The 63,605-nt window shown below is 28.5% G+C and overlaps 4 protein-coding genes across 14 annotated transcripts; 3 read left to right on the plus strand and 1 right to left on the minus strand.

The window, feature by feature from the left end:
- Positions 1-882: 882 nt before the first annotated feature.
- LOC122536668 (extended synaptotagmin-2) lies at positions 883-9,364 on the plus strand. 5 transcript variants are annotated; one of them, XM_043669181.1, is made up of 17 exons: positions 883-1,071; positions 2,011-2,479; positions 2,574-2,714; positions 2,778-2,854; positions 2,948-3,014; positions 3,093-3,238; positions 3,314-3,434; positions 3,517-3,687; positions 6,042-6,136; positions 6,704-6,752; positions 6,823-6,912; positions 6,977-7,063; positions 7,136-7,294; positions 7,365-7,517; positions 7,599-7,719; positions 7,785-8,073; positions 8,154-9,364. In XM_043669181.1, exons 2-17 carry the CDS (start codon positions 2,147-2,149, stop codon positions 8,479-8,481), a joined length of 2,427 nt encoding a protein of 808 aa, XP_043525116.1. In that variant the 5' UTR covers positions 883-1,071; positions 2,011-2,146; the 3' UTR covers positions 8,482-9,364. The 5 variants fall into 5 exon arrangements, with proteins under 5 accessions (XP_043525116.1, XP_043525120.1, XP_043525119.1 ...); XM_043669185.1 differs by lacking the exon at positions 6,042-6,136 and adding an exon at positions 4,211-4,296 and having other exon boundaries at positions 884-1,071; XM_043669184.1 differs by having other exon boundaries at positions 884-1,044.
- Positions 9,365-9,568: 204 nt separating this feature from the next.
- LOC122536671 (EF-hand domain-containing family member C2-like) lies at positions 9,569-17,546 on the plus strand. Its single transcript, XM_043669196.1, has 14 exons — positions 9,569-9,622; positions 9,785-9,949; positions 10,262-10,412; positions 10,927-11,150; positions 11,226-11,468; positions 12,292-12,518; positions 13,206-13,397; positions 13,486-13,628; positions 14,939-15,135; positions 15,298-15,437; positions 16,239-16,352; positions 16,491-16,670; positions 16,887-16,989; positions 17,319-17,546. The coding sequence occupies exons 1-14, from the start codon at positions 9,569-9,571 to the stop codon at positions 17,481-17,483; spliced, it is 2,298 nt and encodes a 765-aa protein (XP_043525131.1). The 3' UTR covers positions 17,484-17,546.
- Positions 13,249-56,323, minus strand: LOC122536669 (protein Wnt-11b-2-like). 5 transcript variants are annotated; one of them, XM_043669187.1, is made up of 5 exons: positions 55,474-56,323; positions 33,796-34,037; positions 29,327-29,679; positions 27,999-28,270; positions 13,249-13,360 (listed from the first exon to the last, which is right to left on the minus strand). In XM_043669187.1, the coding sequence occupies exons 1-5, from the start codon at positions 55,569-55,571 to the stop codon at positions 13,327-13,329; spliced, it is 999 nt and encodes a 332-aa protein (XP_043525122.1). In that variant the 5' UTR covers positions 55,572-56,323; the 3' UTR covers positions 13,249-13,326. The 5 variants fall into 5 exon arrangements, with proteins under 5 accessions (XP_043525122.1, XP_043525121.1, XP_043525123.1 ...); XM_043669186.1 differs by lacking the exon at positions 13,249-13,360 and adding an exon at positions 19,617-19,825 and having other exon boundaries at positions 55,474-56,320; XM_043669188.1 differs by lacking the exons at positions 13,249-13,360; positions 55,474-56,323 and adding exons at positions 19,617-19,825; positions 43,227-43,325.
- LOC122536670 lies at positions 37,312-38,486 on the plus strand. Of its 3 annotated transcripts, none has more exons than XM_043669195.1 (2): positions 37,312-37,656; positions 38,392-38,486. In XM_043669195.1, exons 1-2 carry the CDS (start codon positions 37,383-37,385, stop codon positions 38,400-38,402), a joined length of 285 nt encoding a protein of 94 aa, XP_043525130.1. In that variant the 5' UTR covers positions 37,312-37,382; the 3' UTR covers positions 38,403-38,486. The 3 variants fall into 3 exon arrangements, with proteins under 3 accessions (XP_043525130.1, XP_043525128.1, XP_043525129.1); XM_043669193.1 differs by having other exon boundaries at positions 37,326-37,754; positions 38,125-38,486; XM_043669194.1 differs by having other exon boundaries at positions 37,328-37,754.
- Positions 56,324-63,605: the final 7,282 nt, after the last annotated feature.

A 63,605-nucleotide genomic window follows, 5' to 3' on the forward strand; every position in this document is an offset into this window, starting at 1 on the left:
AAGTCTCGTTTGCATCTGTGATTTTAGTGATGTGGTTCTTCAATTCGTTGTTTGCTTCAATACAGAGTGCGCTAAAAAACCATTGATTTTTTTTCTATGTCGGTATTTCAGAGTATTAGAAGTTTCATAAGGTACAATATTTATATATATTATACCTCGTCGTGTCCAGTAATTGTAATCACGTGTTATAATAACCTGAGACAAAAAATAGATCTACATATTACGCGTTGGAGGTCCTCGCCTGCAATTACAACGTAAATGTAATATTATTAAGTATAACATTTAATAAAAACAATTTTTTTGTTACCAAAGAATATGTAATATCTATACAATAATATTTATACAAATTATATAATGTATTGCATGTTTCTTAATATCTTAAATAATTAATATTTTTCTATACAGATTTTATCTAAAAATTTGATGTAATTATATACATTTGTAATTAATTAAAAAGAATTTGGTAGAATTTAATAAACTAAAATATGTTTTAACTTACTATTATCACAATTATTACATAGTAATTCTTAATTTATCAATTCGTATAATATTCAGTAAAAATATTATATTGACTTTATTATATTGTAGATTTTTATTATATTGATATATTTCGCTAACATTAAAAATTGCGTAAAATTGATTCTAAAAGTAATAAAAATTGATTCTAAATATATAATTTTTTTGTTTTTCAAACATAGTGTGTTATTTATCTTAATTTTTTAATTTACACATTCTTTATTTAGTAATAACGTACAAATGTTATGTAATGTTAAAATTGTCAAAATATAATATTAAAAATCTTGTGGTGTTGTTCACGTTCTCAAGGAGTGTTAAGTTAGCTACTGGTCGATCATGCTTGTACATATATATATATAGTTACATATATGTTTAGTCGAATCACTTCAAGAGATTCCTCACTTCTCACTGCTCACTGTAATAATTGATTGGTCCTCGAAAACATTTGATTCTCCTCGAAGGAAATCGGGGACTATTATCGCCTTTAATAGTGCTCGTTTGTGAACAATGGCTACTTAATCATACAAAGTACGCTCACACATCTTAACTATAAGTGTAAGCAAATTGTACAATAAAAATATCAGTTTTTTAACGAAACTAACAACGCTTGCACATAATTTTAAATTTGCACACATTTTCATCTTTCTCTCTCTCTCTTTCTCTCTCTATATATATACACATATTTATGCTTAATTTTAAGTTATAAATAACATGTATATTGAATTTGTACTTAAACGCCCATTTTATAAAATAAAATTGTATTATTTATTATTTATATTGTTATATAAAATGTTTATATGTATTATATACTTTCACATTTGAATATATTTTAAACGTTTAATATGTGTTGTAATCATTCTGGCTACCAATGATGACTCATTTGCTGCGAGAATACAGTGTTAAAACTAACACTTTGCTTATACAGCTAAATAAAAATTAGTCGCAATTGATGTTGCACTTAACACTGCGATATGCTACTGTATTACATTTTCAGAAAAATTGTAATGTTTTTTAATTCACATAAGTATATATTATATTTATATTCATATATTTAAATTTATTAATTTTATCAACTTATCTTCTACAGTCTGTATTAGATACGATAATCAATTGAAATTTAATGTAAATTACAATTTATTTCACATTCTGCTAAATGTTAAATCAAAATTAAAGTGATAAAATATAAAGATTAAATTCGGACGCATATATAATTTTGTTCTAATCATAGTTAATGACACGTATTTTGTTATATATACATTTTTATTCTTTTTTTTTTCTTAATAAATATTAATTCATATGATAAATGTTGCAATGTATGAAATATTTTGATACTTAAACATGATAACTAAACAAAATAACTTGAAATTGTCTTTATACTACAAAATTTAAATTTATATTATAAATTATTTAGATAAATTGCAATATTATTCACATAAATATATATATTTGATAAATTTGAATGAGATTTATACAAATGATATTTTATTTTTACAGGAAAAATATAAGCAAAAATAATTAGCTGAAAGCTAAGAAAAAATTGACTTTTTATATACACAGTAGTTAAAGTTATGTAAATATTTATAAAAATATAATAAATTACACATATTAGATTGAAGTTTCATTATTACAAATGGAAGGTAACTGTGAAGACAATAAAATATCTAAGCCAAATACTTGGCCGTATATGAACATAGGATCATTGTTCATATCATTTTTGACTAAATTGGCAACTGCTGGTGTTATTTGGAGCTGGGGATATCTAAACTTAAATATAGCATGGTTAATTGCACCAATTGCTTTGGTAGCATGGAAAGTAGAACGCAGGAAAGACAACGAATTAAAAGCAATTACTGCCCAAGCTAGTGTTATGGCTAAAGAAAAAGAACTAATAATGAGTCGATTGGATGAATTACCTTCTTGGGTTTACTTCCCTGACTTTGACAGAGCTGAATGGTTAAATAAAGTATGAAAAATCTCAATATATCTTTCTTCATGCTTTTGATTATTAACATTATATTTTATATTTAAATTATAGTTAATTCTTTTTATATTCTAAGGTTTTGTATAAAGTTTGGCCAAGTATAAATCAATTTACTCGTGAACTTTGCAAGCAAACTATTGAACCTGCTATAGTAGAGAAATTGGGAGAATATAAAGTAAAAGGATTTCAGTTTGAAAGGCTGGTCTTGGGTCGTATTGTAAGTAAATTTTTATAACATTATATACCAACAGTTGTAGCTAATTTTTATATTTAATTGCAGCCTTTAAAAATTTATGGTATCAAAGCATATGATAAAAATACTTCAAGAAATGAAGTCATTGTAGATGCAGATATTATGTATGTATTAATTATTTGTGTAAATATCATTTCTTTTATTATATTCTCTATAATTTATATGATTTTCTTACTTTTAAATATTTAATTTTGTAGATATGCCGGTGATTGTGATATTACTTTTGCGGTTGGGAATATAAAAGGTGGTATTAAGGATTTTCAAGTAAGTACTTTTAAACATATCTTTTGTCAATATATTGTTTAATAGTTTTATGAATTTATATGTACAATTAATTTTTAGATTCGTGGAATGATGAGAATAGTTATGAAACCATTATTACCTGCAATACCTATAGTTGGTGGTGTGCAAGCATTTTTTTTAAATCCACCAGCTATTAATTTTAATTTAGTTGGAGTTGCAGATGTTCTTGATTTACCTGGCTTTAAGTAAGAAAAGTTTGACAATAAATAAATTTGAGTTTTTTAAAAATCATAACTAATTAAATACTTTTCACTAAATAGTGAAATTTTAAGGAAAACAATAGTAGAACAAATAGCAGCTTTTGTCGTATTGCCAAATAAAATTGTTATACCATTGACTGAAGCAGTTCCAGTTGAATCATTAAAAATACCAGAGCCTGAAGTAAATTTTTCATTTATAATGCTTCATGTATGAGTCTAATTATTAGTACACAATTATTTAGTAAAATATAATTTTTTTTTAGGGTGTTTTAAGAATTCATGTAGTAGAAGCAAAGCACCTTATGAAAAAGGATATAGGAATGTTAGGTAAAGGTAAATCTGATCCATATGCCATTATAAAAATTGGAGCACAAGAATTTAGAACAAAGACTATAGATAATACTGTGAATCCAAAATGGGATTTTTGGTGTGAGGTATGTGTAATTTCTTTTTACAAAGGATTAAATATTGATAATATTTAATGCATGTGCTTTGCTATAATATTTCCTAAGTCCTTTAAAATTTCAAGCACAACACCTTTTATGTGGTAAGAAATACTTACTTGAAAGATAGAAGCATATGTTTTAGTATATGTTTGTTATTAAAGAAAACAAAACATTACACAGAACATCCTAAAATTTATTCATATTATTTTTATTCTTTATTCATATTACTATTCATTGTCATCATATCATAATTTATTATCTTATTATTTGTTTTACATATCATGAGATGTTACTGATCTAACACTTCAGCTTTTTCTTAATAAATCAGTAGGCTATTTATATGTCAGTAAACAATACATTTCTACATTTATAACTTATTGTTTTGTTTAAAACTATATATACAATAATTCATAGATAGATCAGAGGCATCTTAGTCTATGTCAGTCTAATTTAATTTCATATTTTGGTATGTATGTATGTATGTGATGTGCGATGTGTCATGTGCGACTAGTGTACCGTGACGTCAGCCATCGCTCAACAAATTACTGTGCTGTTATGGGACTATGATGACACTAAGGAGGATGAAAGTCTTGGAAGGTATGGAAATAGAATAATATATATTTTTATTTTCTAAATTTTGTACTCAAGGTAAGCTATATTATAAAAGCTAATACAAATTTATTTTAATCATACTTATTATGTCTTTTTGTTTAATTATAACTGAAGATAATTATCATCTAATTTATCATTCACTTCACATTTAATTATCACTTACATATTTCCATTGCATATTTTGGTAACACATTGAAGTATTATTACAATTTTTGCAAATCTGAAGCATGTTGGTATTGCATTATTGTGTTTTAACATTTGTAATTTTTAGTTTATGAGTGGTGTCTGAATGTGTGTTAGTTTACTGTGTCACTAACCATTTAGTGCTTATTATAATAAATAATAAATTTATAATCTTTCAGTAATTGAATAAAATTAAATTTTTATTTTAATAATTATTTTATTATTAATTACTTTTTACTTTATTTTAATTTAACTTAATTATTTATTATTTAAATTAAATTTTTAATTTTAATTATATTCATAGTCATTCTATGTGGCACATGATATTATAATAAACATATAGAAAAAGAGCCTGAACAATAATTTTATTAATTTTTGGATATGCGTAAAGCGTTACACTCTGAGTAACATGCTTTTTATTCGAGGCGTATAACGACCGGGTATAATTCAAAAATTATATAATAAAAATAAATTTGTATTTCTTGTATTGCATTAAGTCGAATATAAATGTTTAAAAATAGGTATAAAAAAATAAAATTATTAGAAAATTTATTTCCGATCTTGATCTTTGTATATGTTACCAAGATCATTCTCCCGAGTAATTTCCAGAACGTTTTAGCTGTAACTCGTTGTTCGTTAAAAAGTATAAGCTAAAATGATGAGCGTATTCAATTTATGATAGTGTTGCCGGCAAAGATTTATCTAACCCAAACAGATATTGATACTTCTTCGAAAAAAATGGGTTTTCTTGGTTTCATTAATTTGGTTTACGATTAAAATTTTCGGCCAACATTGGCAACATTATCTCAGTATGTATAATACTTCGAAAATTATAGGTTTTATTCAATAATTTCAACATTTCATAAATCTCAGAGACCAAGTAAAAATGAAGATTGGAAGTGAGAAATTAAATATTGAGCCATTGCTCAAAATGAGGTCAATATCGTATAAAAGAAATTACTTATATCAGATAAAAAATGCAATTGAAATACAATTTTCTTTTTCTCACAACTTTTTTTTTTAATCCTTTTCCGTTTTTTTTTTTTTATAACATATCTAAAAATCAGCGATATTGAGACTTTTTTCTATAGGTTTACCAATATTATAATTTATTTATAATAATATAATTTATATATTATAGTTATATTGGTACACAGATTGTGGTCTGTTCATGCTCAATGTAAAACATTAGATGTTTCTTTAGAATAAAAATGTATTAATTATACCATGTATATATATTTGGTGTTTTATGTTTATGAAGTATTTTAATCCTGTAATAATTTTATGATCTGTATTAATTAAAATATTTTTTTATTGTAATAATTATCAAAAATCATTCTACATTATTTTTTTGAGTTTTCTTCAATAATCAGTTATAATATCACATATGTATTAATTAATGATGTTATACTAATTAAAATAAATAATTTTAATTTGGCAATAATTTAATTTTGAAAATTTGCTTTTAATTGTACTTAATTTTATGAGAGTGATTAGGTGACTGTATTTGATAAAATAAAGAACTAAACTAGATTATATGATGACAGTTTATAGTGGAAAAGAGCTTGGGAGCCTATTACAACACGGTGGTTGCCCACCTTTTTGACAAAGACAACGCTGGTCAAGATGATCCACTTGGCAGGTATTGTTATTTGTAACAAGTACAATTTTCCAGGCATAGAATGCATTTGAAAATTTTTATACAATTAGTTTAGAAGGACGTTCTGTATTTAAAAAAATGAAGTTGTACTACTATTATGGTGCATGTTACTGAAAAAGATGTTTAAGAAGACATGGTAAAATTATATTATAAGTATAATATAAAATATATGTGCCTTTTAAAATTATAGTAAAATGACAATTTCTGTCACCACATTACTCTTTTCATTTCATTATTAATTCCATGTTAATAATTGGTTTTATAAAGCATTTTCTTATAGAATAAGATATTGCTTATATGACTATGAATGTATATAATATACAAAGATTTGTTGCTTATTTGTGAAATGGAAATGTCAAAAATCAATAATGTACATATGTTGTTATTGCATGACTGCTTTATAATATGCATGAATTAAATATCGTATATCATGGATTTCAATATACAAATCATTGTATAATCGCCATTATAAATAATATAGTAGCTTTTTTATATTTCAAGCAAAACAAAATGTACTAAATGTATTTATTTTTATTTTTTACAATGTAGGGCTACTATTGAAGTTAGTAGAGTGAAAAAGAAGGGAAATATTGATACAGTGAGTATAAGGAATAGTAGAATTAATACAGTAATAAATTTTAAATAATAATAAAAACATTATTTTCTAGTGGATTTCATTAGAACACGTAAAACATGGCATGGTTCATTTACGATTAACATGGCTTCAACTATCAAAAAATGTTTCTGATTTGCAAGCTGTATGTATTTTTAACAGAATTAATTTATCTATTACTTACAATTTAATTTTGTGTATATATGCAGGCATTAGTGGAAACTCAAGAACTTAGAATAACATCAATGAGTACAGCTCTACTTATACTTTATATTGATTCAGCAAAAAATTTACCAGTAAGCATAATTCATTAATTTATACTAATAGATTTTAATTAAGAAAAGTAAATAAAAATTATTTGATTACAGTGTGTTCGAGGAAATAAACAGCCTGATGTATATCTTGAAGCAAGTGTTGGTGGAAATACAAAAAGAACATCTACTATATTACGTTCTTGTGATCCAGTATGGGAACAAGGTTTCACTTTTTTAGTGAGCAACCCAGAAACTGGTGTTTTACATATAAAGGTTATTTGTAATTTATAAAAATTATGTACATTGTGTGAAAATTTTATACTTTATTTATATTAATTTTTAGATCACAGATGAAAAGACTGCTGTCATAATAGGAGAAATGAGTTACAATATCTCTTTACTTTTAAAACAGAACAATCTTGAAATTACACAACAACCTTATGATTTGCAAATGGCCGAAGTTGATAGCAAATTAATATTATCTATATCATTAAACGTACAATCCTTTTAATTTTTATGCTAATACATTTGTAAGCAATAAGTTACATTATATTTATGTATTTAATTTTAATCGTAGATTTTAAAATATGAAAACCCTGAGCCTATTTCAGAAGAAGATGATGACGATCATGATATTAATCAATTGAATAAAAGAATCGAACGTCAAGAATCAAATATTAGCACAGTATCAAATAGTCGTAAGTTTATCAGCAATTAATTAATATAATATATTTATAGAATTATTCAATGTAATATCTTTTAGTCCCGTCTACTCCACTAAAAAGACAACCCTCAAAGGAGTCAGTTAATAGCTTAACACGTAGTACTGGATCTGCTGCAGTAATTGTACCTGAAGAACCAGGTACAGCAGAAGAGGAATTAATTGTTATTACTACTGCTCCATCTTCTGTTACTGCTGGAAATCAACAGTTGATTCATAGAAATCCAAATGTGACATTATCTGCGGGTGAAGCTAAGCTAGGTCGAATACAGTTGTCTATACGTTACAGCATACAAAGACAGAAGCTTATAATCGTTATACACAAAATAGCGTATGTAATCTAACAATATGAAATTTAATTCAACGACGTTCAATTTAACAGATTTTGTTATATTTTATACTACTTTGCAGTAACTTACCTCTGCCACAAAATGATCCGCATAACATACCAGATCCATACGTAAAATTGTATCTTCTACCTGACCGTCATAAGGAAACCAAACGTAAAACAGCAGTAATGAAGGATAATTGCAATCCAGTATTCGATGAACAATTTGAGTATGTTGTTTCTCAAGCTGATTTAAACAGTCGTACATTGGAAGTGTCTGTATGTACACAAAAGGGTTGGTTATCGACTGGAAGCAACGTCATGGGTCAAGTTTATTTAAATTTGAGTGAAATTGATGTTACAAAATCATCCACGAGCTGGTATGATTTACAACCAGAGACTAAAGACTAGAAGTTCAAGAAAAGCAAGTGGGGATTTGGACAGTTGTTTATATGTTTTCGAAAACAATCTGTTGAATTTCCACGATGCGAGTTCTCGAAACGCTGATGTCTACAATCATGTGATTAAATCAAAATTCTACGTAAAAAAAAAAATTTTAAGAAAGAAGAGTTTAAACATATGAAAGTTTTGAGAAAATATCACTGAATACGTTTATTATCTATTTATACTTGCGGACCGTCCATTGTCGTAAAACATATTTAGTTTCATAGTTACTGCGCGTGAGCACGTGTTACGTTATGTTACCTTTATTTTGTAGAATATTTTTGTCAATGGCAAGTGCCATTAATAAAATAATTAATTGTTGTTATCTCTATAATATACACACGATTCTAATTCTACGCATAATATTATACTACGTGTATAATATGGCATTCGTTATGAAAAACGACTTAATATTTTATGCAAAAGTTTATTCATAATTCTTCTGAATATGTTTTAAATTACAATCACTAAATGCTTCATTTTGCTTTTATTATATTTAACTTATTATTGTTTTCTTTACCATTTGTGATTTATTATTGATATACATTTATAATAATTTTATATTTATATAATTCAACAAAGTACCACTTAAATAGCGTTACAATTCGCACATCATACTACTAAGTGATAGATTACTAACAAAGCAGTATCGTTCAAAATTCATCGTTAGCATAAGTTATTGAATCAAATATATAATATATGCGTGTTATATTTATACCAGAGTTTTTGCTATATTGTATATTGCTATATATTATATAAACTTATGTTTTTGCGTATACTGGTGTAAAATATTACCAGTATAATATTGCAAATTGTTGATAATAATAAAATATATACATTGAAGCTGCAACAACTACGAAGTCCTTTGTTTCTCCTGATGAAATTAATTTAGGTATCTCCAAGGAAACGCAACAATAGTAAATAGTGATGAACTCGCATTCTTACATCAGTATCAATTATGTGCGTAAAGTGTTTCGTCGTAAAGTGACCATTATTATTATTAATCATTCAAGTGTATTTAGTGCATTTAATTCGATTCTTTTGTTGTGATAAAATGCAGCGTGATCTTATGCTACCATGCCTACCAGGGTTTACTTTCGATAAAAACGTAAGTCATTTTTTTTTTTGTAGTTTTGATATTGTGATATTTTATGACTTAATTAACCCATATATCCAAGAACTAATATATAAATTGATAATAAATAGAAGATATATGATATATTAAAATGGGATATAGGAAGCGTTTAATGTATATACGTACTTTATTTAGCTTGGTCGAACAAACTTTCCCAGGAATCAATATTTTGCAAAAATTCACGATGGAGTCTATTATTTGTCAGAAAAACATGACGAAAGCGATCCTATTCGTTATCCATCAATTTATGCTCGCGGAGAAGTTCAAGAACTACCTCCTTGGATTGCCTATGATGGCCAAGTATGATTATTCGTATAGAAAATTATTAATACTTATAATTAATGCAGGCACTAAGAAACTAATTAAACAAAACAAAATGATACGTTAAATATGTTAATTATATTATATTATATATGTTATTATATACAAAAATATGTAAATCATATACTGTATTAATAATAAATATAATTTAATATAAATTATGTCATATATTAATTTAAGTTGATTTATATGTGATTCATATATGAATTCATATATGAATTATATTAATAAAGTAAATGTATTTATATAAAAGAAATGTTTTAATAATGATATTTCGAATGCATTTTTTAGAGGTTGATGTTTAAAGCATTTTTCCAAGAAACAGTTCACGAAAGATGGAAAATAGCTTATCAAGTACGTGTTGTAAATATCAGCTTCTTCTTAGAGGATGGAACAATGAAAATTTCTGAACCCTCTGTGGACAATAGTGGTCTTGAGCAAGGTTCAACGGTGGTTTTCTTCAATACTTATTATTACACTTTTGTTATTTTTAATTATTTCAATTACGTGATATTATATTTTCTTAGAAATATTATTTATTATTCCTTTGTTGTATTTATCGTTAGATTTTATTTTAACATATTTTCAGTGGATGAAACACATACACGTATTTAGATTTTCTAATATAATTGGACTGATATTTCATATAGTAGAAACTAATATCATAAAGCAAAATTACTTCATTTTGTTATAATCAGATTGACAAAAGAATTTTCAAGAAAATCGATTTTAGAAAAATAGGCGAATGTTATAAAAGTTTTACATTTAAAATCTTTTTAATTTCAGTTGATTTTAGTACTATTGTACACATATATAATATACATACATTAATACTACCTCCATATTGTATGTGTAACTTTTTATAATTTTTTATTTTATTAAAATTTTATAATTTTTTATTTTATTAAAATTTTATAATTTTTTTATTTTATTACTGAACGTTGGAATATGTGTAGGTGTCCTACTAAAACGTCAAAGAATTCCAATGCCTGATCCAGTGAGGTATAGGTATTATGACATAATCGATTTAAATATCGGTAAAGAGCCGGAAATATTTGGGAGAGTATATAAAATTGTAGACTGCGACAAATTCACAAGACGGTTTTTAAATCGTATGGGAATCGCAGTGCCAGACCCGATAGAAATACCAAAAGATCCCCATTCGGAACTTTACAAAAGAGTAAGTAATTATTTGGAATAAAAATTGAATCAACAATGGACACTTAATTATTCTTTATTGCAATTACTTTAACAGGAAACATTTCCAAAGAAACCAAGACAAAAAGTCGACACTCTTGGCGATTTCTTAAAATATGACAAACAAGTGCTACGATTTTACGCTTATTGGGATGACACAGACAGTCTTTATGGTATCGTGCATGATCTTGAAATTCACTATTATCTGACTGACAACACGATGGAGATTAAAGAAAACATACCACCGAATTCTGGACGAGATTCTGGCCCTATGTTCTTGCGACGTATGAAAGTTCCAAAAGTAAGAATTTTATAGGTATTAATTCTATAATAGTTCGTCCCTTGTGATGATTTTTCATGTAAAATGTCATATTATACAAATATTTCTAATATGTAATATATTTTATATTTATTATATATTTATTATTTATTGTATTTATTATATATTTATTATTTATTGTATTTATTATATATTTCTTATTTGTTATATTTATTATATATATTATAAATATATTTAATATATGTAATATATAATATATTTTCGATGTTTTTTAGTATATAAGATATATTTCTGATATCTTTGAGAATTCCAAATAATATTCGTTTTTCAAGTCCCTGACAAGTAGAATTATATTATCTATTATTATATTATATTACGATTATATATTCAATGCACCACCTTTTCGAACATCTACAATTTTTGAACATGACTGTAATAATCATAACATGAGACAAAATTAGAGAGAATAAAATTTTAATATGAAAATGATTTATATACGTGAGAGTAAGATTTATATAAATCTTGCAATTATAAAAATTAATATGAATATGATATAAATATAAGTTTATATTGTAATATAAATATAATATAATATAAAAATTAATATGAATAGAATATAAATATAATATAAGCAGTCTACTTATAAGCAGTCTAAATGAATCGTACTGTCGTATGTCAAAGTTCACCTAAAGCTTCTCTATTAAAACATTGAATTGATCGAACGAAATTAGTGTCGATGTATCTACTTTTATTCATTGCTCGTTTTGTAATTATAATAAATAAATTTACATAATCTTATGAAATTCATGACTTAAGAAATTAATAGGCAGACATTTGAATATAGATTTTCAGTGAGATTGATCCAATTGGAGCAGGAAATCCTTTTACTGTTTTGAATGTTTTGGGAGAGGATACATCTCATGGTTACTACTCGATAGATCCATTGAATACTGGAAAAATTCGTACGGAATATTACAAAGAAAACGAGCTTAATATTGGTGCACAATTAAATATTTTTGGCAGAATAATTGTCATAACGGATATGGATGCTTTCACAAAGGAATATTACAGGTGAAATGTATAAAATTTGTACATTCAATAATGAAATATTAAACATTGGTAGTACTATAATAACAAATAAATATTAAAATACTTTAAAATTAGTTTATTTCATTAAGTTAACAAATTTATGATTGATTGAAAATTATTCTGGCAATAATTTGATAAAATGAGATATTTGCAATTGTATATTTTTCTTATTTTCTTCCAGCTTTATAAAACATAATCACAACTGTAATTATTTGTCAAATATTATAATACAACATTATAATTGTTATTAAAAATTAATAAAATAATTAAAATTAATAATTAATAACATATTTTATGTTATAATTAAAGTTATAATTAAAATATATAATTATTATCGATAACAATTATTATTAATTCAATATTTCACAATAATTATAACAATGATTATTGATAAAAATGAATAATAATATTATTATTAACTTTCAACAGTAATAATTATACATTACAAGTATAACATTTAACGAAAAATTGATAACAATAATTATAACGAAAAATTAATAATCATAATTATGCAGTATTACAATTATAATATACAATAATATAGATATAATAAAATGTAATTCTTATTATACACTTATTTCAAATCATCTTACCACTTTTGTACAATTGATGTTAAGTTATTTCTTACATGAAAAGAAATAATGTGTGTCCTTTTTTTCCTCATCAAAGGAAGAAATACGGTTTGAACAATTTTATACCAATGGAAAGACCTCGGAGAAACGATGAGACTTGCGAGAAAATAGAAAGATACATTCCACCGTACAATGGTTTTGGATCGTACGAAGATTCTCTAGGAAATTGTTTCAGCATGATCCCACAACCACCTAAAACAGATATGATGAAATTTTTGCAATATGATAAGTACGTGTATTTTAATGGACGCGAATATTAAACAGAATATCTGTCTGTATATATTATTTCCTCACTTTCCTCTTCTTCTTTTTTTTAGGCAAGGTTTTGACAGTCACGTGTTGAGATTCAGAGCAAAAATGATATCGCATATACAGGAAAATCAAGATAGACAGTTCATTATAAGAGTTTTTCTCATGGACGATACAATCTCCATTTTCGAACTGGCCAAAAGAAATTCGGGTAATCACCTTTATCAGATAATAGTACTTCATTATGGTTGCTATTTTTTAAAAATTATTCGAGAAAAAAATGTCTGTGCTACGATTCGATCGAAACTTCGAAAATAAATTTTATTCTTGTTTCAAAGCTACGAATACATTATGCTTATCGTTCATTTTATTGAGAAGATGTCACGTATAATGACTCTCGTTAATATTTAAATTAAATAGTGAAACTGTATAATTCTGTATTTAATAATTGAAACTTAATAATTCTGTAAAAAGAAATCGTGCAATAACAAACTTGGATTTATTTTAAAGTTCGAAATGTCTATTTTCAAAATGCATTGTTCATTTTAATTTAAATTTCTACTATGTAGCTAGATGTACGCTAGATGAAGATACTTTTCTTCTCCAAAATGCTATAAATTGTCGTAGTATGTTTCTCATTCAAAATTCAATAAATTGATTCAAAGTACAAAAAATCGTACAGCAAATCTTGAAAGGTCTGTGAAAGGGATATTACAATCTTCGGATTCATTGCAAATTCGGTCATGAAAAGAATTTTTCAATATTTTTTCATACGACAATTTTCGAGAAGAAAAGTATCTTCATTTGCCTATTCGCTACGTAATGTAAAAATATTTTATAATGAAATGAACAGTAGGTTTTGAAAGTAGAGACTTTAAGTTTTTAAAATGACCGTACGCTTATTATTGTCTTTTTACAAAATTATAACAATTTCAATATTCTATTATATAATTTTATATAATATAATATAAAATTATAACATAATTTAAAAATATAAAATATAATATAATATAAAAATTATAACAATCTCAATATTTTATTATATAATTTTATTTTATATAATATAATATAAAAATTATAACAATCTCAATATTTTATTATATATATTATAATATATTATTATTATATTATAATTTTATTATATATATTATAATATATATATTAGTTATATTATGTCCAAATATTAATGGCAGTCACTATTATATGGCGAATACTATTTATATAATTTAGACTGAATTTAAAAGTTCAAGGATTTCAGTTTTTACAGCTCAATTTCTCAAGCTATCTAGAACCACAACTCCCCCCTCCAAATTCAAGCTATCTAGAACCACAACTCGAATTTTCCAAATTGCAGACACAAAGTTTATTTTAATAACACGATCCACTAGTATCGCACATATACGATCCACAAACATCTAATTATTAACAACCATAATCTAATTATTAGCATTCGTTACCTACATTCAAAGCCTCAAGATCGTTTCCTCATTTATTGTATCCATATTTTCGCGTTATTTACAGGTTTCGTACGATGCCTTTTCCAGAAGAGGATGCCGATGATGTTGCCTAATCAAGAGATATTTGCAAGCAAGAAACCAGACTATTACAAACCGGAGGATTTCTATATCGGTGCACGTCTCAACTTGAACGGTTTTATCTTCGAAATTACCTCCGCCGACGTTTATGCTCTTCGTTACATGGAGTTACATTGCGATAAGGTTCGACGAATTTACACACGTTTCTTCACTCTTCCACGCTATTTTCACGTTTTAAAACGGTCGATTAGCGTTCCCCTGCGAATTCGACGTCGATAAGCCGCTGGCTGTATGAAACGTTTCATTTGTAATTTCGATTTTTGTTTTCTTTTTTTTTTCTTTCAGTTTGTCAAAGCTAACGTGAAGTCAATCGTGGAAAAACTGCGGCGAGCATTGAAACCGGTTTACAAGGAATTCGTGCAACTCTGCACGCCGGCGAAATCAATTGGCGACGATCTTCAAGTTCTGCCGTATGAAAAGCTCAGGTATTTCCATTCAATTATACACGACAAGCTGATAGTTCTTTGCTGATTGAAATTAGAAGAGAAATGTTAGAGGGAAGAGAATGATTATATTCTCTATATATTCAGAATCAGTATCTTTTTGCAGAAGCGTTTGTGAAAATATTTTCTCCGATGGAAATCTTTTCTTTTTTTTTCGCGTACTTAAAATTTTTTTGGTCATTCTAGTCTACGTGGTAACATAGTCAAAGATTGATGAATTTCTTAACTTTTTTGGAGCTCAACTTTCACAATAAAATTTCAATTTTACAAAATTAAGATTAATAATTAACTTCGCTTTGTAACAAATTTTTGGTTAATGATTTCTAAGGAAGCATACATTGTTTTTTTCGTCGAGATGTAACGATCACTTTCACTTTTTTAAGAGGAACGTTTAATATTTCTCTTTGCATTCGAACAAAACAGTAAATTTCGAATAAAAAAAGTATTAGGACATATAAAATTAATAATTACTGAGATTTTTATTTTTTATTAGATCTTAGACATCCACTTACTATTTCAGTTGTATAAAGTATAAATGATACAGTTATTAGATAATATTTAATAGTGAAAAAAATATAATAATAGTCGTGGTTTCCTTTTTAGCAGAAAATATTATATTTTTTTTGTCGAAATTATATGAAGAGGACTCTATTGAAAAATAATGTTATTTCAAAAACTCTGTTCTAATAGATAAACATTGCAGATATATAATTATCGATATATAATACTTTAATTTCATTCATGTTAAAAGAGCTTTGGTACATTAATTTCTTGAAAATTCAGGGAAATCTTGTTCAAGTACATGGAAGATAAAATAACGGATCACGAAATAATCACAGTCGCTCGACATTATTCGTCTCACGAGAAAAAAGAATTTCACACTCGAGAATATGTAAGGTGAGCAATAATTTTTCGGTAAAAAGAATATTGTAAAATTCATTGAAACATTATGAAGATAATATTTATTTACCAATAAATTTAGATGAAAAGGACATCGTGAAATTTATCAAGAAATAATATTTATTCGTTTTCTAGGCAATTAATGCATACGGAACTATTGCGAAGTTTGTGGAACGACCTCGAACGTTTAGAGGAGGATCTACATCATTACGACAGAGGAAGAACAGGATTTTTACCACGCAATACACTGTACACTATGCTTCGTGCTGCTAGAATTCCAGTTGACGTGGAACTTTTAAATTCCATGCTTGATCAGTACGTATACATATTAATGACAATTTATATATTACTAAATCATAATATATGAAACATTTATCAAAGTCAATTATACCAATTATTCTCTTTTCCTATGCTGAAGAGAAAGCAGAAAAATTCTTAATTCATTAAGCATTTTAGTTAAGTAATTTAATTTATTAAGCAACAATTTGAAATACTGATAATTTATAATATTACTTACCAATAATGATATAGTGTTCATAAGAACGAAGAGGAAAAATTGGATTATAACGACATGCTGAGATTTATGAACATGAAAGTAGATCCTCTCCCTTTCGCGCCGCCGATAAACATCAAGGTGATTTTTATTATTATCATTTTATGTGCCTGCATGTTATTTTCTGAACATTTCAGTATTACATTTTCCCAATATTGTTTCTAAAATAACGTGAGTAAATTATTTTCTATAAATCTAATATAATTTAATATTTTTAGTTATTTTATTATAATATTTTAGTTATTTTATGTGTGATGTATTATCATATTACTTTGTACGTAATGTTTCACTCGTTGCAAATTTCTCATATTTCTCTATTTCTTTATTTATACGTCCTCCTTTTTCATCATGAAAAATAATGGAACTTTTTTGCTCTTTTACTGCTATAAATTAACTGTGATCTGTTTTAGACGGCACTTTGGTGGGCATCAGAAAAAGATCCGGACTGCGGGGCTGGTATAATTTGGTGTGATTTCATAAAAGATTTAGGTATCGTCGACGAAGAAATGGATTCAGATCAAAAATTGAAGTTGCCAGAAAAGCAGGCCGTAAAACAAGCTATTGAATATTCTTAGAACTTTTATAGAATTTTAATTATAATCGACGACCCCACATATTTAAAAATTGCACCATCTTTCGCATATAACATATATTTTATTATTTTATTATGACTATATAACATAATATAATACATTCATTATATTATATAATATATACAGTGTATAGTGCGTATAGTTATTCGAACGATACAGTTTACAAAAATTAACAAAAATTATAAAATTTAACAAAACATCAGCAAAATCACAAAATTAAGAAAATTAATAAGAGTTCTTTGCTATTATTAGAGCATAGTCGCAATCATTTGTGATAAACGGAATGCAAATTTTTATGCCAATTCATACTTTTATATGTATTATTAAAAAAATTGAACTCGAGTAGAAATTTGTTGCAATTACTAAATATTGCAATAAGTCGTGTATTTTGATATTTTATATATTTTTGGACATTGTACGCGTTGGATTTTTAAGTGTCTCATAACTAATTAAAAATTCATCATTGATAACAATATATCAGATATATCACGATTGATACATATATATCAGATATATCAGACAAACATTATTTTTGTTATTTTTTATTCTTAGTTTTTAAAATTCTGCTTAAATGATACATTTTGAAAGTTTTATTTTGTATAAATACAGAATTGCTGAATTACTTATAATAAATGTTTCAATATTTTAAATTCAAGTGACCAACTGCAAATAATAATAATCATTTTTTCTTTTATATATATAATTATTCAAGTGAATTAAATTTATTATTACTATTCGTCTGTCGATTTTCAAATTCATTCGAATAATCATAACTGTGGTGATATGATACTTTCATTAATTTTTTATAAAGAGTATATATATATAATATTTTATACTCACCAAATATACGCGAATCCATCACAATTTTCAAGAGTTTCAGAATAACTTTTGAATAAAAGTGTGCTCCTCTGTGTCAAGTAATATTTATTGTAGAATATAATTTTTAATACAAACTACGTCGAATTCAGCGAATTATTTACATTGCCACTAACCACGTCTATGTCTAACATGCCGCTAACGGTGTTGTCCATTTTCCAGAATTTCTACCAATATGAATCAAACGTTTAATATTTAATCACTTTTTCACGAGTGTTCTTATCGTTCATGACAACACTGTGCTATACTCGCAGCGTACCGAAGACATAAATTTTAATAAATAGCAGACGAGATAAATAAGAGTTTCATCGAGTTTCTCCTCAATACAGGTGGATCAGAAAAGGAATGTACTACCATAGTATAGTAGCACTGAAACGCAAAATTTGTAATCCAAATTTGTAATTTTGAATCGACAGATATTTTGAATGGTTGAAGTTGAAAATCAAGATCACTTTTCATGGAAACGAACAGTTTTCAAAATAGGATCCATTTGCGTTTTGTCATTGTTTCCAATTATTATTTATCAATATATACATTCAAAATCCAAAAATGCGAATGCACCAGGAAAAAAAAGAAAACAAATGAACTCGTGAAATTCAAAAAGTTTTGTTTTGCGATTCAGTAATTGATTAGGTTTAGGTTAGGTTTGGTTGTGGAAGTGAAAAACTGTTATTAGAATATTGCCATTTTTAAAAGAGGAAGAGTATGCCAATACTTTTTCGATCCACTGTACCAAATATTTTCTAATTTCCTAGCATTCTCGTCATTGATAATTCGTTTAACTCTGCTGTCCTCTCTTCCATCACGTTCAATTTCTCTCCCTTGCGATGCTTTATTTCTAAAATTCCGCGGAACATACAAAAAGTTTGCGAAACGATATCGGGTCAGATATAGTTCTGGTTCAGAAACTATGTATATTCTGATAATATTCATTGAAGTACAGAGAGGAGAAACGAAGAGCAGGGTCAAGCGATCGAATAATAATTATCTGCCTGAATATTTTCCACATTCTTTCCCATATAATTACAACGATCTCTAAAAATAACTACAAATACAGATTTCGGTCGCGAGATCTTCCAATCATTTTCTTCAAACGATCACGACGATTATTTCGATCCGCGTCACGTAAATAAGTTTTAACAAACGTAATAGTTAAGATTATCGTTTATAGAGTTGACCGTAAAAACACCGGATCGTTTGAGACGAATCGGTTGTCACTCGAGCTTGATCAGGATTGGGTTTTGATTCAAACGATCTCTACGAATCCGCGCATTCATTTGCACTCGTAGGTTTTCATGATTCTTCTGCACGTTTTGCACTTCACGTAACAGCAGCTGATGTACTTGCAGTCGCATCTTTCCAACACCTCTTCCGTTTTCGTCACGTGTCCTCGACCGCAGCACAGGTACTCGCAACCTTCGTATCCGGTACTGCTGCCGTTACACTGTCTGAAACAATGTTTGAGCAAAATTTTACTCAGACGAGGACTAACAAGTATAATAAAATAAAGTTTCATTTATATAGAAATATTGGCAACAATTTATTATTAAAGATTGATTTGACTAACCGGTTGCGCTGGCAACCGAGTGCGGACCGTAACGAGTGGCCCAAACCGTATACGATATGTAATTCGTCGTTGTCTTTTTGAACTCATCGGTGTGATATCATTGGATAGAAATTATTGAGAAGTAATAAATTTATCATTTGTTTTGCCTGGGTTATACTTGAATGTACTTAAAACTGAGAAAATATTACAATTCTGGGACAAAAAGTTCTCGACACGTCACTCCACGAGAGGTTAAGAATCTCTTTAATTATAATATGCCGTAACGGAAGATGTTTAATATATATAAATGTGAAGTAAATGTGTTTTTACACTTTGTTGAACAATTTTTTTTTCATATTGATCTTTGCAATTAAGTTAATTCAAATATCGCATTATTATTATATTGTATGAATTAATTATATTTATTAATATTCAAAATTCAATAGAATAGTGAAAAAATATTATAGATCAAGTTTTCGAGGATAGTTGCAAAGAGGAGACTTCAATTTTCAAATCTATTGCAGATTCGGTGGCGAACAAAATGCTTTCAGTGCTTTTACATATCATTTATTAACATTTTCGAGAAGAAAGGTATCCTCATTGAATATCATTAATAAAATAAGTCCGATTTTATTACAATTCAGTTTTTACAGAATTATAAAAATTATAATTTCGTAAAAGTTTCAATTTTAATTTTATAATATAATTTTCAAAAATATAATTCTGTACAAGTTTCAATATTTAGATATTGGAATATTAATACTAGTTACTGTACATATAACCAAACCTTTCGTGAATTTTAAACGATACTGTTAACGTCTCAATATTATTGATTCATCCCTCGATTGTCGATTGTCGATTGTTCTCACAAAACAAATACAATTACACAACGATCAACATATCTGCAAAAAGAAAGAAGTTCGAAGAGTCGCGTCGCGTGTTGAGTCAGCCCACGTTTTGCACAATTGTAGCGTCAAGAAAAAAACGATTTCGAAAAGCACATAGTGAAATGGTCGAAGGCGTCCCGTAATAAACATTCACCACGCCCACTATGCATAATTATACGGAGGTTTATAATTACCGGTTGTAACCCAGTCAGTGGTGCCCAAAGAAACCTGGCACTATACATATATTAACCGAGGGAAATGAAATATTAACATGTCCAAAACCAGCATCCGATTAGCTTATGAATTGCTCGCCAGCTCATTTCGTTTCATTAGATTTTTTTTTTTTTCAGAATTGTACGTGCGTGGGATTGACAAGAAATTAACGTGATTTCCGTGGCGGAGTTAAATACACTCTGTCGTCCGAAAGTGTTTCGATATTTTCTTATTTTCGACGATATCTACTTTACTTGTAAAACAGGCGTGGCTATTATTTAAATATTAACTATTAAATATATATATATATTTAAATAATATGATATTGAATGTAATATATCATTTTATATCATATCACATATATAAATGTTATTATATATATGTTTAATAAATATGTATTATTAAATATTTTATATCATATATATAAATGTTATTAAATATGTTATATTATTTAAATACATATCATATATTTAAATAACATAATATTGAATATTTAAATAATTAATAAGATATTTAAATAACACATTATGTTATTTGACTTGATCTTAATAATTCTTTGTTTGTTCATTTGGACAAGCAAATGATTTTTCTCTAAATTATTTAGTCAATTGGCTATGAAATAAAAATAATTTCTCATCTCATTATTATTTCTTATTATTATATTTTGTGTCAGTTTCTATAAATAATTTCTTAAATAGTTTCTAGTTCTATTGTGTATAAATTTCACCCTCTGTTAGGATTATTTCTTATTTCATTTCAACGAATTAACTTAAATTTAGAAAACTTTAGGGGACAATTTTATTCAGACGTTTTACTGTTAAAAAAAATGAGCAAAAAATAAATTAATTTCCGTTATAAGTTTCTCAAAATTATATGTTATATCTATTTAATTAATTGTTATTATTGTTAAAATTATACATATATATATATATATATTGTATATTCTAATATACTATATAATATTATAACAATATTAATATAATTATATTATATTACATATTATATATAATGTATTATTCTATTTTTATTCAATATTTCACTTCACTTGAATTTGCAAATATCTAACTAATTATATTAACAAATTGTTATAAAATTTACTTTCTACACCACCCTTAAGAATGTCTCTCTATCGTTCTTCCTTATTGTTGCACATTCATTCATGTCTTCAATAAACGACCAAATATAATCGACCAGAAATAGTGTCAGTCACTGTAACTTTCAATCTTCATTTGGTACTTAAAAGTTAAATCTTGGTCCAACTCCAAATGCCGATTTAAAGCGCGATTTACAAGATGGATTAAAGGAAACAAAGCCAGATCAGATCCAGAAGGAATCACCACGCCGCTGTTTCTACTGTTTTCTTTCTAGAAACCAGTCACCGTTCCGGGAATGCCGTGGGTGATCTTAATTCACGAACATCGGGCCGTGAATAATTCAGTGCGACAAAGACGCTCCTACCGCCGGAAAAACCGTGGCGAATGCAATCACCGACGCAAAAGAAATATGTATGTATCTTTCTTCCTTCGTTTTGCTCCAGCTCGTGCAATAATTGTTCACCAAAGTAAATCTCCAGAATACAAGTAAATGTTTAGACTGTTGTGTTTTTTACTGCTTCGTTAAACATGCATGAGATGTAAAAATTCTTCTTGTAGAAGATTCTTTTTGATACCTAGTGCAAGGTAGTCCATTTGAAGATTGTTATTTTATAGTTCCTTTCTCATAATTACAATCGACAATTAATTAATTAATTATTAACATTCTTCCGTTGTTAATTTTGAACATCAGGCTACATCTGTGATGTCAGAATTTAATTTGACACAAGAAATATACCTGTATAATTCAACTTTGATATTTATTTCTAATGAATGGATAATAAATAATAAATAAGAAGAATAGTTAGAATAAATTCATCAATTCTATTTAATTTATCAGATTTAACAGATTTATCAAATATTTTATCAAATTTCGACTTCTTGAACGCTACTTCAAATACTGATTTCAATTCTTTTAATATTTCAATATTGAAATGTAGTTAGAGACGCTTGACTAAGATGTCTGTGTAAAATTCTAATCTTTACAAGACATGGATATTATTCGAATAAAATATTTAAAAAATAATTATTTAAATAGCATGTCTTATTGATATATAATTATTTAATAACACATCATAATTATTTAAATAACATATCTTATTTGACACGATGCTACCTGAACAAGCAAATGATTTTTTCTCTAAATTATTTAATCATTTATTTTCTTAAATACGTAGTTTCTAATTCTATCCTATAAACTTTATCTTCCCTTAGGATTTTAATGAATTAACTCGAATGAAAGATGTTGATCTTCAATCATCTTTTATTGCTTCCTTACTTATACCAAGTTGTAACTATTTATTTCAATATTATTATTTATACCATTAACTTATATACATTAATCACACATGTTACAATTAAGGTTCAAAAGATTCGCATATATTTTGCAATAATCTCGAACTGTCCAAACACTTACACACGACAGTAAATATAAATTGTAAATAATTGTACAATCTTCTCGAAGTTACAAGAAATCATTTAAAATCAATTCATCGAACTTTCATCGAGCTTTCATTAAACTTTCTACGTCCTGAAACACTGTGTTTTCCAACGAAGATCGCGAAACGAGATCGCCTCGATATTTTCATCTCGCGATATAAGACAAACAAAAGTCGAGCGCAACGTGAAGGAAAATATCCGACGAACGTCTCTATCCGATGCATAATGCAGATATCACGCGAACGATATTTCAGAACGGTTTACGATCGTCGCATTTCTCGTGGCGATCGCAGCATTTATTTCTGTCAGTCGAGCTAGTCAACTAATCGTTATCTCCCAGTTAATAAAATACTTCTATCCTGCGTGTACGTCGGCCTCGATTTCCTGGGCTTGTTCGCTTTTGTGTACAACAGCCACACACAACGAATTCCTACGCTGAATCTTGGTTATCTTCGGCACGGCCAGATACTCGCTTATTTATACGACGGTGCTGGTAATTACCTATGAGAGAAGACCTTCGAGATAGGGCGGGACCTAATTTTTCCGACCGATCGGGAAACCTGTTCTAGAAACCGAATAAATCCTTTCGTTTTACGATATTCGAACGATTTTATGGCGTAGAATTTTTTTCTTCACCTACTCAGACTTGTTCTACAGGGTGTCCATAAAGTCTATTTACAATTTGAAAAAATTTATTACAAAGGCAAATGAAAAGACAGATAAGTGGAGATTATAACAAAATGAGACGTATATATTTAAGTTCTTTTTTGCCTCATTTAATTTCTTGCCATGTTCGCTGTAGCATATCCTCATCAATGGTGGCAGTTGCATCAGTGATCCTCTGCTTTAGATTAGTGATGTCTCATAACCCCATGTGGGTGTCCATAAAGTCTCTTTACAATTTCAAAAATTTATTACAAAGGCGATTGATGAAATATCTTCGTCAGATTTGTTCTATGTACTCGGTGGTTATCGAGGTTTTTATCACATTGCATTTCAGATACCCTGTTGATGAATAAAATACTGTTAAATGAACCCCTTACAAAATGGCTACTCCTCAAGAGAAGGCACAGTGTGTATCACGGTTTATTGAAACCAAATCGGATCTGCAGATTCATTGTCAACGAAACTTCAGAACTAAGTATGGAAGAGATCCACCGTCACGTCCATCAATTCGTGCATGGCACAAGAAATTTATGGAGATAGAGACAGACAGTGTTCGATAAGGGAAGGGACGATCAAGAACATCTGAGGAAAACATCGATCGTCTAAGAAATCGAGTAACTTCTTGATGTGCTTCGTGCAACGAAGTGTTACTATTAAATGAGGAAAAAAAAACTTAAATATATACGTCTCATTTTATAATAATTTTCACTTATCTGTTTTTTCATTTGCCTTTGTAATAAATTTTTGAAATTGTGAAGAGATTTTATGGACACCCTGTATTGTCTGTTATTGCTTCATGTTTCACACGTTTCACCATTTTGAGTAGTAGAGCTTATTTATCGAATCGTTTGTGATTTTTAACGTCTCTCGTAAGTATTTAGTAAAATTAAAGGATGTTAATAGTGATTTAACAGTCAGTTGTATTAATTGTTAAAATCCATTATAATCATTGATTGTGTGAATTTTAATAAATTCGATAAGTAGGTTTAATAAGTTTAATAAGTAAAATTAAAGGGTCTGATTGTAAGTGTAGAATTTAGAATTTTTTTTAGAATTGAATTGTAATCATTGATTGTGTGATTTTTAATAAATTCAATAAGTAAGTTTAATAAGTAAAATTAAACGGTCTAATTGTAATTTATGCTTGTTATTGTTTGTTTAACGTCATTTATCAATGTAAAGCTTCTCTCAAACATTTCTCACTTCCCTCCTCTTAATGGTCACAAGCATTGTTGATAGAGTTAAAAGATAAATGAGAACGATATTGATATGAATGATATAAATATTGATGACTATTATATAATAATTATATAATTGTAATATATAATATATAATTATATAACTATAATATAGTATATAGTATTATAATATAGTATACTTATGCAATGTAGTAACATTGAATTTTTCATCGACAATGTATCCTTTTTTAATAGGAACAACATGACTTATATGGATAATTTTTATTTTTTATAATGAATTTTTCGTTTTCCACTTGTAAAAAGCAATCTTTCATTTTAAAATCATAAATGTCATCCAGTTTTAAGATCGTTCATTTCTAAACAACTTTACATTTGTCTCATGAATCATTCATAAAATTCATGAAATATAGAAATTAGTTCTTTTTTTCTTCACTGATTGTGAGCTATTTTAGATGTGCACTTTGGATGAAACGCAAATGAAAAGAATTTTTACTACTGTGAATAAATCATTTGCGATACACGTCCAAAGTGTAAAAGTATGAACTGACTTTATTAATAGAAAGATCAATCTATTTTCATGTTATTATATTATATGTATAATAATAATATCATGAATGTTATATATATATAATAATGATATAGTATGACAAAATTATATACTTTTATTAGAATTTCTTAATAAGGTATTTTAGAATTCTAATTCCTATAGAATTAGAATAATTAATGAAGTACTTATATGGTGAAAAAAATTTGGAACACTTTATATTGTATGTATGTACATATATGTGAAGGATGCAATATTTTACAAGGATCTATTTTAGAATTAAAAAGTATCATTACACGTGTAACTATACTTGTGTTCTGATTTTGATCCTTGATAAAGTCACCTGACAAATTGAATTACAATAATTAATTCCATTCGACTATCTGAGAGGTACTTGTTCTACATGTACCTTACTAACGAACTGAATAAAGTATCTGACGAATGTAACGAGATAACACTTGACTGCTCTGAAAGGATAAGAAAATCAATGGCAAGGTGGTGGTGATCTTGTATCAAAATACGAAATCATTTCGAATCGGAATCACTTCCTGTGTGACTCACTTACACAATCTCGATAAACTCAAGGGAAGAGAAAAAGCTTTTCGACTTGCAGTTAAAAAGACTTTGTGCTATCTGTGTTATCGAGATTTTGAATAGAACAGAGGAAAATTTGAAAAACTCAATTTTTCGATTTATAAGAAACTGTTTTCTTTTTAAATCTTTATTTGAAGATCATTTCAATTTTTATGAACAAGTTTTGTGAGTTCGAGTTAAAAAAAAAAAAAAACAGGAGAATTGGTTTGATCTTTCACAATAAATTGTCCTTGTGAACAAGAGAAGTGCATTCTAATCAACAGATTACAAATATTTACGCAAATTTTGTAAATACAATTGAAAAAGTAAAACGTAGGTTTGTCTCAATTATTAAATATATATTTTCACTTCTATTTAAGATATATATTCATAGGTAATTAATACTATATATGGATGTCTCAGTCTAAAATTAGATAGAGTCATATTTAAAATATATTTTATATATTTGGACATGTATAAATATTTATGGATAATTAGTGTAAATAAAAAAATAGTGTATTTTATTATCTATTCATTCCTAAAACGCCCATATATATCGGATCTTTATTATGGAAAATATTCGTCTCCCGGAAAATATTCGTCACGTTATTTTTTGTTTATGACATAATCTTCTTTAAAATTTTATTGTGTATCATCAGGGCAATATTTCGCCAAATAAAGTCTTTTCAAAGTCGTTTATTTCCAGCATTTATTTTGAGTGTTTCACAAGTATGAATATTCTGTTTTTCCTATAATTTTATTTAAATTTGTGAAGGAGAGAAAAAGTTAGTTTAAGAAATTTCATTCTGGAGATTTTTCTTTACGAAATGAGGAAGACCTGAGACGTTTGTGAATAAAAAATGGTGTTTTAGTGGAAGTGAATCCATATTTACCAAGAGGACTTGTTATCAGAGTGAAAATTGATCTCGAAATCATTTAAAATTTATCTTCAAACTCGAGTTGAATGAAGCAAAAAATACATCATTCTGTTGTATAAATACATCATTCTATAAAAAAGTGGTTGTAATTTTGAAATAATTTACATTTTGAATCTCTTTACCTACAAAAAAAGTTAGTCATTACTGCCTGTGCTAAACAATTTTTGTCAATTTCTTCATATCTGCAAAAATAACTAAAATATATAAAGTGATCAAGTTACGTAGTTCATCCTGTACATATTCGAACAATTATTTCGGATGAACGTTTATTTGAGATCGTTCGAATAATATTTGTGAACAATAATAATAAAACTCTATACCTATCCTTTAATGTTAGAATATTAATATTCGTTTGTATTGTCTCATCTAACGGTACTATTTCTACAAAAATATTTCCACACCTGGAAGGCGTAAAGTAACAACAATCATCATCCGTCGAAACAATCGCTGGTAAATCGTTATTGCACAAAACCAGTCCTACGATATTATACTAAACAAATAAAGGAGAAGAGAGTATGATTTACCTGCCAACAGTCCCCAAGCTCCCTCTCTTTTTGTCAGGAAGACAGTAGTCCGGGCTTTTCGTGGTGTACAGAAGATTGTCGTGATGATACAAGGGTGGTAACCTGCCGCCTGACCTCGGACGAACTTCCGCCGCAGTTGCGTATCTTCGGAGCAATCGACTTCCTGCGGCTGCTGGCCCCGAAGAGCCAAGACCTCTCCAACAGGTACGTACGCTGCACGATCCGGAAACTCCGTGGCATTTGCATTCCAGGGTCAAGGATTGTTCCACTGCCTTGTAATGGTCAAATATATATATAATGATCTTGTAATGATTAAATTCATGCAAGGTATATACTTTATATATATATATAATAAATATAGTATAAATATAGTATATATATAAAGTATATACCTTGCAATGGTTAAATATATATATACATATACATATACATATATAAAAATTTTGCAATAATGTTAAATTCATATTTTATATATTTACCATATATATATACACATACATACATAATATTTATATATTTACAATATATATATATATATATATATATATATATATATATATATATATATATATATATATATATATATATACATATATATAATATATATATATATATATATATATATATATATACACATACATAAAGCTCTTGTAATAATGTTAAATTCATATTTTATATATTTACAATATATATATACATAAAGATCTTGTAATAATGTTAAATTCATATTATATATATATATATATATATATATACATATATACACTTTGGTTAAATAAATTATATAATTAATGTATTAAAAAATATATATATAAATCTTGTAATAATATTAAATTTAGATATTTATCATATATATATATATATATATGATATATCTACAAAAATCTTGTAATAATTATATATAATATATATATAAAGAAGTATGAATTGGCTCACTATTTTTTTTTTTTTTTTAACGAATAAGATTAAATGAATGAAAAATATACTATTTGCAAGAATTAGTAAAACGTGTATTTGTAATTGAAAGAGTTATATCAAGTAGTATAGTACATTAAGTACTCTAGGACATGGTAGAACTGTAGTGTTAAATTTGTAGAAATATACAATATAAAATTAACAATTTCAAACTTTTTTCAATAAAATACACAGCAGTTCTGTTGGTAATATAAAGGAAGAAACATACGACAACCACCAAATGACATTTTTACTACTTCTTACTGAAATTTGTAGTTTTTAAAGTAAATGGTAGGTTTTCATTTTATACACAAGTTTGTGCACCGCCATTCATCGTTTTATATTTATATTATCTATACGATTATTTCAATTACCCTTCGACCCGCTCGATTGTTGTGCATGTTAACAGCGTGCATGAACTTGGCGGTTGCACCGGTGCCAGGTGGTGTTGCACCTTGGAGGAACCTCTTGGCCATTCTGGACGCGGATCGAACGTCATCACCGCAGCCACCCCATTTGAACGAATTTCTCGCGGAAAGTGTGCCGAAGGAGACCGGTGTCGCGGTGAAGGATGAAGGTGAAATCAAGGCAGACGGTGACAGTGGCTCTCTACGTGGCGGAGTGGCGCAGGAACACGCCGCGAGACTACCCAGAGCGCATCCTCTCGCCAACCTCCAAACTGCAGCTGCCGCTGACATTGCGTACACGAATGCTTGTTCTCTGGTTCCTGTTACGGCAGATTGCGGAATATTTAATGTTTATTAAGTTATTATTGTATATTATTGTATTATTGTATTGTTGTGTTATTGTGTTATTGTATTTATTGTATTTACTATTGATTATTGTATATTATTTAATAACAAATTGTATAATAATTGTATTTACTACTGATTATTGTATATTATTTAACAATAATTTGTTTAACATTTCTTTTTTTGAAACGCACATTAAAGCGTCACACATTGTCTGAATTGATGGAATTCCTTTGTGAATTAAATCACTTTTATTATTATTATTATTATTTATTTATTTTAACATTAAATTAGTAATGTAAGTTACTTATCTAATATAATATAACATAATATTGTTACATTATAATAATATATCTAAATAATACAAAAAATTTAATACAACTAAACTGGCTAGTTACACACAATGATGTGAATGATACATTTTTGTACCATATTGATCTTTTTGAAAAATGAATGCGATTGGGTAAATAGCTGTCAGAACTTAATAGGCTGGATGAAGTTGTAGGTAATTTAGTGATTTTCTTAACATTGTGAAAATGATCTTTCGTGTAATACTTTTTTTTAATAATAAATTAAGAACAGAATATAGCTTTATTGTAAGGAAATAAAGTTGGAGAATAGTAATCGTGATATAAATAAATGAAAGGAATAGTAACGAAAGATACTGGTCAAAACTAGATAATTTCTAATTGAGAATGTACCACAAAGCCAACATTAATTTTTGCATATCAAAATATAGTATACTATAGTATATTAGTATTATATTATTATAGTATACTATATCATTATATTATTACAGTATACTATATTATTATATTATTATAGTATACTATAGTATATTAGTATTTTGCAATGTACTATAGTATACTATATTTTGAATTTTTGCATATCAAAATTACAGTATACTATATTATTATATTATTATAGTATACTATAGTATATTAGTATTTTGCAATATACTATAGTATACTATATTTTGAATTTTTGCATATCAAAATTACAGTATACTATATTATTATATTATTATAGTATACTATAGTATATTAGTATTTTGCAATATACTATAGTATAATATATTTTGAATTTTTGCATATCAAAATGTAGTATACTGTAGTATATTAGTATTACATTATTATATTATTATAGTATTCTATAGTATATTAGTATTTTGCAATGTACTATAGTATACTATATTTTGAATTTTTGCATATCAAAATATAGTATACTATAGTATATTAGTATTATATTATTATAGTATACTGTATAATATACTATATTATTATACTATAATATATTAGTATTTTGCAATACTAATACACTATAGGTAAATCTTCTCTTCGAGCGGGCATTGTTCGCCCTGTCCATTGGCAAATTTGCTTAACAAGCTCGCGTTTGATTCTATTTTCGTTCCATAAGGAGCTTTACCGCCAAGAGCAAAAGTCTTCCGGCAAAAGTGAATTGGGTCGAAGGTCGTAAGCGCGACGACGCGCCACATCGCGAGATTTCCCCAATAAGAAATCTCCGAAGCGGGCAATTAACGAGGCAAGAAGTCGACTCTCTCGAACGCCACCGAATCAAATTGGTAATGGTACCCGTGTCCGTGGTGATGCTTTAGAGGCCGCATTCACGGTCTTCTCAGCTCTCTCTCTCTCTCTCTCTCTCGGGTTGCCGAGTTTGAAATAATTGAAGGAAAGCTGATTAGCATAGCGAAAGGGCGGCTTTTCCTCTCCGCCGATACTACGTGTATCGAGGAACCGTGTGTTTTTCATTACCACTCCGAAACTCACGGGCTTCTCGGTTTTCTCATTAATGAAGGATCTTCCCTTGCCTCCAGCGAGACTTTTATTTACAATATAATTATCGTCAAATGCGAACGGTTAATCCGACATTCGCTGGAGCTACCAGAGAGGAAGGAAGCGCCGGGCTCGATAATGACCACTAATTGAGCCCCGCTTCTTCGAGGTCTTCCTATTTAACGTGAAATATCCTTCCTTATTTTCGAGGATATACGATCCTTATTTTCAGCCTCGCATCGTTTCTTCTTTCTCTCTCTCTCTCTCTTTCTCTTTTGGAGTAGCTTTCTTTTGTGCATGCTCGGTTTCGCTTTGAGGAAATGAATAATTATTGAAAAATGATCCTGTTTTTCTTCCTCTTCTTACGACACTGTTTTTAAAGTTTGGTTGGATCGAGTTTCTCATTGTTTGGTTGTCTTTATTTCAAGGATAATTACTGGGAAGAATTTGGGACGGATTACTGCGAATAATCAATGAGACGAGATGAACGAGGTGATACTACACCTAGCGAGAAGTTTATTTGAAAGTATTTGAAGACATTGAAATTTCTATAAAATGTGATTTACATTTGTTCAAATTATAATATTAGTGAAAATAATATTAGTAATTTCAGTTTGATTTGCAAATACGAGGAATTTCAATGTTTCTGGGTCACTTGCAAATACAATTTAAGTGATACAGTTTAATTAAAAATATTATGTGCGTTAGTTTGAATATATTAAATTTCTTTTTAAATGGTTGTCTGTATTAAAAAAAAAAAAAAAAAAGGTAATTATTGGAAAAGATTTCTTTTTTGTGAATAATTAATGGAATGAGATGAATGAGATGTAGTGACATAGTTGAATATAAGAAATTCATTTTTATATGGTTGTCCGTATTTAAAAAAAAAAAGAATAATTATTTTTTCTTGGGGATAATAATGTGATTGTGCTTAGAATCTGGAGCTTTAAAAATTTAAGAAAAAAAAATCAACCTTCATTCTCAATTCTTTCATAATAAAAAAAAAAAATATACATATCTCAAGTAATAAATTATTTACTTTATTTAAGACTTTTATTCATCCAGAATCAAAGCTTTTACCACCGCTCGATTTTTATCTTTGTGTAAATTCATATCTAGGAAGTGGTTTCCACGAACAATGATAAAAATGATTTCTGAGTGAAAAAGAAGGATTTAGTGTTGGGGACGTGTTCGTGTCAGTTCGCGAATGTCAGTTGTTCACTTTCTCTGATCAGCCAATTCATGCATTAACGAAACAAATACATCACGAGAACTCGATGTAATCGCCCTGAAATCATCTCGAATCGTCGCCATAATTCACGTGTGCAACATGAACAAAAGCAACATCTCTAACAGAATTGCTGAATTATGCTAAATATCACTGTAGATCAAATTACATGTATTTATGCTCACGTACAGTCGAATAATTTTCAACGTTCAATTAATTTCGACATGACATGTTTTCAGGACATTTAAATTTTATTCTTGTTATATGGTGTTTCTGTACTTTTGTATTTTGCTGGATCGAAATTCATCAAACAATAAATAAATAAATAAATAAATATGCAACGAGTCATGAGAACATTCGACCACGCGACTATCATGTTCAAATGTAACATGAATGTTCACATTTCTTTCGGCTTTCAAGTTTATAGTAAGTTTCTTTCAAATTTTTAAAATTCAATGTGATTCCAAGTTAAAAATCTGAAATTCGTTCTTTCTGCTATTTGTTTTTTGCCACAACCTGTGAAATGAATGTATATTTTAATAATACCATCAGCTTCTCTTTCTCCAGCAGGACTTCATTTGAAATAAAAATGAAAAATAACAATTTGATACAACAAATCATTTTCATTATCTTCATTTGAAAAAAATAATTTAGAAAAACGTCGGATGAATCTTTTATTAAAATAAAATAAACAATTTCAGCAGAAGAATGAACAGATACAAAATATAAAACGAGGTAAACAATTTTATTTTGATAACCAAACGATTAAATAATTTATAGAAAAATAATTTGCCTGTTCGAGTAAACTAACGTAGGATTGGATAACATCGATGTATCATTTAAACAATCATTTTTCAAATATTTTATTCAACAATCTTCCCTTCGATCTTCCCTTCGTCACGTGCTTCATATTTCAACAAAAGAGAAATCTCATCGACATCTACGATTCAATATCATTTCTCACGTCGACTTCCGTGAACGAAATAGAATCTTAGATGAGCACCGAGGCCAGTTTCGTGATTGATCTCCGCGCTGTTAAATAAAAGGTGTCGGGCCAATATAGAACGTACCGGTAAGTAATTCAGGCGTGTAATCTGGCGCACGCTCGATGCTGCTGCAATTCCACCTACGATGTCGAAATGCTTGCTGGCACACGGTCGACGTATCCCTCGCCGCTTGCACCAGGCTGGGCATCACGTCCGGCGCCGCTCTGCACGCCCTCGCTTGCTTTCTCTCCAGAAGACCGGAGCTTTTTGCGCTGGTGCAAGCTTCCCTCGTCCATGAGTAACTATCACCGGTACGGCCGAGGGCCCTGAAATATAATATTATGTAAATAAATAAAATATTGCATAAATTTTATTATATAAATAAAATGAAAAGATATATAAATAAAAATATTATAAATGAAATGTAAGACATATAAATAAAAATATTATAAATAAAATGCAAGATATTTAAATAAAAATATTATTAATAAAATATTATATAAATAAATTGTAAGATATATAAATAGAAATATTATAAATAAAATATTATGTAAATATTATATAAATAAATTTTAAGATATATAAATAGAAATATTACAAATAAAATATTATATAAATATTATATAAATAAAATGCAAGATATATAAATAAAAATATTATAAATAAAATATTATATAAATATTATATAAATAAAATGCAAGATATATAAATAAAAATATTATAAATAAAATATATATAAATATTAATTAAATATTAAATAAATTGTGATATATAAATAAAAATATTATAAATAAAATATATATAAATATTATATAAATATTACATAAATAAAACGAAAGAAGTCATAGAGTAATCAAAATGTTTCTATTATACATTATAATAATATATATAATTATATTATATTACAATTAATTATTATACAATTATATTATATTATAATATATTACAAGCATTCATTGCTCTAAATTCATTAACAATTACGTTCAAAGAACTTAGTTTTGAGAAAATAAAGAATCCAAGAAATAATGTATTAGAGTATTCACATTCAATGCCAGTCACGTTTATTCTAAATATTTTTCCTCAACTTTTTGATATTTCATACATTTTTGTGTATCGTGCTCGTTCTATGAATATTTCCATAAATGCATAAAAATCTACTTATAACTATAATTCAATACCACATTTTCAATTGTATCTATAATATACTATATTTTATAATATCTGAAATTAATTTAGTTTGAATTAATGTATGTATATTATCAATTCAGCTGCTATTTCTATTTAGAAATAGATTAAGCTGTGATAATAATGTCAAACTGATGGTGACCTTATAACTCTTTAAAGCGGAAGATTATAAACATTTAATGATATCACAAATTGTAAAATAGATTTTATCGATCCATATATTGGAGCATATAGGACATAGAATGTAGGACATACGTGGTAAGACACGAGAGAGTTGATATTCCCTGTTATGCACAAAACTCACTGGAAATTATCATTTTTTCCATTTCTCTAAATTCAAACAATCAATCTAAACTAACATTATCTTTTTTTAGAAATCAAACACAGAGCGTTTACGGACAATAGAGATATTTATGGACAATAGAACAAAAACCAAAACAGGGAAAAATTATTATTTAAAAGTTACCAATGCTAAGAATATACAGGATGGAGCAATAGCTCTAAATGTTTCTGAATATTTCGCTTTGAAGATCTCTATTATTGATATGAAAAGCTGTGAACAAATTTTCGGTAAATGTTTACAAAAAGATATCTGAATAGTAGTTACTCGGCGCAGAAAATTATAAATAAAAATAGATTGGATGAATGAGTGTCAATGAATCACTCCCTCGCCGATTTGGATGATTTTTTTTAATATTTTGAACCTTCTGAACGACTGTTTCCTGTAATCTCTCTTAATTTTAATGACTCATTTAATAGTATAGACACTAAAGTGTACACTACAATTACAATTTACAAACTTATAAGTACAATAGACAAGTTTAGAATGGAGCAAAAATTTGATAGTGCTTACTTTAAATTATCGACAATTTTTCATCGTTGTTGGTACAATTACGCTCTTCACTGTAGAATAAAAAGTGACATCATTGATTACCGTTCTTCTTTCAACAATACGTCTCACCCTGTACATCTTTCATTATACAGGATGGTCACTGAAAGACTGAATGATACGAAACAAAAATAACTTTTACAAACACACGTTTCTTTCAATTTTTTATTATTTTATTTGGAAATATAATTAATGGATTTTTTTTTAGTATTATGTGTGAAACCTACAAAGAAAGAAAATAAAAAAAGATTGAAAATGAACAAGTTATGACTTTTTCAAGCCTTTCAGTTTTTCAGTGGCCACTCTACACGAGGATATATCAAATAATTCGGAGAAAAACAATAAGTATAAATATAAGAAAAAAGAATTTTGTTTCTAATTTTTTTTTTTTTAAATATACTCCTTTTACTTCTAAACTTCTTATCGTAGCAATGTTTTCACCTTTCTGATCCGTTTCTGTAAAATTCGGTATGAGATATAAATCACTATATTGTAGCATGTTTCGGTTCATGAGGTGTCTCCCATTAATGTTCCTTCAACTATGGAAACAAAAAGAAGTTAAAAGGGGCCAAATATGTAGGAGGGCAGGGGAAGGGAGGGGGGAGAGACAGAAGCTCTTAAACTTAACTTAAAAAGAACTTAACAGCAGCTCGAATTTCAAAATTTCTTATTTCCCCTTTCTTTTTTTACAAGAACTGCTTGTAAAAAAAAAGATCTCTTTTAAGTTACTTAATAAAGCAATAAAACAACTTTTCTCGCTCGATTTTAGACTTTATCTCACACACGAGTTATTTATATATCGAAAGTGGCGTAAGACTTTTACAGTAATGTCAATTCGTTAATTATTTATACTTATCTAAGATAACGAATAAATCTTCTCGAAAGTTATCTAAGATAACGAGTAAAAATCTTCTTGAAAGTTAGTATCATTTTTCCAGACACGTTAAAACGCAAACCTCTGATATCTTCCTTTAACATTTTGCGCTAGTAACTGGTTCGCGGACCATAACGAGTGACCAAACTGTATACAATAATTCGTCTTCTTTTTGAATTCATCGTTATATCACTGGATAGAAATTATTAAGAAGTAATAAATTTACCATTTAGTCTGCCTGGGTTATATCTCAATATACTTAAAACTGAGAAAATATTGCAATTTTGGATCAAATATTCTCGACGTGCGTGGCACGTCATTACAGCGCAAGAGGTTAGAAAACAAAGTGACATATGTCACTTTCAAAACATCATATAGTTTCCAAATTCTCTTTCATCAACAAATTTCTTTATCACAATGTTTATTTATTAAGCATTGAGCTATAACAACTTTCTACGAATTGTTTAATATACCCTCGTACAAACAATACCAACAGAACCGGTCCCCCGTTACTTTTTCAAAAGACCTCGCGCTCACGGACGATAGCGTTATATATACGGTGAGTCGTTCGCGCACGGTTCGAGCAGAGGTAGCCGTAAATCAGGGGTGAATTTCGAAAATTATAGGGCGTGAAGCTGAAAGGTGGCTTTAAGCGGCGCGGGTGGATACGTGCGCCGCGGTGCAAACCGTACGGAGGATAATTACGGACACCTGAAAGTCGAAATGGCCGGAGCACGGATACGTCTAGACGTAACAGCCCTGGGAATGGCCGGCTCGCCAACCCCGTGTCAGCAGCCTACCCTCGAAATTACCCTATCAAAAGGCCGTACCTCTAATTCATTATTCCGTCGCCGATTGCGCCGCGGCTGTCGTTTCCAAGATGTCTGCCCGTTCGTCGTTATGTGCTCGTCTCCGTTCATGGCGCTCCAACACCGGGACAATCGTAAATGCTCGCACTCGCGTTCACCGTTTCCTACGGCGGTGCCAGAGGATTTATGTACGTTTCTCGTTGCTTTCTATCGTTCAACCTCTTTCGTTTACTTGCTCGTCCGTGCCACGTCCGTTTCATCGATCTACTCGATACTGCTATTCGAGGTTAGATTCGACCAGTTTATGGATTTATGCTGGTGCTCAAAGCTGTATACAAGGTGTTCCGTTGAGCGTAGAAAGTACAGTGGTACAACTGTTGCATCGTTTTATTAGGGATACCCATTTTTGATAGTGTACAAAATTTTATTTCATTTAAGAGTATATGTAGAATATATATAGAGTATATACATATAGTATTTTTATATTTAAGAGTATATATAGAGTATATGTATAATTTTATAAATAAAATTTTATTTTATTTAAGAGTATATTATAGCTTTAATCTATAATATAATTTAACAAGAAATGCACTAAATGTCAACATATTTAACTAGAATATAGGTTATGTTATAATAAGTTAAATTATTGTCACTAGACCAATGTTTATTAAATCTGAAGAAAACAGTATTACTTATATACCCCTAATATATCTTGGAAGGAAATAATGAAATAATTAATGTCTGTCCTTTGTGTGTCAATTTGACACATTTTTCTCGTAAAGAATGTGTGAAATGTATAGAATCATGATATAAAATTGAATATCTGTATCTGAGGGTAGGTTATACGTAATTGAATAAAGATTTAGTTTATTTACTGTTAATGAGAGAATTTGCAAATTTAATTATTTATCTTTTTATCGTAGGTTTGATTTGACACTAGGGGAGTTAAGTTGGAGAAATAAGGGATGAGTGTAAGATATATTATAAAAATTATTATTATGTTTATATTATTATTATTGTAAACCTATATTATGAAAAAAATTACACAAAATAATATAATATAAAGAAATATATAAAATATTCGAAAAGTAGTATATTTTCTGAAAAAAGAAGAAGAAGAGTTAATATATACAATAATTTCTAAGTTCTATGAATGAATAACTCAAGTAAAAAATTATTTACAAACGATTTATATATCTCATTTGGATTCAAGATAAAGTTACTTTTCCTAAATTATTTCTCAAATAAAAATAATAAACCAATAAAAATGATTAATGAATTATTTCAAATTGTTATTTTTTATTTTTATTTCAAATAAAATTTACCCACTCCTGATACCTACTATTCCATACGTCCATATATTCTATAATGGTTTTATAAATCTAACAATAAATGCATATTTTCTACGAGTTAACCACTACATTTATCTTATTTTTGTTCGTACGTTTTCAATTACTGCTTTAATACGACGTTCCCAGGTTAATTTTGAATGCAGTGAAATTACTCTGGAAAAAAAAGTGGCGTGTTATATTTGTGCGACGTTATTTATCGCCTTATGAGAGTGTGACACGCACCGCGAACGAAAGGGGACGTTTTTGTCAATGGAGAAGGAAGGATGCGAATTTATTTCACGCGTCAAGCGCTTCAGAACCGATTCCGAGGGACACATTCCTCACGCATGGCTCATTAAATTCACGCACCCTGAAGTAAGGACGCGCATAAAAGACCGACCGACCGCATTTGTGCGCTGCTCGGTGAAATTGTTTGCTCAATTTCTCAGCCGTCTTCTCAGAAAAAGCCAACTAATTTCAGTAGCCATTGAACTTTCTCCAATTCCTGTTTAAGACTGCCGATATATTCAAAATGAATTGGAAATATTTAAAAAGAGTTTTTTTTTATTGATTTAGGCAATATTAATTGAATTTCCCAAAATTTTCTTCGATATTTAGTATTTATTACATTGTTATATTATGAATATTGTAACTATTAATATATTGTATATTGTAAATTGTAATTGATTTGTAATTTGTTTTTTTGTTTTATCAAATTAATATTATCAAACTAATGAAATTTAATAGTTATTACTAGTAATACATTTTTCTAATAGGAAAGTAAGATTTTAATTAAACTGACAAATTTATTTATTTAAAATGAAAGATACTGAGATTAATAAAAAGACTTAAGCAAATTTTGAAATTAATTCTTCTGTCCTACGTTTCTAAGATTGTAAAATTGTAAAATTTTAAAGTTGCAAAATTGTAAAATTATCAAATTCTTAAATCGTCAAATTAATTCTAAAATTGCAACAAAATCTGTGTCTTAGAATTTGTCAGATTGAAAATTAATAATAATATTAGTAAACTGAAGATTATTATATTTCTAGAAAATTTAAATGTGCAAAATTGCATAGAATGCACGTAATGTGAGAAAATATACAAAATATATATGTAATGTTACATATATTATATTATTATTATTTCTATGACATAATTATAATATTATAATGATATATCTATATAATTCTATACATTTTATAATATAATTATTATCAAGGTTTTATCTGCTTTCTGAATCTATTGATGAATTAATATTTTCTTTGAATATGTATTCAAAAATATTAAAAATCTAAGTTAGACCGAAATTTTGCATAACTACTTTGTGGACACGGATTATAATTTCATTCACATTTCATGCTTATTTTATACTTCTTTCTTTGACGTGTGTCGTTAAAATTCATAAAACTGAAAGACAACCAAGATATAAAAATTAAACTGTCTGTTTCATCGACTTGACTACTTATCATGCAAAGCCTCAATTTTGTAATAGGTAGGTACACTTTCTTCGCGTTTTTATTTACATATGTGCATGCATAAAAATGCACGACGTTTGGCTTGGTGAAAAAAAAAAAAGACTTGGGAAAAGATAAGAAAAATTACAGACACCAGAGTGGAACTCGGCGGAAGCAAATTCAGAAGAAGACAGATTCAGTGTTCTACAAAATGACACTTGACAGATTGGCCGTACAATTATGTAAATTGCCCGTCTGAGGTATTTTGATTGGTAGGCAGTAATTATTTTAATGCGAGCGTGAGGTTCGCTATATCTGCTTTCAACTAGCTTTTTTTTTCTTTTTCTTCGCGGAATATGATTGACAGAATTGAGACAAGCAATATACAGCACTCGTCAATTCTTTCTTCACTTTAAGTACGTGCGTTTTCGAATTTATGCAAGCTAAATCTTTCGCTTCGTGTAAATAAAATTCGATTGTGAATACGGAACATTGATGGCTAATAATTTATTTTTAGCTCTATGGTTATCAGTGAATTTAAATTTATAATTTTATCTATAGTTGATTAATCGATGATCGATAATTATTGTGAATATTGTATAAATTGATCAATTGATTGATTAATTGTAAAATTTTATTTGAAGCTATATTTTTACGAATTCATTTCTCCCTTTAATTATTTTTTTAATGATTTCTTTACTTTAGGTAATTAGTTTTTAATTATTATTCATTTAATTTTATTTAATTTCAGTAAAATCTTTTGTATATTATATATACAATATTATATGTAATATACATATAATAATAATATAATAATATATTATGTACATATAATAATAATATTTAAAATAAGAAATGTTCTAAGATTTTTGGGCAGAAGTATTATTTTCGAATATCGTTAATTTGGAAATAACATAGGTACGAACAAATTTCCTTTGTTCCCATGAATACAAGTGTAATTGAAAAACGTCATCACCAATAAATATTTTGTAGCACAGTAAAAAAAAAGAAACCAATTTTTTGACTCTCCAGAAACATGTCAAAAAATTTTAGATTACTTAACGAAGCTTTCATTATTACACAATTTTTAAATCAAGCATTTAAAGGATTTCTCAGCAGAATAAAAATTTGCTTTAAAAAAGTCACGAGTGAAATTTCGCTGAGGACGTTGACGATCCAATTTCGTCAGGTAAAAATAAAAGTCCTAAGATTTTTGAGAGTGTATACTTAACTAACAGTTATAATATATTCACCTTGTCAATTTTCTTCCCATTAAGTCTACTCTGACGTAATAAATCATAACGGCGCTTTAACCGAACATTCTAGGATATAAAGGATAGTTGCCAATTGGCCTTTTCAATTTTTGATCACGAGACCAGCGTTGATAAATCATTCGTGGTAGTAAATAGTGTGACAGAAACTGTCCGATATCCAATTTGCAACGAGCGCGGTTAGATTTGTGTTCGAGTTATTATTCACACGCTATATATATCATGTCGATTGCCATTTCAATTAGCCAATGAACCTATTTTCGAGGCAATCTCAGCGAGATCTTGTCTCGCGGGACCACCTGGTATGCAACAAGTCCGACAACTTGTAGACGGAGTCACGAATGAAGAATATATCGTTTTGCCACCTATCTTGCAATCATTGTGTTTTGTATATATATATATATTTCTTTTGCAAGAAGAATATTCGGTTTTAAATTATTACACCATATCGTTCGTACAGCGAACACAACGGTGAACAAAAGAGAGTTTAATTCTCAAATATCGATGATTGAAGATTTTCATAATTTTATAAATACAATTCAAAAAATGAAGTTTCCTTTCACCACTAAATATTACAATAAATATTTCACTTTCAATATTTTATATATATATTTATATATTTTTGCATTCTTTGCATTTCTACACTTTTAATTCTGTAATTTAAAAATAACTGTATAAAAAATATCTGCAATTTAAAAATGACTGTATAGAAAATATCTGCAATTTAACAATGACTGTATAGAAAATATCTGCAATTTAAAAATGACTATATAGAAAATATCTGCAATTTATAAATGACTGTAGCTACTATTCAAAAGTTTGAAGAGTTCTGTTGATTTTACACAGATAAAATTTTTTTTTTCAGTAGATGAAATTACATTGATAAATATTGATTAAACTGTTATTGTTTAAATTTCATTATCCCTCTCTATTAATCCTCATCCATTCCTCATTCTTTCAATTTAATTTGTCTCTTGTAAACAATTAATTAATTTCAATCTACGATGAGAAGCTGAATAACTAAAATTGCAAATTGATATTAAATTTTTATTCAATTGCATATAACCTACACTCAGATATAGATATTTAATCATATATGTTTTATTTTTAAAAACTGTATCTTGATTGACACTCAAGAATTAAGTTTTCAATACCAATTTTTCAAAACTTTGATAGTAATATTCTCATTGATTTAACACCAGGACTACAGATTAAAGCATAAAAATCTCTATCAGAAAATGAAAGTTGGAAAAACTTTTATAATATTTTATAATGGAGTACACAAGTTTTACAAAAAATTATTTAAATCTCTAAAAACATACTGTTTTACGTCTTCTAACAAAATTTCTAACGAAAATTATAAACTAATGAGAGTTCCAGTACTCACAGAAAAACCGCATTGCGTACGGGATGACCTAACCTAACATATTACCAACTGATTCACTAACGATCTATTAAACAACGGCTTCATTTTCCTGAAAACGGACAACGTCACGTCACCAGTTTGCCATAACCTCTCTAAAACATCAAGCGTAAACGCGACAGTGTAGCGAGCAAATTCGTGTAGCAAAATGATCCGCGCGGTAGGTATGCTACCGATTCGTTCGTTTCCTCGGAATCGATCAGTAACCAATTTTTCGCATAATCCTAAAAAAAAGCCGTACGAAGAAGAAAAAGAAGAAAAAAAAATGAAATGTACCTGTAAATTGTAGGAGATTTGATCAACCTCCTCTACGCGATCCATTATGTGGAAGAAGCGTGTATAAGGACAAGCTTATCCTCCGTAGAAGTTCATGGTCGTTCGCCGTGAACTGTTGTACATTCTTATGAAAATGCGGCGAGCTTCGATAAAACTCGATGACGTACGTTTCGAGGCGACAGAACGGACAAGTACACCCGGTGTCGGATGCAATTTCGAAATTCGTTTTGACTCGTGGAATCGTAAAGTGGCATTTTTACGGGACCGATAATAGGTCGGCGCCTACGAGCCCTCGGTTGTGCGGCCACCAGGTCCGTTTCACAGTCAAAGGGGAAACTAAACTGTGTAACAATTCTCAAGTTCCGTTAACATTACAGGTCGTTCCCACTTTTCCCGCCTTTTTTTTGATTTTCTTCCTCGTTACGTATGTATATTGATTTGTATTTCTAATGCACGTTTATCATAGGTTATGTACGTATTTTGTGGGTTATGTGAATCATTTTGAAATTCATTGGTGCCAGAACGAGCGACGATTATTATGACGATGTTGATTAAATTTGAAACCATTCTGAAAGTTTTTAGACAAAAATGATAAACGTATATTTGAGTGTCTATTTATAATATATGACCAACGATGAAAGCATTTTGTTATTTATTTATTTGTCATTATTTATGGGCAGCATAATCCATTAGTTCAAACGAAAACAATTAACGAGTTTATCAGATATTATAATAATAATGAACAATAATAAATAACAATATTGACTCTTTCAATATTCTGTAAAACATATATATATATATTATCTATCTATGATGTATTATCTATTTTATACATTTTTATTTATATTTATGCATTTATATATATTTTGTATAAATTCTATATATTTATATATACATATTTTTAGACTCGTTTCATACTTCATCAGTATAATTATGATAATCGAGTTTTATAGAAAAAATTATAGATTAAATATAACATAATGAAATTGACTGTTTCAATTCTCTGTTGTGATATCTATGAAATATATACTTGTAATGTGAAATATCTTATAGTATCTTGTAATATTTTACCGGTATAACTATGACACTTGAGTTTTATTACTCCTATAATGCTAATGAAATTTCAAAATGTTTCATATAACACACAGAACATATATATTCATGAAAGATGTCTATAAATATCTGAATACTTTTGTATCCCTTTCAATCCTTTTTATTGTCAGTTAATTTTTAGTTTTGAGAATTTTTCATCAGTAAATTTCATCACTAATTTCATTAGTGTAAATGTAACGTTATAAAAAAATATTTGATTCAATCTTCTCAATTGAAATAATATACAAACAGAAAATATACAAACGAGATAATGAACAACACGTTAGAAGAAGATAACTCGAACATCCTCTGTGTACCTGTAAATGTAACGATTTAAACGCGATAAGGAAAAACAAAGTTGAAACTATCACTGAACATACTATCGCATAATCTGGCATTATTTTATGTACATTGGGAGAAACTAAGGTGAAAACACATTCGAGATGCCGTATTCCTCCATATTCGGTAGCTTGTGTAAGTTGTATTCCACCGAGATCGGCGTTCTATCGATACTTTCATCGATGTAATGTTCGATACGTTTAAGAATTTCTTGTGGGAGGATCCGTGCAAAGATATACATTATGGATTCCAAAATTGGCTTTGACATATAGGTCGTAAAACACGATGTTTACAAGCTTGATAATAGCCCGGGTTCTCGAGGCTCTTCGAATACTTAAAAACCGATTAGCCATAAATTTATAGCGCCTATAAACTTGATGCCTCAGAAAACTCTGCCGCCATACGATTCTAATCATGTATAATTTTAATATCTATAATCTTTAATATGTATAATTTATTATTCTAAATTAATTAATGCATTTAATTAATGCAAACAAATACTAAAGACTAAATTAATTAACATAATAGTGCAGGATAATGTTGTTTGCTGTTAATTATGTGATTGTTTATAGATCTTTGTCAGACCTTATGGTTAGGAAATTTATACTTTTATAAATTTTATCTTTACATTATATTAAATGTCAATTTTAATTTTACTTGTTTTTATTTTAAATTTTATTTTCAGTTTATGGTATTGTGATACAAATTCTGAAATGTTAATTTATTTCTTTTTAATTAAAGTCGCTTAATTTAAAGTTACTTTAGTAAATTAATTAAAAATAGTCATTTATATATTGGCATATTAGTGTAGTATTTAATATAATAGTAAAGTGAAGATTATTCAATTAAAAAAGTAAACAAATTTAGTTATTTACTATTATAGTATTATTTCAATAATTATAAATTAATTATCATTACTAATATTAAAAGAAATAAATTTCAAATCATTGTTATTATTGTTATTAAATATTATACTGGACATAAGCAATACAGTATCTTATGATGCTATAATTGTATTACTATGTATCACTGTATACCACAGCTTATAATAATACTATATAATTGTTATATTCATTCAAAAATATGAATTTGATTATACTTTAATAATTGTCTCGTTCAATTAATAAATAACTTCTAATACCACCAAAATATTTATCAGAAAATTACAAACGTAGGTTTCCTCTCGTATAAAGAGTACCTAATTACGTGATAATATCTCCTACATTTCGCTCAAGAATCATGCAACAGATGATTTACGAGCGATGAATCCGCGATAAGTATAACACACTTCGTTACGTGTGGATTTTATAAATAGCAACATCCACGCGATCTTGTACCAGTCCGACGTTAATCAGAATGTTCATGCAAATTATTATAAATCGATCGTTAATCCCCCGCTCGCGACGAGTCTCCTGTCCGGGTCTCTTTAGAAGTGGCAGAGATTGCGTTGAAAGAGCGATATATATTCTCAACGCTTCGAGAGCATAAAAACCGTTGATCTTTAACCGAATGATAAATGAACGTCTTGTACCAAGACGTTCGTCCGATGAAACTGTACTCGAGTTCGTGTTGCATTCGATTTCAAAATAATCCCAATGCAAAGAAAATAAATTTGAAAGCATTTCGCTTCGATATGTAACGTTACACTGTCGTTATTATTGCAAGTGCTATTCAACTTCTTAATTTTTTATTTTTTTTTAAATTGTTCGTTTAGAGACAGTTTAGTGGGAATTACAGTCAATCTTTGATAACTAGAGTTTCAGAGGAAAAGAGAAATTTCGTTTGAAATTGAGTTTTCGAATAAGAAAGACTTGTAATAATAAATGAAATTATAGAGATTTGTACGATACGATTAATGGTTTAACCTTTGGATGTGTAAAGATGTCCTTTTCAAGTTCATTTTTTTCATTCTTGGATATTTTTCAGAACGATTAAAATAAGATGAGTATCATCGACAAAAGAATTTGAAATGACATAAACAACTAAATAAGATAATGTCATGAAATTGCAATGTTATTACAACTAGATTTCAGGATTTTTATGCATTTGGAAATTTGAAAGTGCAAAGATGTACAGAACGCATATAATATGTAAAAGAATATAAAATACTTAAAGTGCAATACTCTGTATAATAATTAGCAGAGAAAATAATTTTCTGTGTACGTTTTCTATAGTTTATTTATAAAGGTATAAATATGCATAAAAATCCGGTTTAATTGTAACACAATATTTTCTAAACAATAATTAAATACTCTGTTTCATATTTATACATAATTAGAGCACTTAATAATTCTACCATTGATACTTATGTTTTACACCATGCATAAATATTTGGGCACATCTGACTTATTGCAATATAAAATAAAATTCAAATGAATCTCTTTAATTTCTTTTTACTTATTCTTTTCATCAATATCTTTTAACACATGTAATTAATAGATATTGAAAAGAATAAATAAACATAATACTTAGGTGACCAAATATTCTGCAGAGTAGTTTCAAGTATGTCTGTTCATTCCTGAAACGTTAGAACTATTGAAATATCTTTTTTTATTCAAGAAAATTGTATGAAGCATCGACTGTTTATTAAAAATGAATACGAAACTTGAAAAATGCAGAAAATTAACAATATTACACTATTATGATGAACTGCACTGATTATAATACATGTACTATTTTAGAGAAAGTAGTATATGTATTTCTACTAGAAGTTACAAAAACACAAATTATAAATGAATTGAAGAAAAGAATTATTATGAATTGAAGAAAAGACTGCTATTGCAGCATTAATCTTTGGATCCAACTTAAAGTGAATTTTTCACTTTAAACAACCACCTTGAAAACACTTGTACAGACTTCATGAAGCACCAGTTATTTACTATAAATAAGCATGAAAGTCGAACGACGCACGTAACATGCAAACTGAACTTAAGCACTTGCTTCAAAGTGCAGAAAATCAACAACAAAGAAAAAAAAAAAAAAAAAAAAATGAAAAAGAAACCTTCGCCAATCATAACTATACAAACGTAACAAAAACATCGACCATTCAATGGAACTGCGCTGTCCAATTATTCATGCACGTTAGTTAGACCGTGCGTTGATTCCAACTATATATACATCCTCAAGCAAAAACACTCGACCGTGGAGAATGCCAACCGTATCAAATTTTCCCTCGAACCGAACGCCTCTCCCAGTGAGAAAAGAAATTCCCTTCTCGTAAAGGGCACAATTAACAGGCAGGGCTCGTAAATTTCCTCCGCAAGAAAGCTCGGCCCAACGACGGGGCACGCATCTTTCACAGGACGCTGAACGTGACAGGATCGATGTACAATTCCGTCCGGGGCCGTACACAGCAACAAAAACAAATCGTGTGTTCGCGACTTCCGAGATCGCCCTTCGACTTACCTCCTCCCCTCTCTTCTGTCCGGCAGTCGTCGGCGTGTCGATGATTATAAATAAAAGAAAAGAGGACGTGGGCAGATGGGAAAGGGGACCAGATGATGGCAAAGGGCTGGTGAAACGAACGAAGGAGGAGAAGCGAATGGGGGGGAATGGTTGGCGCTCAAGGAGAAAGAGGTTTCTTGGAAAGGGCGTTTATAAATCACGAATCGCAGGCAACCCCTAATCTTCCACCCTGTTCGAGCCGCCGCTGTCTTCCTCTCGTACTTTTCCTCTGCCCGTTCCACTTGTATTTTGGTTTTGCACGCGAAACTACCATCACTCCTCCATTCATCATCCGACGGCGAGCGCCCGTTCTCTCTTTCTGTTTCCGCTTTTCCAGGACCCCTCTTCCCCCCCGACCGTTTCGCTGGTCGTGGACGTGCCCCGATGAAATTCGCCCCGAATCACAGGACGACAATTAACGTCACGGCGCGCAGCTACGTGAAATAAAGGAGATCACGAAGCGATTCGGCGATCACCGCCGCGCGGCACGCCGTGAAACGATAATGGGATATCTTCATGGCTCGTGAGGAACGGTCGGGTTTCCTTTAAAGGGGTTACGTATGTACGTAACCTTCGAATTGGAAAATAAGTGAAATTGAAGAATTTTTTTTCTTGCAGGGAAAATTATACTACGTATCAGCGAGAACCAAAAGTAACAGTTATGTACAAAAGTTTTTGTAGATAATTGAAACTTGTTTATCGTTCGCGTTGATGATATTAATCTCAAAGTATAAAGGAAATTTTTCAAAAAACTGGATGATCAGAGAATTAAAATTCGTTTTAGTTTCTTTTTCTTTTTTTCGTTGACGACGACCATTATTGATGGGGGAAATTCTATTTCGGTCGCTTATAATAGTTATCGACGAGGGAAATTTATTTCGGTTGCTCGTAACAGTTATCGATGAGGAGAACTCCATTTCGGTCGTTTATAATAGTGCGAAGTGTAAAATATTGTTTTCCCGCATTCGACGGAAACAATGCTCCACAAACCATTGAAACATTTTAAAATCCGCAGAATTTCTGACGTAAATCTTGCGGAAATTACGGAAGAAAGAGAACTGAAATAAATTTCCCTCGTCGATAATTATTATCAGCAACGGAACAATGTTTCTTAAAACTTGCAATTGTTATTTGCAACGTTTTAATTAAAAAAATTATAATTGTCATCCTGTTCTTTCCATTCTGATTAGAATAGTTATGGTTCCTGTCAATTAGTAATTGTTCAAAATTTAGAACATGGCGGTCGTTCCGTCGAATCACCATCTGTGATACTAAGTATATCTCCATAGGGTTTTACCTGAAGCAAATCATTTTAATTTCACGTTAAAATTGTACGAGAGAGATTAACCATAATTTTCTGACCAAGGACTGTATATACTTCCGGCATATTATAGAAATAGAAGAGGATCTTATAGGAAATCCCATCATAACGATCAACGATTCGTCCGTGGAAGAACTGGCAATGATTCATAAGAATTAGCCTCGAGAATGGGGAAAGATAGCCAGAGGGGAAGTGTAGATTAATTGATACGAAGAATGGGAATTAAGGCAGGAATCGACGAACGAAGAAGGCTCCGTGAAGCTACTTCGGTGAAGATTAATCGCGTGGAATGCCTCGCCAAGACAATGGAAGCTCGGGAAATTAGATGATGCTTGTTGATTATGTTTAATGAATTTTAATCACTCTTGGTATCGATTTAACGTAGTTGATCGATTAGTTGACAAAATTGCTTGTAAACGCAACCGTTTCATTAAGACGAAGGTGATTTGTGTAATTGTCAAGATGAATTTAATTTAATAGTTTTGTATACTATTCGATTGTTGCATTTGTATGCTGTGTTTGTATGATGGTATTTCTTTGTAAAAGATCTTGTACGAAGATATTAAGAATTAGAATATGGAGCTCTGTTTTGTCCTTCCAATTATTTTAATTCTTTCTTTAATTTTTATTTTTATTTTTATTTTTGTTTTTATTTTTATTCACAGCTTTCTCAAACACCGAGATAATTTTTCAAATTGTGTTTGGGATAAAAACATTTTTGGCAGTTGGCAAAGAAATAATTATAAATTGCTTAAGACACTAATGGATTAATATTTGTTCAAAGTAGTTAAATTCATCTCGATGATAATTATATAAATTTCCTTCATTTACACTATATAATAAATGAAAAATTTCCTTCATTTACACTATACAATAAATGAAACTAAAGCAAGAGTTCTTGTAGATTTGTGGAATTTTAAATTTTTCAAAAATTAAAATACTTTTATAACTACAAAAATTCAAATACAACAGGTCAATGTCTTTATTTAAAACACAATTTAAAATATTATCCAGGTATTTGGGAAGAAATAAAACTGAAATAACACAATATACAAGAAAATTTTTCTTTGGAATTTCATATTCTACTTTTTAATATTTTTCTATTATCGTACGATTTTCTATCATCATCAAACTGCAGATATTTAGATATTTTAATTTTTGAAAAATTTAAAATTCCACAAATCTACAAGAATTCTTGCTTTAGTGTCATTTCCTTAATTATAAAAAACAAAAATATAGAATATAAAATTATATACATACTCACAGTCCAGTTATCATGTTCAAATTATTTCTATAGACGTATTTACATCTATTATAACTGTAATGTCAAATTATATAAAATAATGATGAATCAATTCTGTACAATAATGGATCAATCCTAGTCACCAGTTCAACAATCCAAACTAATCGCTATTATCATTTCAGGATGTACATATGTTACACCATTGTTTTACCATTGCATCAAGTGTTTTAGCATACAAGATCGTCATAAGGAACAATAACTTTAAAGAGCAGATCCTGTATAGTTGTTCGAAGTAACGAGTTGGCTATCTCCATTCGCATAAGCTTCTTATCCATTTTCTTTTTTTTTTTTTTTTTTTTTTGCTCTTCCTATTTGAGCCAAGTGATGAATAACGATAGAATGCATTATGTCTATTTGAAATAGCGTTTCTCTTGTTATCTGACGTGTATTATTTTTTTAGAATGTATCGATTTCCCTCGACGTTCATCTTTTAATAGGAAATCACAAGTCTTGAATTTTAAAATTACCATTGAACTGGCGTGATATTTACATATATAAATTTGTCTGAGTGTGAAGTTCATGTCTGCAACAACTTTTTGTTAAATTTATCAAACTTGTAGATGGTTTATAACCATTGCTAATAAATTGTACAGCCTGTACAAATATTTATGACTGAATATTCTGATTATCTATGATCATTGATAGTAAGATTCTTATATTTCTGTTAGAATATAATATACATGCAATGTATTATTATTATGTATTATTTAGCTCTGTCCAATCTTTCTAATTTATTCTATACATTACAATATTTATTTATAGTATAGTTATAATAATACACTGTCGATTTAATAACAATAATAGTATTATATTAGCATAGTAGATATAATATGTATAATTATATCTTATATATGAACAGATGTACATATAATCTGTACAACATAATAAAACAGCCAATTCAGGTATAATATTAATTAAGTATAATATTTATCAATGTTGAATTTTAACACAATGAGGTAAAATAGGTATTTTATCAGTTGTTTTGTTATAAAAGACAAGTGCATTATCAAAGTGAATTAGTTTTTTATTACATCAGTATTAGTATAATTCTATTTTCTATCATATTAAGATTTATGTTAAACTTTGACATAATACAATGTGACGCGATACATCAAGAAAACAAATAATCTGTTAGTGAAAAATTTTGTTCACAAGATGTAAGTAAACCAATTTATGAACGACTATTAATCAAAAATTTGAATCGTGATATTGTTTTGCAACAGGATAGGATATACTGAATCGATTAAATCACATTTTGATTGTTATCTTCGACTGTAAATATCAAACGGTTTATTACAGTTTCGACCACTTTATCTGAAATGACTCAATATTGTAGTATTGATGTTAATATTTTCGAGTGTCCCAGTTTTCATGTGACAACCGGAAACAGAGGTTGTCTCTACGTGCAAAAATAAGCCAAAAATACATGATGCAATGAAATTTTTTTCGTACGACGCTTCGTTTCGGAGAAAAATGACTTTTTGAATATCCCATGAGCATACATGGAACAGACTGTACAGGAGTAAATAATTAAAAAATGCCATTCTACATGTAAAAATGAATGGAAAATGTAGAATAAAATTTCTTTAAAAATATATTAAAAATTTGGTTTTTTAAAAGCGGAACTTTAAATAAAAAATTTTTATTCTACATTTTTCATTTATTTATGTAGAATGTAGAACTTGCAAAATTCAAGTACGTATATTTGATAAATTTTCAAGCTTGATTTTCTCGAAAACAAACTTTTAAATGAGAGAATTATTATTCTTTTCTTTTCATGTAGAATTGCTTATTTCTTAGTTCTAACATTAAAAATACATTCTATACATTTTATATTAATTGTATAATATTGTTCAATATAAATAATATCAAAATAACAGTACTTGTATTAACATTGTTACAATAAAAATGAATAATAATACTTAATACAAAAAATGATTAATATTCAAATGTTGATTAACGTTAAAATTGATATTCAATATCTACATATGTATTTATTTTCTTCTTCAATTAATAATATAAAAAGAATTATGTATGCAGTGAATCGTATTGATCTGTTACACTGAAACTGAAATTTAGACTCCCCTAATAATAAACGATACGTGTAAAAAGTAAAGAAAATTTGAAAAACATTATGATGACTATGATAATAATATTACAGTGATAAAATTGACGAAATGCTCAAGAAGAGTAATAAAAATTCAAAGAACATAATAATCAATGAAAGATATAGGAAATGTAAACAAAATTGAAATATTATTGTTAACAAATGAAACATATCTATAAGAAGAGCAAAAAATTCGAGGAATGTAATGATAAACGAAACGTGTAAGAAAATTAAAAAAGTATAATAAGAATAATAAACTAAGGATATAATATTCAAAGAATATAATATAAGACTATCTATCTATCTATCTATATATATATATATATATACACATAATATAAAATAATATAATATAAGAATATAATATAATAACAAAGAATATAATATAATAAGAAGCTTCAAGAGAAGAGAAAATTCGAAGAGGAATCATAGATGAAAGAAATCAATAAAATTCAAAGAGAACACTGACAAACGGAAGCAAAAATTGGAGAGAAAGTAAAGAGAACTCGAAAAATATAATAACAATGATAAAACAAAGAAAATTAAAAAATACAACAAAGAAGATTGAAGAAGGACGAAGGAAACTAATATTTAAGAATACATACAGCGATAAATGAAATATAGAAAGGTGGAACAGCGAAGAGAACTCAAGAATATACAATAACAATAGACAAAAGCTAGAAAAACTCAAAGAATGCAATAACTCGAGAAAATTCGACAGTTGTTGGAAACAAATTCCCATCGCCGCGCCGAGAACATTCTTCACCTACACGCGGATGATATTTTTGTATGAATTTACGAGTCAGCCAGAGAACAAACGATACCCTAATAAACCTAAATTCGATGCATCGCGCATAAGAGAAGTTCGAACATATAATAAATTCTCGTTGAGACTTATTGTTCCTCGGGGTTCCTCGCCGCGAGCAACAGAAAACAAGCAAGAAAGAAATCTTGATAATAGAGTAAAATGATCCTTGCTCCGCTTCCATTCTGCCTCACGCACACGTACGCACGGCTAGTAACCTATTTGTTTCTCATTAACGGACCTACATTAATCTTCGATCCTCTCCGGAGCCCTCGTGGACAAAACTTCTCGATGCGGGAACATCGAGAGGTTGCTTGTTACCGAAGGATTCACGGAGCTTTCGAATCGAACGCGGCTATCAGACGTCTGTTCAAATTTCTTTACACGTGTGTCCTATTGCTCCACGCGACGATTAACACTGGATGGAACTACCTACTCTAATTTCTCATAGAAATGGGAAAATGCGAATGGTTTGCAGTATTTTGCAAAAGTCATTCTTTAAAAATCTTTAAAAAATGCAACATTGTGAATCTGTGAAATATTACTCTGAAATATTGTAAAACTGATTATTTTGATTAATTTATAATTTTGGTATAGTTCTGGTGTTAATCAGAGATTATTTTTGTAACTAATTAACGTGCTCTATGTGGAAAAATTGGAAGTGTTAACAACAAATAAAATTTTACGGATTCTGGATTTTAAATTATAATTCTTTGGATTATTAAGTATGTTGGACTTATAGTTTTCCTTTTGTAATAACTATTAGATATTTTGTAATTGGGTATTTTAAAGCTATTGTCTTCAAACTGCAGTCTAAATTATTAGATTAGTAGATTATAATGTATTTAGATATAAAACATATAAATAAGCTATATTTTATTTTATGTTATTAAATCATAATTCTTTAAACTGTAATCCATGTTTAGATGAATGTTATAAATATGTAGCTTTATAAATTATAATTTAGATTGTAAACGTTACACTCAAAACATTTTAGATTGTTAAATATGTGTTTTAAAATTATAATTAGCATCAAGTTTAAATTATGTTACATTGTTGTACAAAAATTTCTGATGAAATATTACAGATTTTCCATTTTACAATCTAAAACCAATATTTCAAAAAATTTTAATATTGGATACATTGTGGCTATACAATAACATGTACTTTTATTACTTTTTATTCATAAATGACATTCATATTTATTAAATATTTATTATATTCTATCGTTCATTATTATGAAATATAAGTGAAGATTTTATTTGATTGAACATGTTTAGTATGTAATATATGAATATATTATTTGTATTAAATTTTATATTAATTAATATTAAATTTAAATATAATATATAACGTTAAAAAACATTTAAACATATTAAAGTCAAATATGATTAGAATAATAATTTCTTACATTCGAGTCGCATTTTTGATCTAAATTATTTCAAAGGAAAATCATAATTGAATTCCTAATATTTCTACATATTTGTAAAAATTCCAACATCGAATCAAACAAACAGTTTTTCCTTCTTCTCTATTTCTATTATTTCTATTATCATAATTCATACAAATGATATAATAAATATATGAATATATTATATTACAAAATATAATTATATTATTACATAATATTTTATAATATAAAATATTATTTAGTTTATTATTATATTACATAATAATAAATATAAATGCGTGTACACTCAAGTGCACATATTTTCCCGAACACGAACACGTAAGTCAAACTCAAACGTAAATTTCACCTCGTGTACCCGAAGTTGAAATCTACAAATGAAAAGGAAAAAAGAAACGACCAAGAAACTGTATCATTAAGTTACTTACAACCACTTGATGCACCTGCCATCGTGAATCAGCAACAGGAACAAGATCAGCCAAGCTTTAGCAGCGCTTCTCTTCGTTACCGTCATCTTCGTGCACATTACATTCTAAGAGACCGGCATTCTTTCCACTGGCTCGTGCATCAGTACCTCTGGTCCATTGATTATTGTCCAATCTTTCAACAACTCGACACGCACGCTCTTTCAGGGACCACTGCGTTTCTCTCGATGATCGGTAGATCGTTTCACGTACAATCGCGTTACCTTCGGCGTATCCATTCTCCGACAGAGTATTCACAAGCTCTTCTTCCTCCGTGCGACAATTAAATCAATTACTCTCTCTCTCTCTCTCTCTTTCTCTCTCGTAACGAGAGGAACTCTGCTCAGAGTCGACTTGAGAACTCGAGGAACGACAAACAATCCGTTCGAAATCTCGTTCGTTGATACATTACGGGCAAATAAATCGAAAAGAACACCGCGCGTTCTTCTTTAATTACATATACACGGCTTAGAAATCACACACGCGTGGTTTCCTGATTGATCACGCTCGCGCGTTCCAATTATCGTCGAGTTTTTCGTACGATAGGCTGGTGTCCTCCTCCCTCCTCCCCGCCGGTGAAAACGCGCACACTTGGCCAAAGATAACGGGAAACGAATCACCGAGGCGAGATAGACCATCCACTGTCGCTCGGTCTCGATCACGATCGAGGATGATGATGATGATGATGATGATGATGATGATGATGAATCGCGGTGGCAGCAGAGCGGACGCGAACGCGCGGTATCCTGAATGATCTGCGAGGAGACCGATACGGTTTCCCTATCGGGGAAGTTCCTTCGCACCGTGGCGTGCTGCCAGGGAGTCTGCGTGGTTACAGGTGTCCGTCGAGCCGTCCCGCAGGATTTGCCGGTCGTCGTGGAGGTGGAATCCTCCTACTACTACTCTATTTCCTCCTACTTCACCTACTGGTTTTTCGTTGGACGAGGAACCGGCCAGGGATGGTTGTTGCCGGACGCGGAGCACACACCGTGCAAGGGAGGAGGCGAGAAACTGGTCAAAGAGCTGGCGAACGAAGATATTTTTTAGGTATCTTGACGAGGGAAGGATGCGCGCTACCAAAGACCTATATAAAACGAAATAAGAAGTTTTTGTTTCTTGAAGTTGACTTGGAAATTTGAGAGAGATTTTCATTGAGATCTTATCCGTAGCAATCAAGGATTATTAACGCTGCTGGATGATACGAGAGGTTTTAGATCAGTTATTTTAATTAAGGGAGTTTCTGGTAAGATTATTGTTGACTTTTTATTGTATTATGTTTATTATTTATATGTATATTATATATATTGTATGTTATATTATTTATATGTATATTATATATATTGTATATGTTGTATTATTTATATGTATATGTTATATTATTATATTGTATTACAATTGAGATTTTACTATTGAATATTTATTGAATATTTATTGAGCAATTTATTGAATATTTCAATTACAATTTAATCAAATTAATTAATTTTAATAATTAAAGAATGATCATTAATTTTAATTGTAATTATTAGAATTTATTGTTATATTATTATGTTTGTCGTTCTTAAGTTATTATTTTAAATTATAATTATTGTAATATTTGATATATTTGATATAACGTATATATGTACTTGTAGAAGCAATTTACGATTAATGTTTTCTTAATACTGCCTAACAAAATAATAATTTTTAAAACCATTGTTTCTTACAATGCTGACTTATATAGAAATAGAAACAACTGATTGTTCATTGATTCGTCTTGAATGTATTATATTATCAAAGTAACTTTATTTATTTTATAAAGGAGTACTTTATAAAAGTACTTTATAAAACACTTGATTTACATTTGTTTAAAAATTACTCAATTTATGGTTAATATAAAGTATCAAGTAATTGATTATATTCATAATTAAAATGAAAGTTATAGCAATATATACATTGTATATATTGTATGAATATTTATAAAATATTCCAACAGCAATTAAAAATTGATATTTATTTTTTAGTACTAAAACTGTCTAATTAAATGAATTATGTTTCAGACCTCTTGCTTCTACAATTACTAAAAATATGCTAATATTATTCACTTTCACTTTAAGATAGAGATATAATCATTTGCACAATCAAGTGTGTAATCAAATCATACAAAATGATGTGATGAATATTTTTCAATTAGAAAATACAATTCGAACATTTATAATAATACTATGAATATATTTTATGAATACATTATGAACACTTTTTACGTTGTATATTATATTATTCAAATTTCACCAATATAATTTCGACAGTATTATATACGTATTATAATATTAACGTATATTATAATATTATAATATGTATTATATTTATATAACATACACACATACATAAAAGTTTCTCTATAATGAATGCTCTAATACTTTCGTGAGCCATTGTTTACAATTCAAGCTCCGAGATAACAAAAATCATAAATTGCGATTCGTATTTTAAAAAATCATTACTCAATAACAGCATTATAATTAATAACGATAACAACAATATTTATAAAAGTTGTAACTCAGTAACAGTTACAAAAATTAATGTTTGATACGACATTCTTTTTTTATATAATTATTCCTGATTTTATGCAACTGCATTTTTAGTTCACTTGATAAATGAAATTATGTTTCTGATAAAATATCAATGTAGAGAGAGATCAAGTCTCGATCGGATTCAAATCCGATGATAGAAATAGAGAAATTACAATTTCAATATGTTCGTAATTCTGCATTACTCTACACCATTCGCTATTTGTGCCACATGCATGAGTAATTTTATGATTCACTACATATCTATTTATTTTCATTCTACCACTTTAATTCTAATCATCTACGTATGACATATTTAGGTAAACATTACAGGTCAGTAGTTCTAGCGTTAAGAAACGATTGTATTCCTTAAGGCGTTTCACGTACACTACTGCTCAAAAGTTTATGGCCTCACTTCTAACGTTTATATTGATCAAACACAAAATTGAAAATAACGTAATTGTTGAAAAGGAAAGTAAAATTTAAGTAAAGAAGAAAGTAAAATTTAAGTAAAGTTTTAGTAAAATTTAAGTAAAGAAGAAAGTAAAATTTAAAATATATAATACTACAATTATATAATACAACATAAATACTGTAATGAAGAGAACAAAATTGATTTTCATTTATTGAAGAGAAAACGAAATTGGAAATTGATTATCTTTGAGATACGATTTGTGAAGATATTTTTCATTCTATTGTCATACTTTCCATTTTTATAAATAGTATTTTATCGCCTTTTTGTTTCATTTATACATTTAAAATGTTATCATATAAAAGTATTTGAATGTATTATAATTATTATGATTTAACATATTTAATATATTATAACTTTGATAATGTTTACATAGTTAATTTTTCACAATTTTACTATATAGAATCAAATACGAAGATAAGTTAAAAAGAACTGAATAAAGAAAATATTTGAAATAAATTTCAAACAATTGTTCGACTGCGGATTTTTATCCAAATTTATACATTTTTTTTTAATTACAACGAATATTCCTTAAATAATTTGCTCAAATAAACATTAAATATTAAATTTATTAATTAATTTAAAAAACCTTGATAAAAATGAATCTGATGGAAAAATATTCGTAGAAGGCTATATTTTGGATATTTTATACATTTTCTTATGTGCTATACTACTTTTACTATAGTAAATTACATATGTATACTATGTACCTACTAATTTAAAATGTACATTGCACATATGAAATTATATATAATTGCACATGTGAAAGCTCAAAACCTCTTTTAACTTAAAATTTTTTCATTAAATTCTTTTAGAGTAATCTCAAACTTTTAGAGATTAATATATCCCTTTTTTGAACATACATATATTTATAATAATGATTATTCTCTACAAAAATCATACAAAATTTTTCTAAATATTATAGGAGAATTTCACGAAATCTATTATTATACATGAAACTTAAGAATACAAAGATTATGAAAAAAATTTCACACTATATCTATTTCAAAAAAATAAAATAATTCTTTATATAAGAAAGAATTTATAATTCTTCTTATTATTAATATATTGATATTTATATTACTTATATTATTATTATTTATGTGTTATTAAAATACACGAGTAATTTTAAAATTTTTAAAAATAAAATTGAATAGTAAAAATAAAGTGTCCTAAAACTTTTGACTCAGGAGTGGAAAATTTTCTACCTGTCGTAAAAATGAAAATAAATTCTAAAATTAACATATTTTAAGCTTCATGTTTACCTATGCTGTCGGTAGCTCATAATAGCCTCGACAAAACTAAAATTTTTATAAAGCGAACAGCGGTATTCTTTGTTGCACTGTTCAAGCGAAGCAGATGCAGAAGAAGATGAAAGTGTCAGGAATTTAGGACACAAGTAATTCTCTAATTAAGTATTCTAATGTAACTTCTTCGCTCATATTTAAAGTTCTATCAAAACGCTTACCTCACTCTGAACGTAAGCATAATATACAAAAAATATATATATATATATCTATAATAAATCTTTCTTGAAAAACAACTTATTTAATTAATTACAATGAAAACAATACATAAATTATAACAAAAAGATTTCTGAGTTTTGAACATTCAAAATAAACTTAAGTTTAATCTTGCAAAAAGTTCAAATATTTTATTATTTCAAACGAAATACTCACCTCTTCTTTCACAATAATGTTGGAAGATAGAATGTGAAATTTTTCTTTTCTGCAATGAAGAAAACAGCTTAATAAGCACTAGCTGTTTCATACAATATTTGCAACATATTGTCTCACTCTCAACAGGAAGAATGTGGTGAACCAGGAATTGTAGCAAATACTTGCACAAAGTGTCGAATCAATTGCGCGTACGTTTTGCCAATTAGTTTCGAGGAGAAAGCGGGATCGTATATTATTAGTGAACCCGAAGCATTAGAAATATCACACAGAAAGTATCTAGAAAGGCCCAAAGAGCCGGTTCGTATTCCCCAGCAGCCGTGCGGTTTGTATTTTATCTTTAAAATTAGCTCGACACTTTCCTGCTTTTCTAACATTTCTGTGAAACACTGAAAATTGTGAAATAATTTTCTTTTAATTTTGACAACAATTTTAATAATAAATAATTAACTTATCCTGGTTCACAATGAACTGTTTAATTTTACATACAGGGTGTTCCGACGAGTGATTTATTTGTACTCGTTTCTTTTCTTGAAATTAACTATTATCCCTTACCTTATTTTAAGTAATCGTTTCTCCTTCTTAATTTCTTTATTTTCGTGTTAAGTAAAAAGTGGCCAGTCTTGATTTTATAACTGTAAACAGTTCGATTAACAATTCTAATGGGACTTCAAATTGGTGACTGATCTAACCGATCGTTTTGTTAAGAGTAATTTAGAGAATACTTTCCTTTGTTCATTCAACGTTTTCTTAAGAAAAGCGTGAATTATGCTAATCGTAAACTGATATTGTACTTTTATCAGTGACAATTGTTAGAAACCATTCTGTTTCAGATTTTTTTTGGAATTTTACAATTTTCGAAAGTAGAAAGAAAGTATCCATATTTTTTCCTACTACTTCTCTGCTACGTAAAATCATTTCTCGAAAGGAACATATTTACGATTTTCTTCGCGCTTTAAAACGAGACCAAGTGGATCGTTATATTATCTTTCTTTACGGAATTATATCAGTTTGAATCATCGACAATTTTTCATTGCCATTTGTACAGTTATGCTCTTCATTGCATTGCAAGTCTAATCTATTTCTTTTCCATTCTGTTATTTTGTTCTCTTGTCCTATCAGCGTTGATAAATAAATTTCTGGCATTCATCATATTATTAAGTACAGTTTTGGCTTATTCGCTCTTAATTTATCGTTGGTTCACAAAGCTGAGGAATTTATCTGTGTCAACAAACAAATATATTAACTGTAGCTTAGTATAAAAATAATATGTGACGTGTAATAATAAAATTATTGTGCATGGTAGAAAATACCATGTAAAATATACAAATTATATTACAAATCAAATGTATAATGCTACTTCAATAGATAAGTAGGAAAAATATCATGAGCCCATTTTAATAATAGTTGAAAAAGATATGATAGATGTAACATAATATAACAGACTTAGATATGAAATTAATTATAATATTACGACATAATTATAATACTGAAATTCATGGAAATTTCAAAACATTAGGGATATTTATATCAGATAATTAAATGCACGTGTATCAAACATTAACGTCTATTTTATGATTTAATTATGTCAATGGATGAATTTTACGTGATAGAGGAGTCAAACAATTTTGCAACAAACGTTGCTCGAAGATATAAATCGTAGCAAGAGCGTTAATGGTAATTAACAAATGAGGCAATCAATACTAATGACTGTTCAATTTGTTGATTACTTGAAAAGATTAAACGCACACAGTGTACATATACAAAATTTTATCGAACAATTTTAAATCGAACAATTCAATATTCTTGCTTCTTCTTTGCTTGCAATTACATATACATTCGGACACTAAATATTTAAACAGTTGTAGTTTTGTAAAAAAAAAAAAAAATCGTAGAGCAATAAATCTAGATTCGTTTTAAGTTTGTTTTGCACTGTGTAACAGACACGGCAAAACTGAAGACACTTTTTTCCTCTGAAAATACTATAAATTGTCGATGTAGTAACATTGAAAAATTCTTTTCATGACCGAATCATTCTACAATGAATTTGAAGTGCCGCCTTTGAACTTGCTTGTACGATCTTCTTGCGTCGTTTCATTGAATTTCGAACATCATGCTTCGTTCGAAACGTATGTTTGAAAAAAAGATGAATTACGAAAATATAATAACGAGATTCTTAGCCGAATAAATCTTTATCTAAATATACTATACAAATAATATCCTTATTCGAATCAATTTTTATTCGGAATAGATACTTGTTCCATTGAATATTTATTCAGTAGTGACGAGTAAAACTTTACTCCTAATTTGTCATTCGAGTAAAATTTCCTATCCAATTGGAGAAAACGATTCTTTGCAAAATGATTCGAAATCAAAATACGTAGCAACGAAACAACGTTCTCGTGTTGCATGTTAAATTTTAATTTTAAACGAATTTATTAATATTAATAATATAAATAAAATATAATTATGGTTAAATTATTAATTAAATTAATATTTCATATATAATTTATTTACATTAAATATATATATATATATATATACATATATGATAAAATTAATAAAAAATTCTATATAATTTAATGAAAATTAAATAGAGGAATTAAAAGTAATAACGATAAATTAAAGTGCCAGCAATAGCGGTCAAACTTATGTCATAAGTCAATAATTTATAAATTTTATTATAGTAACAATAATTGTCATATTAAATTTATTAATTGTAGGTGAAATTTAATATGCAACAGATGATCCAGGACAATGTGTGGACGCGTGAATCATCGGGAGAGCGTTCTCGAATTAATTGCGTGGGTACTTTCACTCGGTGAAGTTAAAATGACGGACGAATCGGCGACGTTCGCGTCCAAAGAGACGCATAAGAACGGGTTAAAAGCGGTTTATTGGCGGAGGACTGCAAAGGATGGTCGCTTCTTTCGTTCCAGATTATTTCCTGCCATTATTCGCCGAAGACGTCTACTATAAAAAGGGGGCAAACAGATCCGGCGACAGCTGCTTGGCTATTAAAAGCGACTTAAACCCCCAAACCCTCTCGGTGCGATCGCAAAAGTTACCTCTCGTATCGGGGACCTCTCTCTCTCTCTCTCTCTCTCTCTCTCTCTCTCTCTCTCTCTCTCTCTCTCTCTCTCTCATTCTATCAAGTCTCGACCCCCCCTCGCGATTACGCACAAAGCCAAACGCATGTATACCGCCGGAGACTTTCCTAGCAAATAAGCAAATTGCTAAATGAGCCGTAACACCAACCCCCGCCAGCGCAAAGAAAAGGAAAGAAAGATCAAACTTTTCAGAGACCGTGATTTTTCATTAAAACGTTGAATTTCTTTTCTTTTTTGTTAGCTTAGATTTTTATTTTTTTTTTTTTTTTTTTTTTTTTTTTTTTTGCAACGATTT

The sequence above is a fragment of the Frieseomelitta varia genome, unplaced genomic scaffold (genome assembly GCF_011392965.1).
Source record: "Frieseomelitta varia isolate USP_RPSP 00005682 unplaced genomic scaffold, Fvar_1.2 scaffold_862, whole genome shotgun sequence".
Taxonomy (NCBI): Eukaryota; Metazoa; Arthropoda; class Insecta; order Hymenoptera; family Apidae; genus Frieseomelitta; species Frieseomelitta varia.

Coding starts and splice junctions, on each gene's coding strand:
- LOC122536670 (XM_043669193.1), top strand. CDS start 37,383: ATGGCCGGAGCACGGATACGTCTAGACGTAACAGCCCTGGGAATGGCC.
- LOC122536668 (XM_043669181.1), top strand. CDS start 2,147: ATGGAAGGTAACTGTGAAGACAATAAAATATCTAAGCCAAATACTTGG. Junction 6,913..6,976: donor ATGTTTCTGATTTGCAAGCT/GTATGTATTTTT, acceptor GTATATATGCAG/GCATTAGTGGAAACTCAAGA. Junction 7,518..7,598: donor TATTATCTATATCATTAAAC/GTACAATCCTTT, acceptor TTTTAATCGTAG/ATTTTAAAATATGAAAACCC.
- LOC122536671 (XM_043669196.1), top strand. CDS start 9,569: ATGCAGCGTGATCTTATGCTACCATGCCTACCAGGGTTTACTTTCGAT. Junction 11,469..12,291: donor GACGTATGAAAGTTCCAAAA/GTAAGAATTTTA, acceptor ATTTGAATATAG/ATTTTCAGTGAGATTGATCC. Junction 13,629..14,938: donor ACTGGCCAAAAGAAATTCGG/GTAATCACCTTT, acceptor CGTTATTTACAG/GTTTCGTACGATGCCTTTTC.
- LOC122536669 (XM_043669186.1), bottom strand. CDS start 55,571: ATGTGCACGAAGATGACGGTAACGAAGAGAAGCGCTGCTAAAGCTTGG. Junction 34,038..55,473: donor GGCAGGTGCATCAAGTGGTT/GTAAGTAACTTA, acceptor ATTATATTTCAG/GGCCCTCGGCCGTACCGGTG. Junction 28,271..29,326: donor ACAATCGAGCGGGTCGAAGG/GTAATTGAAATA, acceptor GACCATTACAAG/GCAGTGGAACAATCCTTGAC.